Source organism: Lygodium microphyllum, chromosome 6 (genome assembly GCF_053477565.2).
Source record: "Lygodium microphyllum isolate KBCC chromosome 6, Lygodium_microphyllum_v1.1.10, whole genome shotgun sequence".
In the NCBI taxonomy this organism is placed as follows: domain Eukaryota; kingdom Viridiplantae; phylum Streptophyta; class Polypodiopsida; order Schizaeales; family Lygodiaceae; genus Lygodium; species Lygodium microphyllum.
Window position 1 is genome coordinate 173,470,034 of NC_141140.1, and position 72,089 is coordinate 173,542,122.

General features: G+C 42.0%; 1 protein-coding gene across 1 annotated transcript; it reads left to right on the forward strand.

Moving 5' to 3' along the window:
• Window positions 1-8,871: 8,871 nt before the first annotated feature.
• Window positions 8,872-47,799, forward strand: LOC148035419 (osmosensing histidine protein kinase SLN1-like). Its single transcript, XM_087680420.1, has 9 exons — window positions 8,872-10,923; window positions 11,194-12,288; window positions 12,617-12,733; window positions 15,601-15,722; window positions 15,868-16,093; window positions 16,221-16,329; window positions 16,855-17,404; window positions 31,242-31,890; window positions 46,972-47,799. Exons 1-9 carry the CDS (start codon window positions 10,561-10,563, stop codon window positions 47,182-47,184), a joined length of 3,444 nt encoding a protein of 1,147 aa, XP_087536546.1. The 5' UTR covers window positions 8,872-10,560; the 3' UTR covers window positions 47,185-47,799.
• Window positions 47,800-72,089: the final 24,290 nt, after the last annotated feature.

Here is a 72,089-nt window from a genome sequence, read left to right on the forward strand (position 1 = left end):
AACATGGTCATTTGATATACAATATCTATGTATTCATAAGTATTTTTAAAGAAATCCCAAATACCTTTCGCATTGGGTGTTGTTCTTACTAATTGCACTTGTCAATCTCCACAATGGAATTAGAATCTCCATCCTTGCACTGCATCTCTTTGCATTCAATCATCTTGGTCTGTTCCTTCTTGTTCAGGGCATTCTTCTTTGCCATTGATGATGTCACAAAGGTTGGCTTGAGATAGATAGAGTTCCATTCTCAACTTCCAAACTTGATAGTTATTGCCATTGGATTTATCAATCTTGATGTAGCATTTGTCCAAAACCTGATGCTAGAATGCTTCGGATTGGGTATCTCTACGTAAAGTAGAATGTCCAAAACCTGATGCTAGAATTAGGAGACCTTGACCCTAGGAACCCAAATCTCAGGTCGATCCTAGTGGGTTCGGCCGCAAATGTTTCGTTGCGAAGCGGACTCGGGAAACCCTAAGCAACAAACCCCGGAACATTCCATGGGAGTGCCAGGCGGCGATGCTTAGACTCGTCTCTCGATGGACCGCTAAAAACGGGCCTGGACAGCCGATAGGTGGGCATGTTACAGTTGGTATTAGAGTGAAACTTCATAATGATATGGGATTGATTTATGTATAGTTCATAGGCATACCCTAAACAGAATAATATAAATGGTATGTTTTGATTGTCAGGCACCTTCTGCACCCACAAAAGCCGATATGCAAGAAAAGAATTTTCTTCTTAAGCAAGTTAAGGCATCGAGTTTGGTGGAGAAGGGATAAACGTCGCAGCATAGGCAAAGATATGGATTGAATTAATGGATGATTATTTCTCTATTTCTGGAACTACCTCTATCAATCAAGCAATGATAGAGCCAAACTTAAGTTAATTGGCCAGGCTCGGTTATGGTGGAAGCAATGGTGCAAAGATCAATGTATTTTTGAAGCCTCTATCACTTAGGCTCAGCTGAAAGATGTTGTATACGGACGATACCTTCCGTCAACCTACCAAACTTTGAAGATGAATGAATTCTTCAAGCTCAAGCAGTTAGAACTAACCTTGGAAGCTTACTACTTAAAGTTTGTAACCCTACTAAAATATGCGCCACCTATGGATATTGCGCAGCAAGTATCCAAGTTTTGCCATGGCCTGAACACTCCTTTGAACCACCACCTTGAGGCAATACGTCCAATAGACTTGCAAGATGCATTACTTCGAGCAAAGCCAAGCATCCAATAACTTAAACCGGGCAATTGTGACAAATATGATTCCTGAGATTATGATAAGAGATGCCACACATGCGGAGAGATAAGGTACATCCGTAGGAGATGTCCCTACCGTCAATGCTTCCATTGCAATGAGCTAGGACACATCCAAGCAGACTGACCTGAATTAAGCCCAGAAGATATTGAGCCTCCAAGAAAATGAAGCTATACAAGTGCAGTCTTTGGATATATAGGGGAATCAGATGAAGAAGAAGACCTAGAACCCACCACACCTCTTTAGGATGATTAGAAACCTTAGATATCTTTCTAAAATGCAATACATTCGGTATTGAGAATACCCCAATAAATCCTACTATTATACCTACATTTAATTTGCATAATATGAGTTGCATTGATTTTGAAGCCAAGTACTTGTGTGACTAGAGTAGCGTAGCGAAAGTGTGGTGGGCCCATAGCCCACAGGGTCCCGAATGATACCCACGGTTTCTCTCGAGATGAGGGCATCTCGATTTGTCTAAGGGGAGGATGATATAATATTTTCACACAATTAAAAATTAGTTGGTTAGTTTGAAAGTTAGTTAGTCAATTAATAAGTTAGTAAGATTACTGACTAAAGTAAAAAACTAACTAGCGTTAAAAATTAACGATTTTTATTTAATTAAAAATATGTATTAAAAAAAATCTAGAGTCGTAATCCGATATTTTTCTCGGATTGACAAGGACCGTAGCCACCCTTCACGGAAGTTACAACGTGAACGAGAGTTATGAGCCATATTAATCATTAGTATTAATGTGTATAGTATGGATGGTCCAAAAATATTAGATTTTTGAGAAAAAATAGCATATTTTAGATATTTTAGATATTATCCTAAAAATATATGGAGATCTCTAGAATTACATGTCTTTTTTTTAAAAAAAGGCAAGTGATGTTTTAGTTAGTTTTGGAGATTTTATAAAAAGAAAAAAAAAAGAGAGAGATTGGTGAAATCACGTGTGCCGCAATCACACTTTATATGTAATAGACAGTACTTCGAACATGGAGAGAAAGAAAGAGTGATCTGAAAGATTTATAATCAAGTGTCTTAAGGTTTTACCCCCCGTTTGAAGCCAATGGAACCATCAGATTTATGATTTGAACATCAGATCGCTAATTTTTTCAAGATTCCCTCCACCAAGAACTCTTATTCTCAGCCACATCCCCTCTTCTCTAATTCATTATAGATATGAGGCATAGGGAGGCACAAGGAAGCACAAGGAGACCCCGATAGGCTATGAGAGAGAGAGAGAGAGAGAGAGAGAGAGAGAGAGAGAGAGAGAGAGAGAGAGAGAGAGAGAGAGAGAGAGAGAGAGAGAGACCATGAGAGGTTGTAAGGGAGAGAGTTAGCTCGATTTCCCTATCCCGATCTTCGCCATCTTCTCTTACGCCCTTCCATCTCAAAATCCATTCCTTCCTTATCTCTCGGATCTACTTGTGGACGATGGCCCCCAAGCGAAGAATGCCGCGTGCGGATGGCAATTCTACATCCAACAACGAAGCTTTGGGCGAAGGCATTACTGTCAATCCAACTGCGGTACCAAATTGATAGATGCTTGCTTTGATTCTCATATGAGATACGTTAGGCCCCATACTATGATGCATGAGTATAGTTCATCGGAAAGGATAAATTTCATCTCATATATTTGAAAGATGGAGCTTGCAAAGTGCATGTATCAAGGGAAGTTAATTGCACCTAGTTGCATATGGCTTATTCGCTGATAGAGCAATTACAAGGAAGAACCGATCAGGGGTTATGAATGGCATAATTGTAAAAAGAATGACATTAAAAATAGTGCATACAAGTGTTAGTAAATTTTGCATAGAATCGCTCCTTGATCCCAAGGAGGAGAGAGAATATGCGATGGAATTGTTATCGCGTCTATTCTTGTATTGTTTGGGAAAAAATACAATTAGTTTTTGTTGGTTGATCGAACAACACGCTAAATGCTTTTACAATCAACTAATTATTGGATTGTGGTTTGGATGATTATTCCAAGTGCTTGTGTTTGATGGTAAATGCATGGCAGGGGTCGGTAATGACAAGTTGCCATGGGAATAAAGGAATGTTTTTCTGGAAGATGATATTAGGACTGATTGCCTTGATTATGCTTAATGCTTAATTGGATTAATTAAGGAAGGATATTTTGCATGGGTGGATCATCTCCAAGATCACACTGCGGATTACCCCAAGAGGGCATTGCTCGATTCACAGGTCAAAGGTCGAGTGGTGAAAAGACCTACCACAGAAGTTGTATCTCCCTCCTAGGTCGCTTGGGGTTAGTGGAGCTCTGGACACCCCTTGCCAAGACTCGAATAGAATTGTAGACTGTCTTGAGCCCACAATGTCTAAGGCGTTGGAAGATCCTATTCTAAGTAAAGGATGGAAATTATGGTGCAATGTGATTTGGACTAGGTACTTCTGTTGGATATAAGGGATACATAATTTCTCCTATATGGATAGGAGACAAATATTAACTTGAAGATAAGTTAAGGAACTTGTTTGTCAAAAGAACAGCTTGCTTTGTTTTAGTGTATGTGCTGTAAATTACGCGAATGAACAATGTTTCCTAAATGCTTAATTAAGGAAGCTAATTTTAAATATCACACATAAATGTGATAGGACCTAATTAGATAATTAAAGAACACCTATTGAGGAAAGCGGGTGGGCAGAACCCCCAACGGGTTTGTCCTACGGTAGGGTGGTCCCAGAGAATTGGGAGGCTTCTCACAAGTTTTTATCGTTGTTCGACCTTTAGGTATGGTTAAGTTAGAACCCGACTCATGCCATTTTAGGGGACTGGGATGGGACTATGCCCTACGGGTAGAGAGGTTGAGCGATGCATCCCTCTCGTTTCCCATTCTCTTTGAACCAAGTGCGGTATGGATCTGCTTCGGATTGGGCATCTCTACGTAAAGTAGGATATCCAAAACTTGATGCTAGAATGCTATCAGGAGACCTTAACCCTAGCAACCCAGATCTCACGTCGATTCTAGTGGGTTTGACCGCGAACGTTATGTTGCAAGGTGGAGTTGGGAAACCCTAAGTGACAAACCTTGAAACATTCCATGGGAGTGCTAGGCGGCAATGCTTAGACTCGGACCGCTAAAAACGTGCATGGACAGCCGATATAGGCGGGCACATTACAGCTATGTGGGACTATGATGAAGGTTTCTAGAAGGACCAAGTATCACTCAGATAACAATTCTTACTATCAACAGAAGAGATTATGTTAGTTTATCAAAGACAAAGTTGTTGGGGACCTAGCCTTTGTAAAACCATACAATTAAGAGTTCAATCGTAGAGAAATGTGCTGGATGAATGATAAGGCCCTCCTCCCCATAGACCTTTAGACATGAACCCAACCAATGGTTTACCAAACAGAACAAAAGGTGGAACCTCGACTTGAACCCACAACAATGGACCTATCGATTCCAGATAATATGGAGCTCCTACATTCAGCCTAAAACCTCTTGCCACTTAATGTGGTCAATCATTCTCAAAGTAGTCTAGACCAATATTGAAGCACAAAAATTTGGGGTGGAAAATGGCATCTGCCCTAGATGTAAAAAGGAACATGTGTCAATACCCCATCTGTTTCTAAACTGCAAAGCTAATGCTAATGTGCTCAAATATTTGCAGGTTTTGACAGCTCCTTTTTATCTCATAAGACTTACTTAGAAGGAAATCCTCCTAGGAGAGATTTGTTGCATCTCGCTAGTCATTTAGACTTGGCTCAGAATTCTATTTTTGTGGTAGATCTGGCTGAGCCATATTTGAACAAGTTAACATAGAGCCTTTACATGGTTTTTAAGCTGGTTTTTTGTGTGACAGGTCTTCACAATGGGAGAACAAACAGTTAAAAATTGCATCAAATTTCAAAAGGCCAAGAATAAAGGGAAAAAGTGGTTGTTGAGACTGAAGAAACAAGTTGTGAGATAAAACAGTTCATGATCCACCAAGAGAGAAGGCTCAAGAGAGACACGAGAAGAAATGTTTGAAGCAAACTATCACATTTTTTGTTTGTAGAGGAAACATTAAAGTGTATTGGATAAACAAACAAAAGTTTACATATTTGAACTTTTTATTAGAAAATTTAACCTCGGGCTAAAAAAACGTTAATAGCCATTTATGCCAAAAAGGGGAGATGTGTTCATGTAGATTTGCTAGCGTGGCATAATTTCTACAGGTTTGGCTCTAGTAGTAAAGTTCTTATTTGTATTTTTTCCATCACATCGTTAGTGTTGGTGGGGTAAACTTCTTTCCAAAAGGCTTCCTTTTCTTGCAGAGGCTGATGCTTGTGTTCCTTGGAAATTGTTTAGCTTCCAGCTCTTGTTTTCATTCTCCACATTCTTTAAAACCATAGAAACCCTCCTAGACGCCACTATATGCCACTGTTAAATGTAAATGATTACAGATAAGAATATATATTGGAAGTATTAAGAAGAGATGATGAAGGATAGACTTGTTATACAACTTCTCGTTATCGCCCAAAGAAAAATAAAGAGAAAAGGAGGGGGGGGGGGAAAAGAAGGGCTAGGTATGTTGAACACCTAAAGGCTAAGGAAGTTTTAACCTTTTGTGGTTGTGCATGGGTGGATTGGGGGGGGGGGGGGGGGCGCGCAAGAGGAAAAAGGACAGCCCCAAGACAAAAAACAAAACACAAGGTGGACCGTGGTGCGTGCTTTGGATGGAGTCTCAATCCATCTGATGATGAGTCATAATCGCCGGATTCAGACTCCAGAGTCCAGAGCCCAGTTCATGAATCAGACTAGGCGCTTGCCTTTGGTCCCACATTATCAAAAAAGGTATTTTATATATATATATATATATATATATATCATATGGGGTGGTGTATAGCGTGCTCCATATTTTGTCCGCTTTTTGTCTGTTTTTCCCCCCTCTTTTTGCCTCGAATTTTAAAAACAACTTTAATAAGAGACTCTTTATACGTTAGATCCTATTTTGTCTTCCCTATATATAAATAAATAAATAAATAAAATATTCAAATGATCATTATTGATATTTATGATATGAATATTTTGTGAATTGCGAATTCGGCTTCGCCTGATTGGCCACGTCAAAGTGTGACGTGTGCTGCTGTTTCCGAGGTGCCTCGTTCTGCTTTCTCCCTCTCTCCCCTCCCCCCCCCCCCCGCGGAAGACTTGAGTTTTCAAAAATTTTGCACCATAACTGTCTTAAAAAATACGCTTAAATGCTTCAAAATATACACATATGAGGATTAAAAGAAACCAAAAAAGAAAGAAAGAAAGCACGACGCATTGGCATTGGCACTGGCACTCCCACCTCACTTGCCTAGGAATTCGACCCATGTTCTCCATGCATTTCTTTGGTGCGTTCATGTGCCCTGGTTTCGTTGCCATCGCAACCTATTGTCACGCGCACGAGACACACGGCATTGCTTCTTGCATTTCCAAATAGAGAAATGGGCTTGGTGAAGGCCTTCTACTTACTGATTGTCATCAGAGCCTTGGCTCTTTGCCCCTTTCCTAAGCTCGAAAGTTGCATGGCAATCATGTGAGAGAACCATTTTGGGTAAATGACATGCTTTTGCAACCTTTTATGCATAGGATGGATAGTAGGGGAATGGATGTCTCATCATGGAAGATGCTTTGGAAAAGGTTGTAGTTGATTGAATGGGCTTCATCCCAATCTCTTCGCTCAACTCTGGCACGCTTGTACATGTAATACCCCAAGAAGGCTTCAAAGGGTTGGGCGGTGTTAGCATCATGATATAAGGTTAATGAAGGAGTAAGTAAGCCTAGGCTTCCTTCAAGTTGCACCAACATGCAAAGGACTTGTTAATTCAGCAATAACAAGCAACAATAAATGCGACTTATTGAACAATTTCATGCTAGCTTTGTTTCATTTGTCGTGGATAGCTCTGCCACAAGTAGTTTTCATTCATTAATTCTAGAAGACTACTACTCAACTTGTGTTTTGCCCTTGTGCTATGAGGCGCCCTACTACCTCCACTCCCTCTGCAAGCGGGTGGGAGTGGGGTTAGTGGGTTCCCAATACCTCCACTCCCCTTCGATGTAGCCCACTTGTAAGGTAGTGTTAATGGAGGAAGTGAATCCCCCTTGTTAGACTAACCCTCGATTGTGCTGCCCAACCACAGTGGCAATAATGGGGTCACCCAAACCCTCATCTCACCTTGCTGTAACCAAGCCTATAATTGATGTCGAAAGCCGCCCTTTCACAACCTTAGTGCAACTTCAATTCTTGAGAACCCTCTTCTAACCCTTTTGTTCGCCCTGCAAACCCTAGCCCAACATGCATGACTTCAAGTGCACACTTTTGTTGTGCGACCGAGCTCTCTCACAACCATGAAGTCAAACCCATAGTAGTGAATGTTGCGTTTTAAGGTGTGAAAACCTAATATAAAATCTTCAAGGAAGGCAAAAAAGGGAACTAAACCCAAAGAAAAGAGCTTTTTGTAAAATAATGCCAACTTTTGTTTTTCTAAAGAAATTAATGAAGGGAAAAAAGCACTCCAAGTGAAAGATGTACAAACACAAAAGGAGAAAGGACGCATGTTTTAAAACTCCACAAATTCCTATATCTCTTATGCTTCTTTCTTGGATCTCTCTCTCTCTCTCTCTCTCTCTCTCTCACACACACACACACACATTTGTCAAGTCCCTGGACTTGCCTAATACTTTGTCTCAAAAAGTACAAACTTCTTTAGAGTTCCAATAAACAAACAAACAAATATTACTTAGCCTACTATTGTTGAGAAAACGTGTGTTTTTATATCAAATATGTAGCAGCTACATCGGTGTCAAAGTAGCTCAAGAATTGATATTAACCAAAGAATAAAACCTGGCTTCCTTACAAATTGACCACATAAAAGGATGAACGTCCTATTTTTGAATCCATACAAGTGAATCTTTAATCCTAAGCTCTTGACTTATGGAATTGATCATATTACTCCCCTTTTCCCTTTTGGATTTTACCTCTCTATGGAAGAGATTGTCAAATTCCAATGGAGGTTGTCCCATCCTTATCCTTGTCTAAAATCGACACGAAAGAAAATATGTTTTTCATTTGAGGATCGAGCATGCCTTTCTTCACCATCCAATACTGCAAAAATTGTCCTAGAGCATGGCTGAAAACACACCGCGGGCCGGTCCCGCACAGCACTGAAAGGAGGTTGATTTTCTTGCTACATTGTCATCATTGAGTTTAAATTTGACCTTTGGCATAATCAACTGTGAGACACGCAATTATAGCCTTGTCTTAGTTGTTGATTAATCAATCAATCACATGCTAGTAGGATGATGATAGTGAAAAAAAAGAGAGGAGAGCATGTCTATTTGCTCCTATTGAGAGCATCTATCTACCAGTCTTCTAATAATTGCCTATGCCCATTAGGCACTCCCTATTGGGCACCAATGGAACCTCAAAATTTGAGCTGAGGAGGCAATTCCTTTCACAGTGCAGTGATGTTGGGGGGAAAGAGAAGAAAGCTACAGCTTTTACAGGTTTCACTACAAAGATGTAAGGAAGAAAAGAAAACAATTGGCACAAAGAAAGGACATTCCATCCCTTTATTTTACTTTGGAGTGCTGCATGGAAAAAACTTACCTTAAATGCTTCCTCCAACAAGAAGAGGTAGATCACAGCTTCCAGTGACACAGAGAGAGAGAGAGAGAGAGCATTTTCCCGACATTTTTCCACTTCTTTCTGCCGCTACTCCTCTCTCTTTCTCTCTCCGGTCGTGCCTCTCTAGAATGGCTTCGTATCATTTTCTTTGATGGGCTTTCGCCTGCTTACCTGCGCTCTCTCTCTCTCTCTCTCTCTCTCTCTCCCCTGCGCTCTGTAGGTAATTGTGTGTAAGCTCCACACATACACACACATTCTCTCTCTCTATATCTACAGAAACACAAAGAGACACTCACTCGACATTTCTTCACGGCTTTGTATGCAATGCTTCTATCAAAAACACTTCTCCTTAGTTGATGCTCTTGGATACGTCTGTCTTAATTTCACCATTTTTGAACCACTGCTTTCTTTGCTTAAAACACACACACACACACGCACGCACGGACGCACGCACGCACGCACACGCACACACACACACACTCTCTCTCTCGTAAGAAAGAAAGAATCGGCAGCACTCTGCTTTGCTAGCTGCCCAGAGGAACCTCACTTTTAAGCACATGGTGGGCAGGCCAGCATCTTGCAGACTTGCCCTGATCACACGTCTTTTCTTCCGAGCTGTTAATACAAACTCGAGCGGATCATCAATCTCTGAAACAACCCAGACCAAGCGGTGGACTCGAGAAGCGCAGCCTTGCTAGAAGCTCATCGAAGCATTACCAGATTTTGGAACAGAGCTTACAGCTACAGCCAAAGTATCCAGCTAGGAAGCAACAAGAATCAAAGAGGGCATCCTCCAGTCCTCTGTTCGAGCTTCCGGCGGCCAGGGGAGGGATAGATAGATAACGATGGCATCCTGCCTGGATTCCTTTTATTAGGGAAAGACAGGGAGATAAAAAGCAGGCATCTCGTATGAATTCGGCACTAATATAAACGACGGTCGGACGGAGTGAACTATGTGGGTGGCCGTACCTTGCATATTGTCCTTTCTCTCTCTATCTCTGAGGACGCTGGAGATATTGATATTGTGGGGGAAATTAAGCACAACTTCTTCTTCCTAAAACCCTTCCGAGAGATTAGCTGATGTGTGTGTGAGAGAGAGAGAGAGAGAGAGAGAGAGAGAGAGAGAGAGAGAGAGAGAGAGAGAGAGAGAGAGAGAGAGAGAGAGAGAGAGAGAGAGAGAGAGAGAGAAAACTCCCAGACCCAACAGCAGACATGGCTGACCATGACCCCCCCTTTTTTGGCTGTTCATCTCTCACAGAAAGAAGGGGCAAAACTCGAGTCCCAGAATCACTTTGAGTATCAAAAACTGGCGTGAGAGGAGGGCCAAATTTGAACCCTGTTTTACAAATTACAACAGGCTCAATTCATTCATGGCTCCACTTCAAAGACACGGTGTAGCTACTCGAGTGCCAGCTGCCCTGCATGGCTGTGAAGAAGAAGAACCACTAGAAACAACCCCCTGCATCACCTGCTGCTGATGTAGCCCTGGGCAGACGTGCTTCTTCCTCTCGCAGCTCTGATCACCGCTTGACAGTAGTTGTGCCTTGGCTTGATAATTTGTGCGAGGCAGCTCGTGTGCTGACACCTAATTGGTTTGATTTTATGCAAGGCCTGCGGTTGAATCCTGTGCTCCTCTCTCATGGTTCTCCAAAAACACCCCAATCATCATGAAAGATCTTAAATGGGGCTCCCCAAAATGGTTCATCCTCAACTTCATCATCACCTGTGTGTATGTGGGAACCGGGCAGATCTCTGATGCTCTCGCAGTTCTAAGCAGCTCACCGGCTTCTCCTGTCTGGGCTCCCTCGGGTGTCATGGTGGCGGCTGTGCTGATCTTTGGGTACAAAGTGTTCCCAGGGATCATCTCAGGGAATATTGCTATGAACGTGTGGTACTTCGAGAAGGAAAATCCGAAGTCCTATCTGCCAGCATCTATTGCCTTTGGGATCTTCTCTTTGGTTGAGTCGCTGTCCTGTGCTTGGCTCCTCAAGCATCCTCTGTGTTACAAGAATGGTTGCTTTAGCTGGCAGGTACTCATTTAATTCTCTCCCGATGATCATTTCTTGAGTTTGGCAGCAGTGCTTCTATCTTCCTTTGTTATGGTGATTTGTTAATCAGCTACCCCATACACTGATCAGATTCCATGCCTGTATATGTACCATTGTATTGCATTTCTGTGTATAGAAACTGATATCATCCGAGTAATCATCTCGATGAATCTGTAATGGCCCTACTATAAATCTTCATTGAGAAAATTGACCTTTTGCTTGCTTTAATAATTTGTGTTGGCTGCTGTACAGGAAGCTCGGCATGGCACATTAACAGTTGATACTTTGCACGATGCATTATGGCTGTTCATCGTTGCCCCAATAACAACATTGGTTGCTGGGACGGGGAATGCACTTGTGCTCTCGGCTGCTAAGTTGTCTGCGTGGGATCACTTCACGCAGGTCTGGCCAACATGGGTTCTTGGTGACCTCTCAGCTATTCTCTGCTACATGCCCTGCCTTCTTCATGTTTGGAACCTCTTCCATGAAGATTTCCAAACTGTCTGTTGGGGAAGAAGCCAACCAGTGAAGGCTTTTTTTGCTTTGCACAGACATTATTGTGTGCCAAATCAATCCAGGCTTTCAAGGGCCACTAATAAACATATAAGCTCCTTTGAGTCGACTGGTGTCAAAGGAGATGTTAACAACAGATGCATTAAGCAGCATGATTTGCTTAAAGAGCAAGTGCCTGTCATGGATATTGAAATTGCTGTACCTGATGAGATCAGCTCCTACACGGGTCTTAGTGTTCCAGCAGAAGGCTCTCTGCATACCTTCTCAAGAAGTAAGCTGATGGGCGGGTGCTGTAGCAAGTGCAGTAAGGCAGAAGTATGTGGAACCGATGCTCAAGTACGGCATACTAATGTAGGAACAGGACACCAAGGCCACAATTGGGGTAAATGGAGTCGAGAAGGTGAAGTGAATTATAGCTGGGGTACTAAGACGGGATCAGGGGGTGTGCCCAAATGGAAATCAGCATATTGTAATGAACATGTAAACAACAGCACCTCTCTGAATGGGCATGAAGTGAGTGTTATTTGGGATGATCAAGCTCCTCAGTTTTCCATCCAGAAGCTTCTGATGAGACTTGCAGAGTGCATGGTTTTGTTTGTGCTTCTGATTGCTTTATCACTGTTTATCTTCTGCAACCTTGGGCCTCCAGCAAATGAATTCACACGGCATCTGTCCTATCTGGTGTTCCCTTTTGTCATCTGGGCATCCTTCCGCTTCAATCGCGTTGGTCTCCCATTGACAGTAGTTGTGGTCACAATAATAGCAAGTACTGGCACTGCACAGCACCATGGACCGCTATATCACGATCACAACAGTAACAACTCCTTGCTACAGGTAGGAAGGCATGCAGCTAACAACATTCAGGAAAATGCCAGGATTTAGACAGAAATAGCTTTATACTGAATTCTTGGCTAGGATGAAAAATTAGAGATCCATTATGAGTTGTATGGTATATATACATATGTATGTCCTTCAAAAGAATCAGCTGGAATTACCCCCATTGTCTGTGAATATGAGATGTACATCATGGAAGCTACTGAAGGGTTTTGAATTTTTTCAAGATCATAAATGGAGGGGGACCCTTTAAAGTCATTTGGCATTATTAATCTGGTGATCTGCAGAAGATTAAAATCTGTAACATGGTTGCACCTTTTTTTGGCAGGTGCAAATGTTTGTGAGTGTGCTGGCTATGGTGGCGATCACTCTGGCTGCTATAGTACACGACAGGAAACAAATGGAAGGCAAGCTAAATGGGATGAACATTACTCTGGAGTCTCAGGTGTGCCGATCGTGATCAACAGACAATGTTACCTTATACCTGTTCAGGCTTCCATAGCAGTCCTTTTTATTTCTGGAGCTATGGGGTTTTGTGTTTGCCATGTTTGATTAGCTAGGTGCTTTGTTCTGTTCTCATGATGGGTTCTGTAGAAATTACTTGGGGTCTTGTTCTTGCTTCCCTTTGTTAATGTTGTTGAGAAATAGACAAATGATGTATGCTCCAGGAAGAGCTGTCGTGAATCCCATATGCACAGTGAGGAAAGTGGAACAACCCAAACTCTATAAAGCATTGTACTTGACTATCACTTTCATATGAAATGAATACAATGTCATGATGCTTTATACTTTCAGTTAAGTGTCTTGTCATTGTCGATCTTACACAAGATTGTGTTTATGAGTCCAAGCTTCCATCTTGGAACCTAATTCACTTGTGTAACAGTTTGTCTCTACTTGTCCATGTCATTATGAGTTTGGTCTTCATCTTTAATCCACCATAGCTTGTGTCATGCTTTAGATCCGTATCTTGTAACATGGTATCAGAGCCCAGTCGGGCATGGCTTAACTTATCTCCATCTCTTCCCAGCTCAGGTTGAGTGCTGGATTTGATCTCCAACTTCATTTGCAATTCTACCTTCAATAAAGCTTCCATGGCAGTCATAAGCTAACAATATCTTATTAGCTTGAAGCTTTTATATCTCTCTCCACAGGCTAAATTTATCTGGATTTCCTTCTAGAGAAGTGTTTCCTTGCTTCTCCCTTGCACCCCAATCATTGACGTTGGGCAACTATTGCCTCAACATTGCCTGTTTTCAAAGTTGTTGCCATATTTGTGTCTGTGGACAGCAGCACCCACCTGACTTGGAGGAGTTGTATCTCCACATAGAGGCCATATCTCTCCAAGGTCTCTTCTAGGAAAACATTCTTGAACTCTAGGCTCTCCTTCCTGGCACACTACAATGAGACATTGGCCCCCCAGCTGCTCAGCATGGCGTGAATTTGAAGACGTTGGCTGATCTGCAACTGGTTTCGTTCAAACAGTCGATTCTCTCTCCACGTAGTGCGATTTCCGGTGAGACCATAGGGTTTTGTAGAGCTTGAAGAGAGCTACATTTCCATAAAAAAACTTTTGAAAATGATTCAATGTAGCTCATGAAATTAGTAAAAAACCGGACTTGGGTCTAAACCCTAATCCAGGAAGCCATAGCCAAAGCTTCAAAATTTGACATTCTTCACAGTTTCTTCTCACTGAAGTCATCAATAGTGATTTTAATCACTGAGCAATACTCTCTGTTCATTATAGTTCTGGAAGTGCTCGAGGAAACTCAGAAGTCATCCACGAAGTTCGTGAGAGAAAGCAAATCAAGTACTGACTAGTATCTATTAATACTCAACTAATGTCAATTTGACACTTATTCTCTTGTGTCTCTTGACACATTAAAATACAATCTTTTGCTAGTTACCTGAAGTTTAGCAACATGGGAGAGCTTGAGCAAATAGCTAAGTTCAATGGTGAAGGATTTCATCTCTGGAAGGAGAAGACCATGCATCACCTGATGCGAAAGGACTTGTGGGACTTGTTTGAAGATGATGCAGAGAGCAAGAGGGAAGATGATGAAGACGGGTTCGTTGAAGAAGACCAACTCAAAACCAAAGAATGGAAGAAAATGAATAACAAGGCACTAGGCATTATTGCCTGGGGACTAAGTGATGATGTGCTACATCATATATCTGGCATTAGGAATGCTAGAACCACTTGAGAGGAACTTGACAGAATGTTTGGTATCCAAGCAAAAAACTCAAAGGTAAAATTACTCATGCAGTTTTATAAACTAGATATCAAAGACAGTGCTTGTATGACCACACACATTAACAAGTTCAAGAGCCTGAAAACCCAGCTTGCAACTCTTAAGAAGAATATTGATGAAGATGAAGCAATAGCTGTACTGCTTGGAAGTGTAAATAAGGATCCTTATGAGAACCTTGTGTCTACTCTAAGTAATGTTCCCAGTCTCTCACTCAAAGATATTGAGCACTCACTGCTTGACGGAGAAAGAAAATTAAAAAACAAAGATGTAAAAGAGACTAGCTCAAGGGAAAATCTCCTATACACCAAAGGAGCTACTGGACCCAAAGGAAGAGGTTGAGGATTCAACACCGACAACAGAAGTCGGATGCAATGTCATTATTGTGGTAAGACTAGTCATATTGCCAGTGAGTGCTTTCACAAAAAAAGAGCACAACATATGCAGAATGACCACCACCAGGGTCAATTCATGAATGAAGAAGAAGAAAAAGATACTTCCGCTACCATCAACAACTCTGACAGATTGTTCTAAGGAATTTGGATCCCATAGTGGATGTAAAAACCCTACCAAGATGTAAAGTTTCAAGCCTTAACTTGACTAGGCTGCCAAAGAGCTAGTCTCATGGTCCATGTACACATGCAAGGGGCTCAAAAGCCAGGAAGGGTAGAGACTCATCATTTGAGGGGAGGTGTTGAGAAATAGACAAATGATGTATGCTCTAGGAGGAGCTGTCTTGAATCCCATATGCACAGTGAAGAAAGTGGAACAACCCAAACTCTATAAAGCATTGTACTTGACTATCGCTTTCATATGAAATGGATACAATATCATGATGCTTTGTACTTTCAGTTAAGTGTCTTGTCATTGTCGATCCTATACAAGATTGTGTTTATGAGTCCAAGCTTCCATCTTGTAACCTAATTCACTTGTGTAACAGTTTATCTCTACGTGTCCATGTCATTATGAGTTTGATCTTTATCTTTAATCCACCATAGCTTGTGTCATGCTCTAGATCTGTATCTTGTAACAAATGTATATGGGGTTTGTATTATTATTATTATAGGTTCGAGAGCGCACAAAGGAGCTGGAACGAGCAAATCTTGATTTGCAGGAGTCACAAGCAGCAGCTGAGGAAGCCAGCCGAGCCAAATCGGAGTTTCTTGCCAACATGAGCCATGAAATTAGGTGTGAGCAATCATTTCTCGTCATGCAGGTGTTGTTGTTGTCGAACGTGTTAATATTAAGTATAAGACGCCACATGTTTAGGAAAACTCCTCCTCCGTGCTTTGTTTGAACACATACATGTTTCTATGGGTTCTTTTGTTTACAGGACGCCAATTCATGGGATCATTGGAATGGCATCCTTGGCACTGGATACAGATCTTACTGATGAGCAAAGGGAGCATCTTGAAACTGTTTCACAGTCTGCTGATTGCCTTCTGCATATTGTAAATGCAATTCTGGATCTAGCAAAGATTGAAGCAGGGCGCTTGGAGCTGGAACATGTGCCATTCAGCCTCTCTGGGACAATAGGATCAACCATGAAAATGCTTGAAGTATGCTAATTATTTTCTGCATTGTTCCAATGCTGCCTGAGAGAGAGAGAGAGAGAGAGAGAGAGAGAGAGAGAGAGAGAGATTATGATGTCACGAATAAAAAAGAGAGATTATGTTGCAATGGCAGGTGAGAGCAAAAGAAAAGCATCTGGATTTGTCTTGGGAAGTAGCTCCAGACGTGCCAAACTGTCTTGTAGGGGATGCTGGAAGGTTGCAACAGTGCATACTTAACCTTGGTGAGAAAATGTCGAGCCTAATTCTAGACCTTGCGGATTTTACCAAAGAGCTTTCTGTCTGTGATTTATTTTTTGAGTGCAAAGTGCTTCCATGCACTACAACTTCTGCAAACAGTACTACATGTAGATTTTTGGCAATGGAAAGATTCTCTGCATGAAGTTCAGAACAATGACTCTGATGTCCTCTGTGTTAATTTACTTCGTCCTAGAAGAAATCTTCATTCATGTCACATGAATTTAACATCTAAATACTATCATTTAAGTTGAAAGACCACATGAAAAGGACTTGCACACTTTTATCAACACCAAACCTGTGACACACCCATTCTTATTTAAGAACAGAATTCTAATGCCAATGTGACATGCTGATGTTTGTGACTTGAAAAATGCACTTCTGTATTTGCACAGCTTGTCTCAGGCTCTAGGTGAGGGGTTTAAAAGGTGAAATGATATGCTTGTGTTTCTGTTTGCTTCAAGAAGGTGGCGGTTCAGCATTTCTTATTAAGTGTTTTTGATTGTCTGTAGTTGGAAATGCAATCAAGTTCACCCACGGGGGATCTGTCTCTCTCTCTGCAAAATTTTTTATCCAAGAATTAGATGGTCCCTGTTTCAAAGGAAGCAATCACAGGCTTCACCATGGAGATAGGAATGAGGGGAAGTATAGCAGAGGCCTTATGGTTTCTAGTAATGGACCCTCAAAGTATTTTATAAAGAGTCCAGGGCAATGCCAACTCGACCGAACAGTTATTGATGAGAGCCACTACATCATAAGAAAGACTCAAAAACTGACTGCTGATGGAGGCCCTGGTGGCAGGGCATCATCTTTTGATGTGGAGATGGATTCTTCAGCATTCCTATTCCCAGCATCAAACAGTATGAACACAGATACTAGGGCTTTACAGTCCAATACAAAAATTGAAACAGAAACAGTGACTTTGCTATTCTCTGTCTCTGATACTGGGATCGGTATAAGCAAAGAAAATCAGAGGGAAATTTTCAAGGCCTTTTCTCAAGCAGACAGCTCCACAACAAGGCTCTATGGAGGGACTGGTCTTGGGCTTAGCATTGTTGAGAGGTACATTGCTTTTATGTTTCTAGATGATGAAAGGGTTAATGTCTCTGTTTGTCATTATTAGTTTGTGTACATACCGTAAGCTAGAATGTTATATGTTTGAGATCGCATGTTAGCTAGATGGGTGTTTGCATATACAGCCCCTTCTTTGTCATTGCTTTTTCCCATGCATCTGTCTTACGCCTTGCATTTACAGCTATATGATGAATGATGAATTGGCTTGAATGGCAGCAATTTCAGGATTCGAGTTTATGCTTTGTCTTATTTTCCTTTGATGATGTGCAGACTTTTTTTTTTGGGGGCCAGTCACCATGTGTTCGACTCTATTGACAATGAGCAATGTTAATGCATAGGTTGTTTTAAAGATTTCTCCTGTTCTATTTTCTAAGAGGGTGCACATAAAGATGTTTAATTTAGACTATCCTGTTCCATTTTCTAAGCAGGTGCACATATAGATTTTTAATTTAAACTATCTTGACTCCTTTTCAGTATTGGTTGCTTGATAAGATTCCCTTTTTCATGTGCTGAGAAGGTGAAGCACACACATTGAAGGTATTATGCCTGCCAAGTGTGCAAACATGGCATAAGCAACCTTTATAAAGATTTCAGAAATTAAATACTTTAATACCACCAATTGTTTAGTTGATGAAACCTCTACATTCTGCTCCAGCAGTTTGAGTTAAAGCATTCATTTCCCTTTAAATCACTCGCTTCAACCTATGCATGCTTTTTTGGGGTTTGTTGGGAGGGTCTACTCATCAAATCACATGTGGTGGCTGACTATGCCAGCTGCATAAATTTGATGTGAAGAGCCAGGTTGTTCAGCTTCCGCAGATATATCAGACCTAGGATTAGTTTACTGTTTCTTAAATACTCTAGAAGCAGGTATGAAAGGTGAAGAGATGCCTTGTCTGTACTAGTGCTAGGAAGCAAAGCCAGCCTATGAATCACCCTGCCTCAAAACAATCATATACAATGTCTGTTAAAGGATAATGGCCTCAACATTAGCGATAGTAACTAGCTAATGATCAGACAGCCAGCCACAGAGGCTATATCTCAATAGCCAAGATGTTGGCCCTCCAAATGCACATATCCATGTGTGATGGTAATAGTGGAGTGTGCTGTCCATGTGGCCGGTTGAAAAGATAAATATCCACATGCAAGTTGGCAATCACAATAATTCCATGTACACATGTATGATCATTTTGAAGATGAAGAGAAGCTCAAAACCCCCCACACTCCTAGTACCAAATATCCAAAAACATATGCCTTCCATTTCTGGGTTCTTTAACTGGATATAACAATCTTGAACTCACAGACACCTATGACAAATGGCAGCCTCATGCGATCTATGACCCTATCCCCCCTGGAGTGTGTCCCATCGATCTATCATACTTCACATGCAAAACAAGAGGCTATCTCCAAGTATGCAAGGCATAAAAAGCACACTCTTGGATAATCATTGTTGGTAAATGCTTGAATTTTTTTATATTTTGTAATTTTTGTAGCTATCTTTACATGACCTTCTGTGCTTCCATTGGTTGTGGCATCCTTTAAGAGCATAGAAACATTTAGAAACTTTTGTCTTTTAAGAAACAATTCCTAAAGCATCTTTACAAGGTAGCCACGTCGCCTCCTTGGATCGAAACGGAAAAAAGTTCCATCAAAACATGTATAGTCCATAGAATATGCCTATGTCACATTGGCCTTATGTAGATGTTAAACTGTGGGTGAAGGGTTTCTCAACACCCCCTCGCAAGCCCAAAAAGGGGAACAAGAGAGGAGTGAGGTGGAGATGGAATGCTACATGTTGAAGAATGCTCATGCGGCAGGTGCCACTTAGTCAGTGTCTCTCGTGGGGAAATTGTTCACTTTTCCAAGCACCCTAGTACAAAGACGATGAAAACATGCAATGCATAGGAGGAATGCCAGACTTTGTGTGGTGTTGAGAATCATAAGGATATGCCCGTACTCTATCTCGGGACTTGGCTCCATATTGACCAAGTGACCAAGGCAAGAAGAAGAGGAGGAAGAAGATGTAGAGGATTCCTAAGATCCAAGATTTCCAGCTGAAAGGTAACCTGCAACAAAGAACAGTAAACAGAGTGAAGTGGAGAACCTGAAACTCAACCTCGAGAGAAAAGCCACCAGCTCCGTGCATCCATGCAAGAAGGAATACGAAGGTCTCATCACCTAGTCACGGTTGAATCTCCAAGGCCTCGCCGATCTAGGTAGATCCTCGAGATCCTGGGTATCAATAGATGAGATGACCGCCGCTGGAAAGAAGCCATCCTATCCAAGGGTAGAAGAAGGTAAAAGGCCTCCGCCGTCAGGGTGTGCGAAGGATTGAGCGGTGGGTGGGAACCCCCTTTGAAACTGGAGGAATAGGAGTCCCCTCTGAAGTCGCAATAGATATAGATGCCCCCTTAGAAGGCAAAGAAAGAACATCCCCCTCTGAATCCCCCTCTGAGGTAGATAGGGAGTCCAAAAACTCATGGATCACGGACTCTGAAATATCTGAGAATAACGGAAGTGTCGCTAGTTGTGTCGAAGAAGGTATGAAAAACTCTCAGAGATGGCCTCTCGAACTTGAGTAGGCGAGGGTGAAGGGTAGGGCTCAGACTGAGCAACGAGTGGGCAACAGTCATTACTTCTCAATAGAGTGGACCAGGAAGTTGAAGAAGAGGAAGGAGTCCAGTATCCACTGTCTCTCGAAGGAGTGGACTGATGAGGAAACAGTATCAAACAATCACTCTGTCTCAATGGAGCAGATTGCAAAACTGTAGTGTCGGAGCATTTGGGGTCGAAAGTCTACCATAGGGGTAAGAGACAATAGAGTGAAGGGAGATTCAAGGAGAGGAGTAGATGGAAGAGAAGGGGTTTAAAGAAATAGAAGAATACTCACAAAGGTAAAGCTTTTTAATTTATTTCTGCATTATGAGAAGATAAATCTCTCGTAGACATAAACGTGCATAAAACAATACCTTTCTCTATGTTGCTCAGACGGCCAATCTGATGTATTCATTAGCTCAGAAAGGGGGGTAAAATAATAGGACACTTGGCTAAAATTCTGCCAGATCACTCCTTCTCTCAGTTCAGAGTATTGTTCACTGCCTAAAAATTGCGATCGCGTGTCACGCGATTTCGCCAATCCTTCTTTTTATATAAAATCCACCCAAAATGGTTGAAAGCTACATGCTTTCTTTTACATGTCATCCTATTCTAGAAGTTGTCTACAATTTTTGGATTTTTACTAGAGATAATATCTAAAATATAAAAAATTGACTATACTTCTCCAAAAATCTAGTATTTTTGAACCATCCACACTACGAACACTAACATTAATAACTAATATGGCATTCACTCTCTAGATCAATAAGAAAGCTGTACTCTAGAGTTTTTCATATTGTGACCGCGTAGGGGCATGACATTCACCCCCTCCTAACCTGCACATCCTCTGGCACGTGCCAAAGTCTTATAGATCTGCAGTGTCAGAAGAAGTATTCACTGCCATGTCAATGTCTTCATCTTCTACCTTTTCTTCTTTCATATTCTCATGTTCATGCTCAGCAAACTCTTGAATGACTTCATACATCTTTAAAGTGTCAACATAAATAACTTCTTTTTTAACCCAGTTTTCAGCATTAATTGCTGTAGAAATTTCAGCCATTGTATCAACATCAACCAGCCCTGAAAACAGCCTTGCAATACCTTCATTTGCAGCCATCAAACCATATGTCTTTAACTCTTTTTCAGCCCATCCTACATATTTTTTTTCAGCCTTGCACATGGCTGAAATATTCTTAAAACTGCCAAAACTACATGCTATCTATTCCTGCAATCTAGATACAAATGTAGTTTTTCCCTTTCTTGGAGGCATAATTATTTTCTTAGAGGCATTGCTATAGCCTTTACTTATAGCAGTGATGTTTAAAAACCCTTAAAACTCTCATGCATTAGGCGGCATGGGATTATCTCGCAGCCTATCCCAATTGCGGGAATGATTCACACCATAGTACGGGGGAGTTTCAGAAACAGGGAAAACGGAAAGGGGAAAAACTGGAGTTTTGGAGTTTTGGCCAAATTTTGGAAACGAGGGAACGACGTTTCGGATTGTACACTAAAAAAAATATAGTATTATGTGGGCATGTAAATATATCAATGCCTACAACAACATGTACCCAAATTTCATACAAAACTTTGAGTCTTTATATCATATGATTAAAATCATGATTCATTACACATTTCACGACTCACGACTCATGAGTGAAGATTGAGGAGTTAAGAGTGAGGACTCAATGGTTGAAACTTAAGATGGCTTAACACAATTAAGACTCAATTTTCAAAACTTAAGGTAACAAAATGAATTAGAATTTATGACCCATGAATAATCTATGATCTAAAGAGCAGTAAAGACTGACATCAAGAATAATGGAACAAGAATCAATATGCATAATAAGTGGGATCAAGATACAACGATACATGTAACTTTATCATGTGAATAATCTGTCAAAACTCCAAAGTCTAGTGAGGCTATAAGTATCAACATCAATGAACAAGTGGCAACTCTAGTCTGGACTCTGTACTGCTAAACTGACTCTTATATATCACGAGTTACGACTCATGACTCATCCGGGCTTTGAGGATTTCTGCACCATCTCCTCATCCGACTCGGAGGACCCTGATTGAGAAGTTGATGAAGCAGTCTCAGCCTCATCCTCATCCTCAGACTCTGGCTTTGACTCTACCTGTGATGCACGACCACATGTGATTCTCACTCTAACCCTCCTCTGTGTAGGAGTCTCATGCACTGGTGCCGATAGCTCCTTATAGAGCATGGAGTAGATATCTTGCTCCTCCTGTGGTATTTGCGGGATGTCATACACTTTCTTTATATCAATCTTGTCAATATTCACCTGTAAAGGTGAATGAGACAAAGATATATCATATAAGAGGAGATTCAATATGTTGAATGTTCATACATATCACAATTTACAATCCAACTTTCAAGCAAATTAGCAATGTTAAGTGTTAAGGACTCAAGTTTAAAAAGTTAATTATACATAATATTAATCATTACCAATTTACCTGTGAAGGCTCAGGGGACAGAGCGGTCCTCTCAAGAAGCTAGAGATTGCAATGGTAAAACACTAAATGCTCTAGCTGGGCAGTTGTGAGCTTGTTTCTCTTTTTGGTTTGGAAGAGGGTCCATGTGCTTTAGTTCCTCTCAGTAGGCTCTGAGCTACAATCTTATGAGAGGACTCGAATGGCAATGCGTTTCTATTCAAATTTAAGAGATTGAGGTTAAGTAATTGGCAATTGCTAATATGCAAGCCGCAAAATCAACATATGAGTGGGCAATAGATCAAAGAACTTGTTACCCAGGTTGCATAATGCATTAGATGAGTAAGATTCAAAATATAAAAGTCACCAGTACATACCAAAGTAAGAGTACAATTGCTGTATTTTTCCTAGCAAAAGACAGATTGAAGCTGTCTCTCTCGAAGCCTGGCTGTGGGTCGGCCAAAATGAAAAGAATGATTGTGGAATACGAGCAAATTATCCTCTACTCTTCTCATCATATCTTCCGCATCTGCCATGCTCTAGATCCCGTGTATTTCACATGGTATCAGAGCTTAGTTGAGCATGGCCCAACTCTCCTTTCACTCGTCTCAGCTCCTTTCCATCTCTTCTCAGCTCAGTTTGAGTATTGGACTCTATCTCCAACTTCGTTTGCATTCCTATCTTCAATGAGCCTCATGTACTCCATGAAGCCCTCCTCTAACTCCTCGCTAGTGTACTGCTCCTCACTATGCCAAAGGGAATGCAAGATATGTGCGATAGCATGGATTGGTTTATGGAATCAATCCCATCGTGTATTCCACATTGCACGAATCTCATTGACCCTATAGATAAAATACGTTAAAAATTGGAAGTCAGAATAATGATCAATCATCAAGGAGTCATTAATACCAAATAATTACATGTGTAAAAGTTAAACAAGAACTTACTTGTCTTGGGACAAAAAGCTATTGCGAAGCAAGGTTTCGCTAATTTTATCCATATACTCATATAGAAGCCCCAAAGTACTCCCCTTTATATTAGTGATACGCAATATAGTGTAAATAGAAGTGAGACTTTTCACCAATGCCTCTGCCTCAATCCACCAACTCTCATTTAAAATATTGCGCCTAAAAGTAAGAGTCTTCGGAGACTCTCTCATTCCATGTGAGCCATTTCTGGCGTCCATATCAAATTTGGACGGACCCGTATCAACCTCTCCAATACAATAAACATATAAGCAAATCTAGTGGTGGAGGGCTTGAATAGCTCAAGTGTGCTATTGGCTCGAAACATGCTTGTGACGGGATGGTCTCTTCTTCACAAATCTTATTATGCTTGTTGCCATCTTAAAAATGTCATCCACCCAAGATATTTGCCCAACATCTTCAATAAGCAAGTCAAGGCAATGGGATGCACATGGAGTCCATACCATGCTAGGAAACTTCTCCTCAGGCATACGTCCCATAGACACACAATTGCTTTCATTATCAGTCACCACCTGCATCACATTTTGAACTTCCTATGTCTATGATGACTTGTCGCATATGCTCCCAAATGAAAGCTCCTGTGATGGGAAGACCTGAGATAGAGGTATCAATGGCCTTAATGAACATGGTGCCTTTACATGAAGACACCAAAACATTGTAAACATTCTCTTGGCGTATATCTGACCATCCATCACATAATATTGTGCATCCATATTTCACCTATGTCTCCTTCAAGGGCTCCAATTGAGTCTCTATGGATGCTTTCTCCTTTTGAAGCTCTCGTGTGCGTAATGCATCTACAGATGGGCCTTCCCACTCACTCCCTATGCGGCTTATTGCCCTGATTGTCTTCTTTCATTGATGTGTAGTGGCCATATTGAAAGGGATAGCACATCGAATAAATAAGCATGCGAGTTTCCTAGTTGCCTCCACAATTGCCTGCCTTTGAAGTTCTGCATGAACACTTGCACCATGCAAGGAGCCCTTTTGCCCACCACCACTAGAAGACGGCAAAGGGGTCCTTTTTTGCACTTAGATGCGATACAGATATGGATGCACTTCTTTTTGATGGGCCACTGGCACCTCCAATTTAGCTAGCGTTGCTAGGTTCACTAGCCTCTCTTTGTCCCACTTGTGCTTCATTAGCGTGATGAGGTGTTGGATGAGAGGATTCATCCTCTTCTAGCTCAATATCCATATGCTTTCGGTGCCAAAGATGGAGACTTACTGTTACTTTTGCCGGCATACTTGCGCAAGGCCCGATGTCTTTGTTGGGAACGCATGCCAAGTGGTCTTTTATACGTGTTACGCTTTGCGATTTCTCCAATCCACAATAGTTGCACCGCCAATTCTTTGATCCACTGGAGCCCTTGTATCCCTTGATTGGAGTGATGTGCCTCCGATATAGGTCCGTGACACCATGATATGACGATTAGCCTTTAGGACTTAGGTAATGGATTAAAGGAGGAGGCGGCGGCGGCGGCGGGAGCTGGAGGTCCGAGGAGGAGGGGGCGAGAGCTGGAGTGTGCTGCACGAGTCGGGAAGCGAAGAATGATTGAAATCGTGATCCGGCGTGCTGGATAACCATGGCTGAAACGGGCTGCAAGATCGCGAAATGGCGGTCTGCCATCTCCGTTCCTGTCTAAAATGGTCGGTCCGTTTCGAGATACTATGATTCACACAAACAATGAGAAACTGTATTGCCTTTGTATTGTCTTTACTTCAAGCACGAGCATATGAAGAACCATTATCCAAGGCTTTTGTTTCTAGCCTTGATTCCAAAATATAGGGCTGTCCCAAAATCATCGGATAACTACACGAATCTTGCACAAAAAAATGATATTTATCCCTTACATTCCCAATAGTCATGGATACATTTGGACAAGCCACATAAAGATCCCCCGATGAATTGTTTGCTGCTCGTATTCGCAATCCCAGATCTACATCAATTGGCCAACCTCCATTCTCATACAAGCTACGCGCCATAACATTGATTTCAGAACCATGATCCAAGAGAGCTATGCAAGGCGTCTCTCTTTCTCCCACTTTGACAATTGTATCTGTTGTAGTACGAGCTCAATGCGTTTGTGAATAATGACTGCTTGGAATAAAATGAGCATCTTTTTCTTCATGTACTTGTTGATGGACATCCTCGTTATACATAGCCTTCTCTCTATGCTTACTGCTGTCCATAAGACCAATTTCAGCCACAAGCTTGCTGTCTACACTCCCATTTAGCCCATTTTCAGCATCAGCCTGTTCCAGAATAGCATTACATGCATCATCATACTCCCTCTGAAGATGTTTCTCTATGTCTTTGTCAACCTGTATCAATGCTTGCAAAACTTCAAAAGTGCTCACTACATGGCTCTTTAGGTATGTCTTACCAAAGAGCCAAAATTCCATTCACTTTTTTGCTTGGTTATCAAGTTGGATCTCAAAATTGATTGTAAGACACTAATCTTCTACTTGCATAATTAAAAGAGAATAAGAGATTTTTTTGATTCTTGAGTTTGCATAGCTTGTGAATCACCTTCTCTGATTGAAAACGACTAATTTCAGCATGCACAAAGTTCACAAATTGTGGGGAATACGGCTGCATACTTGGAAATAGTGTTCCATTTGTTAGAATATGTTTAAAAATTAGGGTCATGTATGATTAAGGTCTGGGGTTTGAATCATACTCGTATCATACTTTCATATGCATTTGTATTTGATGTTTGATTCACATATGAAAAAACTATGCTAACAACTTGTTGCTAAAATAGTTCGTGAAGAAGAATCCTCAACAAAAACGGCCTACTTAGTAGAGACAACTGGGCTATTGAGTCTAGAAAGGTCATGATCAAAGAGGAGTGGGAAGGCCAAATCTAGAACATGAAGGATGTCTAAAATGGAGCTCAATAGATGGTCAAGGAATAATGGCAAACTGCCAACACCACTAATAGGCATTGAACAAACCAACAATGACTATATCCTCATATGGATGAAGATCTTGTAACAAATCTCCTCGATGGGTAGCATCATTGTTAATAAGCCAAAGCTGCTTTAAAGCCGATGAAAAAGGCTTCTTCATCTCATGGATGAGAAGGAACTTAGACTCATGGGTAATAGCTAGTGTAGAAGTAGATGAGGGCTAAAATGTTTTCTTGGCATCCTTTGCTCTTGGACGAAGGTGAGGGTATTGCTTTCAACACTTCTCCTTAGAATGAAAGTCCTTCCCATAGTGTGGGCATTTAGGCTTCTCTCAATGTGTGTCAGAGCTCGAGGAAGACTCGGAATGGTAAACCTGCTTATTGTTCTTGGCCTTCTTGTCCTTTTTTTCCCTCTCCAGAACTTGCAGTAAAAGCCTTGGTAAAGCTGGATCCACTAGTATCAATCTCTGCGAGTCACACTTTTGTGTTTCAAAATAAGCAGAGTTAGCTCTTCCAATAGAAGAGTCTCCCAAACCTTGGAGGTAGGCAAGCTGGTATAGAAAACATCATACTTGGGAGATTGTAACTGAGTAATGAGAATCATCACTATGTCCTTTGATGAAATTATCATGCCAAGGGATGCAAGCTTATCATGCATGTCCTTCATCTTGTTGATATAATCATGCATAGGAAGGGAATCATCAATAGAAAGCATTCATAGATTCTTCTCTATCGTGATACAATGGGTAAAGGTCTTTTGATAGTAGAGAGAAGAGAGCTTTGTCCACACCTTTGTTGCAGTTTGAAGTTTGTACACATGCACAAGGATAGATTCCTGCAAACTCATAAGGAGAAATGATTGTGCTATAGAATTGAGTCCATTCCAAAGGTATGCTTGGTTCACTGTAAAATCAATGCGGAGATTCTCCATTGGACAGGGGATCAAGGTAGTAAAAAATTCCCAGAAGTTGAAGATATCAAGGATGTGTTGAGATGTTGAGCTCTACATAAACTGGCATCCACTATGCGTCTTGGTGATGTGGTAAAATTTTATTCACTGGTATGTTAGGTGATCGACATGAGGATACGCCAGTGATTCTATAGCTAGACTACACCCATATAGTCCATCCTTGGTTATGGCACATTCATGGTGCCATCTCTTCTTTCCTTAGTAGGTTCTCATAGTGTGCCCGCATATATATACATTGTGGTGCTTTTATATTAGTATTTTATCATGTTGTAGATCCAGTTCTTTGTGTGGAAGAAAAAGAAAAAAGAAGAAGAAGATTTCAGCCCTATCACCTTGTATTCTCAAGTTTCCATTGCTTTTGTGTGCGCGCTCTTGGATTCTTCATCTCTTGTTTATTTTCATGGTATCAAAGCTATCCCACGGGTGCAAGGAGCTCCATTGAAGGCTGAGGTGAAGGCATTGGAGCACGAAAGCAAATAACCAAGCAATGGGTAAGAAGCCCTTCCATCTTGCTTGGTATGCCTTAGATTATAGCTACAGGAGTTTTCTAAGGCTAGCAGGGTTGCCGTCTCCGATTGCAGAGAAACTTGGTGAGCAGGATGAATAGTGTATATATTGCAGATAGATGCTTTTAGGGCATATTGCTGTGATTTTTGGTATCGGAGTTCATTTTGGCCTCCGTTTTGGACCTGCAAGTGGTCCCAACAACAAATTTTGGGTATATTGCAGCATAGGTTATAGATTTAAAATCTAAAATGTTTTAGGTGTTTGTTGGGTTAGAGATATAGAAGGCATCTGCATACAGATTGTAGATTACAGTTATTGTTGTGTAGTTAGTAAAAAAGGTTGCGCGTTTAGTTGTGGTGCACTTGGTATCAACTTGCTTGTAGATTGCAGTTTTTTGCAAGGTTTTTTGTTTTGTCAAAATATCCGACAACTTCAACTAGATTGTTAGCAAGAAGCTTGATAAGAACAATTATCATGCATGGAAGTTTAGGATAACAAATTTCTTGAAGGGCAAAGGTGTTTGGAATTACATTGAAGGAGACATAGCAGTGGCACCTGAAGTTTCTACATGAAATGCTACTGCGGAATAGGTAAAGGCTAAGAAAGATAGAGAGCAGATATAGAGTAAAGTCATGTATTAGTTGTCTATCAGTGGCAAAGATAGCATGATGGGCTACTTGCACGAATTTAAAACTCCTGCTATTACATGGAAGAATTTGACAAGGTTATTCAAAGTAAACACAAAGACTAGAAAGTTGCAGCTCAAGTTAGAGCTGAACCAAGTGAAAAGAGGGAACTTGTTCATTAATGATTATGCCTTGAAGATCAAGAGTATTGTGGAAGCTCTTGGATCTATCAATGTGGTAGTTGATGATGATGATATTGTGCGTGTATGCTTAGAAGGACTTGGAGATAAAGACAAGAGCTTTAGGTCAATATGAGGGATGATATTTTTGATTTTGTAGACTTGATTTCTATGTTAATATCTGAGAAGAAGAACCTTGGCTTGGATTTCTTTTCTTCTCAACGTAATAATAAGTCTGAATAGGTGTTTTACTCTACTAGTAGAGGTAGAGGTCGTAACAGATGCCAAGGTGGTGGTTATGGTCAAGGTTATGATGCACAACAAATTAGAGGACAATCCTGAAGAAAGGGGAGTCAAAGAGGGCAAGTTGCAGATTCTAATAGGCAACAGAATTGTGGTGATAGTAGGGAGTGTTGGCATTGTGGTTAGAAAGGCTACATTTCTAAAAATTGCTTCAAAAAAGAAGGCTGAAATTAAAAATGAAAAAAAGTAGCAAGGCAATTATGCATCCACTAGCAGAAACAATGATGATAGAAGTGAACAATTGTTTGTTATGCAACACTTTATAAATACTATGAGTGTTGATAGTTAATTAAAAAATGATGTATGGTATGTAGACTCAGGTGCCTCTAACCACATGACTTCTTATGGAGAGTGGTTTAGAGAGATACGTAGTCTAGAGTCTCCAAGCTATGTGGAGACGGGGTATGATACAACTCACCTATTACTCATGCTAGAAATGTTCATTTGAGTATGTAGAATGGTAAAACTAAGTACTTGACATATGTGTTGCATGCACCAAATATAACAAAAAACTTGGTTTCTGTTGGTGAGATAGTAGAATAGGGATTGCAAGTTCGGTTCACATCTGATGATTGTTATGTTGAAGATCTCAATAATGATTGTAGATTGATTGTAAAAGGGAAACATGCTGGTAGATTGTTTACTCTTTATACAAGTCTACGTGAAATGGATGTTGCCATGTTTACATAGGGTTTGTGTTATGGTTGATATTGAAATTTGGCATAAGGAAATTGGTCATATGAATGTGCAGTGGTTGAAAAGGCATGGTTGAAAAGGCATGCAATCAAAACAGATTGTGGATGACTTGCCTAAGTTTAGAGTTAATGGGATACATAAAATATATAAAGTATGTCAATTTGAAGAGTAAGTAAGGCATGCATTTGCACATGAAAAGTATGTATGTAAGAAGCCACTTGAATTGAAACATTTTGATGTGTGGGGTCCTACAAAGATTACAACTTTGAGTGGTTGCGAGTACTAAGTTTCCTTCATTGATGATCATACTTGCAAAGTATAGGTTTACTTTATGTGTGAGAAAAGTTCACTTTAAAAGCTATAAGGCTTTGGTTGAGAAGGAGACAGGGTTGCATATTAAATGCCTAAGGTCTGATGGAGGGGGAGAATATCTCTCTAATGAGTTTTTGATTTTTTGCAAAAAAAATAGTATATAGAGCCAGTATACATGCAGATATACTCCGTAGCAAAATGGAGTTGTTGAGCGGAAAAACATGCATATTGTAGAGATAGCTTGTGCATTGATGTTAGAAAGAAGCTTGCCTCATTACTATTGGGCTAAAGTAGTTGCTACTACTGTATACATGATGTACAGGATGCGCACTATTGCTATACATAGTATAACACCCGAAGAAAAGTTTATAGGTAGAAAGCCAAATTTGTGCCATTTGAAAGTATTTGTATTGCTTATGTGCATATACCTAATGAGTTGTGCATTAAATTGGATCCCAAAGCAAAAAAGTATGTAATGAGGGAGACGGACTAAGAGTGATGAAGGAATAGGAGTGTTAGAATGCCCACAAGATGCCCTATTTATAGGGGATTTTGGAGCATTTGTCCTACCATGTGCAATACCTACCAATAATACAAATGAAGCCTTTTTTTGGGGCTGCTAGTGGAAACTGGAAATTAGGAGTTAATGTACTGCAATTAAATGTTAATGCATCTGCTGACTTTGGTTGCTCAACATGGCTTTCATGTGCTTGTTCTTCATAAAGAAAACTGATATGAAGGAGTCTATTTCTGTTTTAGACCACATCAGTAGATTGCACGTTAAGCTGCACATATGTCACCAAGTATCTAGAGCCGAACATGCAAGGGGAAAAAGAGGACGTGTTTGCATTTTTATACAACAAATGTAATGTTACACAACAAAAGAGATAAAACTTGTTTAACTTTAATGTACTTAGATGCAATGCATAACAGCAACATTGACCGTTTACATTACATTGGATTCAGACTCCAAGGATTTCTCATGAGCTATGTTGATACTCAGAAGCTGCCGGAAGGCTGCACCTGCAAACTTCAGTTATGTTTGCTGGCATTTTCTTGCTGAGTTTTCCTCTGATGTCTGTGAAATTGCCTATGGCATACCTTGTCAGCCTTTTGCATGTTTGTGGAACAACTAGAGATCCAACGTGAAAGAAGTGTTATTGCTTTGACAACTAGAGGTTCAATGTGAAAGGAAGTGCCATGTGTTGTTCCTTTCATGGTCTTCCGGTTTTGGTCACTGGGATCTATTTGCATGCAGATCTAATCCTCGTTTTCTTAACAGGCTAGTAGGGATGATGGGTGGCCGCATTTGGCTTGAAAGCGAGCTAGGGAAAGGGAGCACTTTCCATTTTGTTGCTTGTTTTGAGAAAGGAGATCCAGCCAAATGGCAAGATATGATAGGAAACAATGCAGAAAACAGATTTGGGGAGGTCTTTCTCAACCATTCCATCATATCCCAATCTGCATTTTCTGTCAATGCTCAAAGTGAAGAACAGAAAGTAGCTTGCAAGGATACAGACTTGAACAATTCATGCACAGGTGGAAGTTATTCACTCTTGGAGAGTCCAAAAGCTGCAAAGCAAGCCTCTAATCTCAACATAGGCAATGATACTATGAAGGGCTCCTTGACTGAAACTTCTGCCTCAGAAAACAGTGAAGCACAGGAGACTGAGGATGCTTTAAGGCAAGCAGAACTTACAAAAAGAAAAATCACTCCTCAATTAGAACCTCGAGAACCGGAAGCTCAGAGCCTTATTTTCAAAGGCATGAAGATTCTCCTGGCAGAAGATAATTTAGTTAATCAGAAAGTAGCATGTCAGCAGTTGAAAAAGTTTGGTACAGAAGTTGATGTTGTGAGTGATGGAGAACAGTGTCTTATTGCTCTCCAAAAGGCTCGGGACAAGTATGACCTGATCCTTATGGATGTGCAGGTATCTTTTCTACACATTTTCACTTCATCATATTTTTGTCTTCGCTGGTCTGCTCTAATACTCTTGTCCTTTCTTGAATCTAGAGGAAATGAAAAAAGTTTTGAATTGTTAAAAAAAGTCCATCATACTATGCAGTCCAGGCAGCTTATTCATCCAAAAGTTTGGAATGCATTTTCATCTGGGTGTCAGCCATACTAAGATGGGAGTGTATCTGTGAAGGCCCACAAGATGTCTGATGCTTGTATCATACAGAATTGTGCAGAGGACTGAACAAGGAACAACATTGCAAAATGTTCAGGGAAATTGCTGAGTAAGAACATGAAAAGCTGTATGAATGGGACTTGCTGCAAACTTAAAACAAGTGATGTCACCATTAGAATGGAGGGATGGATAAATTGCTTTTATTCCTTAAAAGAACTATCAATAGTTGACACTCGAGTGCTTGTCTATTGAAGAAGGCCCAAAAAACCATACCCAGTTGCCTAAGCCCGTAGCATGTAAGTGGAGATTCTCTATGGGTCCTTAGGTACATGGTTTGTTTCTGCTCATGTGGCTCCCTAGAGCTGGGCCCATTGTTGTGAGTCCTAGGCAGTGACATAATTCTTTGGTCCTTTAGGACTGGTTACATCCTAGGAAAAAAAGAAAACATCTCCAGGAAAGTGGATACCTTTCCCATGCAAAACTCCCTTCAGATTGATTCTTCCACCTGTTTCTTTGACAAATTTGTCAGAGTGAGAAAATATCTCAAAGTCTGATGATCAGTTTGAACAACAAAATTACTACCTACAAGGTTGTGTTTCCACATAGAAAGAGCATGAATTGTGGCCAACAACTCTTTTTCATAAACCTATAAATTCTTTTCAGCACCATGCAAAACTCTAATCTAATAGACCATTTCAGTCATCTCCTGCTTGTAAGCCTCAGTCTGATTCAGATGGGGACATTAGGAGCTCTGTCATTCAGTTTGTCATGGGTTTTGATGGAGTAGGCAGCTCTATTTAGAGCATGCATTTCTTTTTCAGTTGGATCTAGGTGTGGTCACATTGGCTGGGTATTTTCCATGCGCATTTCTTTTTGAGTGTGACTAGAGGCCGTGTTTACACTGGTAGATGGTGTAATCAGCCTTTCAGTTTTGGCAGCCAACATTTCTTGATTATTTTCTCACTGATGATCAGGTTGGCTAGTTTCCAACATTTTTGGCTTTATAAAGCCTGGCTCCAGTGGTTGCTATCATCCTTTGTAGGTCCTAGCACACTCTGATATTTAGAGATTCTCCTTCTTCTTTTAGTGTTGCCTTTCATCATCAGGTTGGAAAGCCTCCATGTCAATCAAAGAAGCAAAAGCTCAACCGGGAGAGAGCATAGACTTGGCCAAGGTTGTCCACGTCTGATGGACAAGTCAACTTGTCCACCCATCCTGTCCCGTCCGATCTGTTCCCTGTGACCCGTCCGACTGCGCCCGCCACCCCGTGGCCGTTATGCCGCACGCGTCCCGATTGCCATACGCCTGGGTCTTGTGGCCAATAAAGCTATAAACGGTCACTTTTTTTGACTGTTTTCAAGCTCGTTTTTCTTTTCTTCTTTTTTTCATACCTTTCTTTTCTTTCTTTCTTTCTTACCTTTCTTTTTCTTCTTTTCGTTCTTGAATCTTCTCTATTTTTTTTTCTTTCTCTCTATTCTTTTCTTTCTTTCTATCATTTTTTTTTCTCACAAAGACTTAAGAGAAAAGATTAAAGATTAAAGTTTTAAACTAACAAGTTTAAAAACTCTCTCTCCTTTCCTCACTCTCTCTCATCATTCAAATTTCATCCATCTCTCTCTCTCTCTCTCTCTCATATACACACAATGGATTATGGCACAATGTAACTATCCTCTCCCATGGATGATGGGCCACCATTCAAATTTCAGAATTTGAAATCTCTTTCCCCCCCCCCCCCCCCCCAAAAGGGCCAACTCTAAACCCCAAAGCACTCTCCCTTTCTATAAAATCTCCCCTCCTTCACCTTCTCATTCATCCTTTCAAGTTCTCCACCCTTCCTATTCATTTCAAGCTCTCCATCTTTACTACTCTCGCAAGCTCTCTCCTCAAGTTCTCCCTTAACTTCTCAACCCTTCAAACCTCCTCCTCCATCAAGCTATAGTCTCTCTGTACTCCCTCAAGTTCTCTACTCTTTCCACTCCTTTCTTTAATCATCTCACCCTTCACCCATGACTCTCTAGGCGCTCTCTATACATCATCAATGACACCCCCTCTCCATGAGGCCTTTCGCTTGCATTGTGTCTACTTGGAATCAATGAAGAAGAAATCCAACACTTGCAACTGGCAATGCAAGTATTGCCCAAAGCTCCAAATCTTATCTATCACTCACCTTCTCATCCACCTTTGTAAATTAGGAGGGGAAGCCACACCATGCCCCGGTATTCCTGACGATGTCTACGAAGATTGTTGTCGGAAATACTTGCCACTGAAGTGACGCAAAGGCCTTTCAAGGGCAAGTGAAGAGGTGATCTCTCCCGATCATGAGGTCTCGGATACGGAAGACGATCCCTCTCCAACTGTCTCAGTTTCCTCCGTTGGAGGGGTCTCTTTTATCCCATCTAGAAAAAGCCATTTGAGTGGTGTACCTATGCCTAAGAGACAATCCACTCTTGCCCAAGCGATGCGGCAAGTTTCCGGTCCTCTCTCGGATCTCCTTTCTCAAGGAGAGGCAAAGGCAAGCGAAAATAGAGATTGCACGCACCATAATTGTGTGTAATCTCTCTTTCTATATTCTCAAAGTGGATCGATGGAAGCGGATGGTGAAAGCCATCGCCGTTGTTGGTCCATGCGAGGGATGGCACGATGTCATGTATAATGACATGCGTATCAAGAAACTCGATGAGGAGAGAGAGGATTGATAAGTCCCTTGAGCCCGTGCGTGTTGGTTGGGCAAAGTATGGATGCTCTATCCTATTCAATGGATGGAGTGACCGCAAAAAAAGGGGGATTATCAACATCCTCGTCTCTTGTCCACTTGTCACATACTTCCTACACGTGGTGGATGCGGACACAGGGGGAAGGAGAACCACGGGCTCGTTCTTGTATCGGCACATATGGCAAGCCATCATTGAGGTAATGCTTCTAAATCTATTATTTTGTAATTTTTTTTAAAAACCTTCTAAATTTATTCTAATTTCATCGTGTATAATCTTATAGGTTGGGCTGAAAAATGTGGTGTAAGTTGTCACGGACAATGCCTCGTCTTATGGAAGATATAGACAAGTTGAAGTGGGTGGCGAGGATTGTCAACGATGCTTGTACAATTGTTGGCTTTGTCAACTCCAAGGTCTGAGTTCTTGCGATTTATTGCTCATACTCAGACTTGGAGTTGAAGAAGCCCTCGAAGACTTCGTTTGCGGGCATGTGGCTTCTCCTCGGGTATCTCTATGACGCTCGCAAAAGCTACAAAAAACGGTTGTATCAAATGAGTTTAAGAAATGTCTTGAAGGGGAGTTCACATCAAGCTAAGTAGAAGCAAAGGCCATTCAAAAGCTTTGTTTAAAGGAGAAATTTTGGATGGATGTGAGGGGTATTATCATTGCCGTCACTTCCATCTACAAGATGCTTCGCATGACGGGAACATGGAGGGGGTCACTATTGGCCTCCTATATTATCTTATGGTGGATGCAGTGGAGGAGATACAATCATCGATCATCTTGGATGGGAAGGTCTCTTCTTTATGATATTGTTAAAAAAAAAAAGATTAATGCTTCTTTTTAGTTTTAGAATCTATATTTTATATTGTCTCACAAATCTCCCTCTAAATCTCTATCAGTTTACACCTACTGCAGTGATATCTTGGATACGACCCCTAAAAGAGACGACATTCTTTTTTTGACAAAGAAAAGATGGGAGTGGATGAAGCGACCCATACATGGGTTTGCGGCACTCTTGCATCCCACCTTAAAAAAACCCTCTCTTCATGGATGCCAATGTCCTTGCCGATCGTGATGCCTTTATTCAAAAGGCTTTGGTGGAAGAGTACCACAGTGCTTTCCTCCAAGAGCTCATTAATTATAGCGATCAAAGGAACACTGCTTTCATATCTACCATTTGTTCGAAGTGGGAATCATTGGTGAAGCCTATTTTTTGGTGGGAGTCATTTGGCTACCAATTGCCTTATCTCCAAAGAGTGACCTTATGCATTCTTGGACATGTTTGAAAATCTCTTATCTTTTTTAATTTAATTCTAGTTACAACTTACAACTTGCAAGTTTAAAGTTTAAACTTACTTTTTCTTCACATGGTTTAGGATTGTTCGTCGGGTGCATGTGAGAGGAATTGGTCCACCTATTCCCTCGTGCACATCAAAATTCGTAATCAGCTTAGCACATGACAATTGGAGCGACTAATTTATTGTCGCTTCAATTTACGCATGCTATGCAATATGCATGAGATGTCTATGGCAAGATAGATATCGTATATCTAATTTTTATACTTTTTAGTTCATAACTTTATTCATAGATTATGAAATATATTTAAAGAAGTTTCATTTGTTTAATCTAAGGTCTTCATTTTTTAAATGTATAGATAAATGTGGATTTACTCAAGTTCTTTGCTAGTACACTTAAAAGTGTGACTTGCGGGAGAGACTTGGAGGAGGAGCAAATCTTTAGGGAGCTTTACTTGGAACTCGAGGAGATAGATCGGCGGGTCTCTCGCACTCATGCACGGCGTGCCCATGTTGTAATTCGCCCTCGCGCTGGTAGCGATGGAACTTCCACTTCGGTATCCACATTGGTTTCCTGTGATGCTTGTAGGGCCCTTAGATGCTACACGAGGTGTGGGAGTGGCTTGAGAAGTATTCCTAGTTCGGCGTAGGAGGACATACCTATCATTGCCTCCCACCTAGAGCTTAGAGAGCCCGACTATGATGACGATGGCTCCTCAAGCGGTGACAAGGATACTTGTAGCTTTGATGTCGAGAGTGATATAAGCACCTAGAGTAATCATGTATCTTGATTTGGATTGAGCCATGTATGATGGCTTTTATCTCAATCCATTTTTGTACACTTTTTGTATGAGATTGCACATCTGGCTCATAATAAAGTTGTTGGTTTCATTATTCATGCTACATAGTACACTCTCGAGTCTTGTTTCAACTCTCTTTTGTATTTTGACTTGAATCTCTAAGTTTATGTTTTAACTTTTAAGTCCAAACATTAAGCATAGACTTAAAATTATATGTATTTTTTCTTTTATTGAATGTAGGTCCAAGATTTGTTAGTCCGATCGGTACCGTACTAGCATCGGACTGTACTAATCGAATGCCATTGGAAGTGACAACCATGGTTTTGGCAAAGGGAGTGACAAAAAACCATGTCTTCAACGTAGTCAAGATGGATAGATTTGTGCAATGTCCATCCTTAATGGAAATACATGCCCACCATGTGAGTACCTGAAATGAGATAAGGACTGACATACCAATGTCTCACGTTGAGATGGTTTGGTGCTAACCTATGGATATAAAACTAAGGGAAAAAAGCTTGCAAAGCTAAGGTAAAAGGGGATTTCTAAGAAGGTACTTAGTCTAGGGATGATAAGCCTATTGGCCCAATTCAAGCAACCTAAAGAGTTGAGTAGAATAAGCTAGACTAGCCTAACTATCACCATTGAGCACATCCTTTAATAGGTTTGGTAAAGGAAGTCGTCTTGAGTGGGTGAACCCCCATGGACCTTGGATGTGTGGTGAATTCTCATGAGATTGACTAGGTGGACTTAGGGCTCGAGTTCGTATGTGGTTTGGAAGACTAGTTAACCATACCTTTAGGAGTCATGAAAGATGTTGACTGAGGGCCTTGTCCATGAACCACATTACTTGTTTGAGAACCAAGGGTAGGAAGGATGGGAGAAGGTGCGAGATCAAGACATCCTCTTGGCTGCCTATGTGTATTAGCGTGGTCACGTATGGGTGTGCTCGAGGTATGGTAAGAGTTGGGACCGTGGATGTGTAGTGAATTCTCATGAGATTGACTAGGTGGACTTCAGAACTCAAGTTCACATGAGGTTTTGGAAGACTAGTTAGCCATACCTTTAGGAGTCATGAAAGATGTTGACTGAGGGCCTTGTCCATAAACCACATAACCTGTTTGGGAACCAAGGGTAGGAAGGATGGAAGAAGGTGTGAGATCAAGACATCCTCTTGGCTGCTTGGGTGTATTAGCGTGGACACCTATGGGTGTGCTCGAGGTATGGTAAGAGTCGTGAGGAGGTTTATAAGGAATACCTTGGGCCTTGGATTGACACTTCTGTTAGAGATCACAGCCAGGCAGGTGCAGTCGGACAGGTACAGCAGTGTGCAGTCGGACTGCACAGTCGGACTGCCACGTGGCAGTCCGACCTGTGCAGGCAGTCGGCTGCATTTAATGCAGTCGACAGGCAGTTTCCTGGCGCCTCATTTTCGCCCAGATTTCTGGCTATAAATAGGCAACATCTCCAACAGTCTCCTACACTTCTCTGCTCGCAGATTACAAACCGGTGACACGCGCAGATTCCGTCTCTGTTCGCAGATTTCAGACAGGAGACAGTGCAGACTGCAGCGGACTTCGAGGTGAACAGCAGGTTGCATCGTCGAGGTGGAGACACGCAGTCCAGCGCACTGCGCCCGTGTATATATCTGCATATCTTTGTATTCAGCACACTTTATACAGCAGATCTTCATCTTCCACTGTCTCTTTCTCTCTCTTCTCTCTCTGCATTCTCTCTTTCTCAGTCCTACGCTTCCGCACCGCTGCACTCTGACATGGTAGAGGGCTGACTGAGCGCAGAATCAACCTGAAGAGGAGTTTCTATCGCGACACAAATTTGCGTTTTCAGCGTTTGAGGGCAGACAGGAGGTCTGCGCCTTGGAACAAGGCTGAAGCAAGTGTGGGTGCGCAGGAAAGGAGTCCAGGTGGTGGATTTGCTGCAGGAAAGGAGTCCAGGTGGTGGATTTGCTGCACTCTGACATGGTAGAGGGCTGACTGAGCGCAGAATCAACCTGAAGGGGAGTTTCTATCGCGACACAAATTTGCGTTTTCAGCGTTTGAGGGCAGACAGGAGGTCTGCGCCTTGGAACAAGGCTGAAGCAAGTGTGGGTGCGCAGGAAAGGAGTCCAGGTGGTGGATTTGCTGCTATTTACTGTTGTTTGACGTGGAGGAAGTTTGAGTTTTCAGCCTACAAGTGCAGGTTTTGCTTTTTCATCGCCTTCGGCGGGTGAAGAAGTTTCAGGACGCGGAAGAGCCTTAGCAGGCTGAGTTTTCACAGTCAGAGGGGGCTGCTTTTGCGTTTGTAAAGGTTACAGGTGAAGATGTCCACAGAGATTGACTCGGAGTTCCAGTCGATTATGGACTGAAAGGTGCCTGTCTTACCGGCTCTTCCTGCAGATCAGAAGCTCGACGGCGACAACTACCGTATATGGCGAAACTCTCTTCCGATGCTCATGCGGAGTTGGCCAAGGCTCAGTCTCATTGGGACAAACTGAATGCCAGGATTCGTTCCTTTCTTTTTCTATCATGTACTACAACCGTGATAGCTCACATCGAGCACTTAACGGTGGCTCGGGAGATATGGCTGGAGCTTGATCAGATGTACAATCGGATGACCCTTATGAAGCGGGTTTCTTTGGAGGTACAGATGCGGACCTTGTTTGTAAACAAGTCTTCTTCGCTCCGGGAGCACATTAACAAGCTAAGGCAGCTTCAGATGCAGGTTCAGAATGCGGGGAAGCCGATTTCCTCCGAAGACATGGCGATCACACTTTTGTCCTAGTTGCCGCCACGATTCGGTACATTTTACTCTGCTCTTATTGCTTCAGGGCGAGAGTCTACTCTTCGGTGGGAAGAGTTGGTTCCTATGGTCTTGGACCAAGAGGAACAGTTAAAGGGACAGAATGCTTCCAAGTCGAGGTGCTGACAGGTCAAGCCTCTCAGAAGAAGGGGAAGGACCAAAAGAAGAAGAAGGGGGATAACAAGTCCAAGAAGGACAAGGACAAGGACAAGGACAAAGAATCCACATGTATTGTGGAAAGACTGGCCATTGGAAGAAGGATTGCCCTGACAAAGACAAGAAGGACACCAACAAGAAGGACACAAAGGATTTTGGAGCGGTGGCTGCACCCTCATCAGCTGCATTTCTTCATAAGTAGTCATTGAGGACGCTTCACGGAATGCTTCTGATGCTGCGATGACGGCTTCCCAGGCTCGAGAGTGGATCGTTGATAGTGGTGCCTCCTGGCACATGACTCCTTCATCAGATGGTGTTGCCCAGTTGCAACCCTCGCGTGGGCAGATTCTCATTGGAGATAGCTCTTCAGTATCTATTGTAGGTTGGGGTAAGATGCAGCTTATTCCAGATGGACGCGGTGGTATCCATACCTCAGAGGTTTTGCATGTACCAGGCTTAGGGTACCATCTCCTGTCAGTTCATAAGATTTGCTCCCTTGGCCTTTTGGTGGAGTTTGACAGTACTACGGTGCGAGTTCTTGATCGTGGATCGAGGAAGGTTCTATCATCCGGATATGAGGAGAACGGCATTTATAAATTGAAGTCTTCCACCGCCCTCTCTACTCTTCTTCTTACCTCACAGTCACAATCAGAATTATGGCATGCTTGGTTTGGTCACCTCAACTATGATTATCTTCGGAGGGCGTCACGTGGATAGCTTGTTCGAGGGTTGCCGGATATAGTGGTGAGCCAGCAGCCATGTGTCTCCTGTATTCAGGGGAAGCAACATAGGGATGCCATTCCCCACACAGCTTCGCGGCGGTCTACTTCACTGATGGAGCTTGTATCTACGGATCTATGTGGCCCTATGAGGAATGAGTCCTTGCGTGGGAGCTCGTACTTTATGTTGATCGTAGATGACTACAGCAGGATGACATGGGCCTATTTTTTGGCATTAAAGTCAGAAGCTTTCTCACACTACAAGGATTGGCTTCTCTTTGAGGAGAACCGATCGGGCCGGAAATTGAAGACCTTGCAATTCGACAAGGGCGGTGAATTTGTTTCTAATGAGTTTGCTCTGTTTTGTGCAGATAAAGGAATTCATCAGGAGTTTGCCAATACCAATACTCCTCAAGAAAATGGCATTTTTTAACGGAAGAACCGCAGTGTGATTGAGATAGCGCGCATCATGATGGAGCATCGACAGACCCCTCAGGTTCTGTGGGCCGGGGCTGTGGCTACTGCAGTCCATATCCTTAATCGATCCCCTACTTCGGCCGTTGAAGGGATGACCCCGTTTGCGGCTTACTTTGGGACCAAGCCAGATGTTTCTTACTTTAGGGTCTTTGGGTGTGATGCCTATGTTCACATTCCCAAGGCTCACCGTGATAAATTTGAAGCAGCTTCCCGAAGACAGGTATTTGTTGGCTACAGCTCCCAGTCCCAAGGCTATCGATTGTATGATCCCGTCAAGCGGGATGTGTACACTAGTCGAGATATGCGGTTTGTGGAGGTTCCGGCTATAACAACGGGTGAGGAGCATCCTGTTCTTGGAGATCCAGGGGAGAGTTGGGCTCCTTCTACAGTTCCACTGGAGCCCGTGCCTTTTGATTATGATTCTGTTTCTACACAGAGTCTACTGTTCCACCGGACATCCCTATGGAGTTACCACCGGCGGATATTCCAGAGTCTTCCGCTGATGGAGAGAGACGAGGGGAGGTTCGGCCTCCTCCTTGCCGGGCCCGTGACACACTCCGTGATTCAGGGATCGAGGGGGTTCCTGAGGAGTGGGGACCGCAGGATGGTCCGCGGCGGTCACGGCGGCACCAGGCACATTCTACGGAGCTTGTTTGCTCTAACTATTGTTTGATGACCTGTGTTCTGCAGGATCGAGAGCCCACCTCTGTGAAGGAGGCTTTGCAGTCCGCACCATGGAAGAAAGCTATGGAAGCCGAGTTGGAGGCTATTGAGAGGAATGGCACTTGGTCACTCGTGCCCCGCCCCCCGAATAAGAAGGTGATTGGCGTCAAGTGGGTCTTCAAGACCAAATACCTTAGCGATGGTTCTTTGGATAAGCACAAGGCTCGCCTTGTTGCTAAAGGTTTTACACAGCGCCCAGGGATTGATTGTCATGATACTTTTGCTCCCATTGCTCGTATGGCGACCATTAGAGCTGTTCTTGCCTTGGCTGGCCATAGGAGATGGCCTGTTTATCAGTTGGATGTGAAGTCTGCCTTCCTCAATGGTGATTTGAAGAAGGAGATCTATGTTGAGCAGCCTCCTGGCTTTGGATTCTCCGATGGGAAAGTATACAGGTTGAAGAAGGCCTTGTATGGCCTCAAGCAGGCTCCGCGTGCATGGAACGAGAAGATTGATTCGTTCCTCCAGTCTCAGTTGGGATATCGGCGTTCCAAGGCCGATCCGCAGCTTTATGTTCACACTTCCGAGGATGGTTGTGTGCTTTTTGTGTTATATGTTGATGATTTGATTGTCACAGGTGATCATGCACAGCAGGTCCAAGAGATGAAGTCAGCTTTACATCGGACGTTCGAGATGATGGACTTGGGTCTACTCCATTTCTTTTTGGGCCATGAGATTTATCAGTCTCAGAGGGGGATCTTCATCTCTTAACAGAGATATGTACAGGAGCTCTTGGTGTCTTTTGAGATGGAGGATTGTCGGACCCTTTCTACTCCTATGGATCCGAACTGGAAGGCCACTTCCCATTCAGCTTCTCCTATGGCGGATGCTTCCCGCTATCGTCAGTTGATTGGGTCCTTGATTTGGCTTCTCAACACTAGGGTTGATCTTTGTTTTGTTGTTGGGCTCTTGGCCGGGTTCATGAGTGAACCTAAGACGGTGCATTGGCAGGCTGCTCAGAGGATACTTCGGTATTTGAGGGGGACGTCTGATTTAGGGATTCATTATCCCGCAGGGACAGATGGTTCAGATCTTGTACTTGCAGGTTGGAGTGACTCGGATTGGGCCGGTGATGTGGACCGCAGGCGGTCTACTACAGGTTACTGTTTTACCTTGGGTGCAGGTGTTATCTCATGGAGTAGCAAGAAGTAGCCCACGGTAGTCCTTTCGTCTACTGAGGCGGAGTATCGGGCCGCATCTTCCACCACATGTGAGGCTGTGTGGCTTCGGAGATTATTGGAGGAGCTTGAGTGCCCCCAGACTCGTCCTACTTTGCTGCAATGTGACAATGAGAGTTGCATTGCCTTGGCACGGAACCCTGTTTTTCATGCCCGGACGAAGCACATAGAGATCCAGTACCACTTTATCCGAGAAAAGCTTCTGGATGAGACCATCACTGTGGAGTACTGCAAGACGGAGGACAATCTTGCGGATTTGTTTACGAAGGCACTTCCCCAGGCTCTACTTCGGAGACATTCCAAATCCCTCAGGCTTCTACCCTGCCCAAGCTATGAGAGGGGGTGTTAGAGATCACAGGCAGGCAGGTGCAGTCGAACAGGTACAGCAGTGTGCAGTTGGACTGCAGAGTCGGACTGCCACGTGGCAGTCCGACCTGTGCAGGTAGTCGGCTGCATTTAATGCAGCCGACAGGCAGTTTCCTGGCGCCTCATTTTTGCCCAGATTTTTGGCTATAAATAGCCAACATCTCCAGCAGTCTCCTACACTTCTCTGCTCGCAGATTACAGACCGGTGACACGTGCAGATTCCGTCTTTGTTCGCAGATTTCAGACAGGAGACAGTGCAGACTGTAGCGGACTTCGAGGTGAACAGCAGGTTGCATCGTCGAGGTGGAGACACGCAGTCCAGCGCACTGCGCCCGTGTATATATCTGCATATCTTTGTATTCAGCACACTTTATACAGCAGATCTTCATCTTCCACTGTCTCTTTCTCTCTCTTCTCTCTCTTCTCTCTCTGCGTTCTCTCTTTCTCAGTCCTACGCTTCCGCACCGCTGCACTCTGACAACTTCTTGTCCACATGACTCCATCATTGGCAATGTGTGCAATATCTTTTGTTTTCGGGACTCGCCTTCCAAACTTTAGAGTTCTTGCCACCCCTTGATTCTCCCCTCTCAAGAAGTGCAAACCAAAACCCCTCTATAGATACCAAAGAAGAAGAGGTCTTATTTTGGACTTTGTCATATAGCGTGTGCAAGAGCACTAGTTGACATTTGAACTCGTAGTAGGGCAACGAGATGACTTGCTGCATAAAATTGAAGTAGATTCTGGAATAGCTTCATTTTCTCACAATGATGGCGGGGTTATATTTGTGGTTTATGGGGTAGAAGATTGACATTGTCACGTGCATTGAGGATATTGAGTCATGAGTGAAATCGAGATAATAGCCCAATGCATTTGCTAGTAACTCCACATTAGTTGTAGCATTGTGAGCCTTCCATTGACAGACAAGATGAGGGTGGGCCTAGCCCTTAGATTGATGAATAGTTCTCTAAGATCTTGGCACACAAGCAATGGTTGCATGAGGTTCAAGTACCAAAAACTAGTTCTTAGAGACCTTGGAATTCAATCACTTGTTGCGTGAGGTTCGGCCAAGTCGTGAAGTTTGATATGTTGGAAGGAGGCTTATCTCTAAATGCATTCTTGGTCGTAACAATTGGAGTTTGAGTGCTAAATATGGGATAGGGAGGATAGGGAGAGGGATTGGAGTGCACTTGGATATTCATACCAAAGTGCCCACCATGCACAAGGATAGTGTACGTAGTGGATTGCAATAGTGGTGAGAGAGTTTGACTAGGCAACTATATGAGAATTGTCTAAGTAGCCTGAGGGTGAGAGAATGACAAACCATAAGGGCGAGATGGATATCCTTTGTTTGAGTGGCCAAGGGGATACCCAATGCAAGAGCACAAGGAATATGCAGGGTATCCACGTGCAAGTAGATGGGAGATGCACTTTCTTGTATGATAGAAAGAGCAACAAAGAAAGGTTTTGGCTCACCCAATTCAAAAGGATTATATGAATCTTTCACCACACTTGGTTGAGATGGCATTGTATTGCAATCATCTTGAAAGTGGTTTGTACCTCCCTAGCTGAGAGGTGGCTATCCTCAGTAGCTGGTTGCCATGATTGATACTCACCTACCTATGGTGTGACATGAGTTGGTGGTGGAAGATCATATAGAGGAGTGGAGTTTGGCCCCACAGAGGGGAACCCTCTTTGCATGATTTCTTGAGACTTTGTGTTTGACATCTACATGGGTTGGTGAAGAAGCAGCAAAATAAGAAGAGGAAGACCTCATACCCTTCAAAAGGGAGAAGCAGTGTGGGTGGGAAGCTCTAAAAATGAAGGTGACCAATACATCAAGGTTAGTACATCTCACGTGCGCAAACCTAGTGCTTTCCGTTGCTTAGGATACTCTTCAGAAGAGCATTGGCTTTGATGCCATGTGAGAATACAGACCTTGCAAAGAAAACACGAAGCATAAGCGAACACAACTAACACAATGTACTCAGGCAAAACACAAATGAAGAAGAAGAGAATGAATGAAGAAAGATTGCTGAATGAAAACTCAGTGAAAAAACCAGTAAAGGATGTGATATATTTGATGCTTCAAAAGCGGACGGTAGTCCAACTGCTACTGTCTCTTGTGGGAGTGGGCTGAGGGATTGTTGTCCTCTATGAATGGATCCCAAATGCAGCAAACCACCAATCTCAATGCAGAATATCAGTGTACAAGAATGCAGGGGCTGACTGCAGCATTCAGGAGGTAGGCTGAATGCAAACACAGCTGGAGGACTGCAGGATGCAAAATGCAGCCACCTGGAGTGCGTCCAGCAGTTGGGCAGCAGCATCTAATCTGAAACGCTGCCTCTTGGAGATGACCAACAGCTGGATGGCAGCATTGGAAGGAGATGTTGGGATAGCAACCCAAAATGCAGCAGATCTGGGATGGGTGCGGATGCCAAATGCCAGTAGCAGCAGCAGCACCTGGAGACTCTTGTGCAGCAGGGTAACAGCCTGGAGAGGGGTGAGACAATTATGATGAAGATGATGACTAGAGGAGAGAGAGAGAGCTGGTGATGAATAGGACAGCAAAGAGGTTTGGATTGCTGGCATTGAAGGGTGATTATAAGGAATGAAAGTGGTGGTGCACGAGTCCTTGTTACAGAACTTTCTGAGCTGCTTGTTATACCGCACGCTAGCATGTCATTTTAATTGATATGATTCTTTTTGGGACTGTATTAAGAGTCAGCAATCAGTAAAACTTTCTAGGTGGCTTAACAATGAGTTGTTACTCAATGTAATACTCCATTTTATTTTGGTCTTATCACATGCTTATTTGGCATGAGTGACCCAAGCCTCGTATTTCCATATGACTAGATTGTTGGGTTTATTTTACGGGTGCACCTGGGTTCAAATTCATTCTAGTTGACTTATATATATCATACCTTTTTCTTGTCAGGGTCACTTATATAATAGACTGTGTCTGCCTCAAATATGTTTTAGTCTAAGTATTGTTACTCTAGTAATGTTCTAGCTCAACTATGTCTGAGCCTCAGCACTTTATGTTTTGCTTCTGGCTAAATCACACGTGATTATTGTCTGATCCCAGATTAGCAGATTACTAGATCAGCATTTATATGTAGGTTTACAGCTAGAGTGTTTTGAATTAATCAGGACTACTGCTTGGCTGGGATTATCTGAGTCTATTCAGGAGTTGTCCTGCAATTTAGCTATTGAGATGCCACATATGTGCTATTGTCAAGACCACGACCGAAAAGTGGCTGACCAACTTTAAGACCTTAACATGGGGCATCTCAGTTGGTTTTTTGCACTGGAAACAAACCAAGAGTAGGCATGAACAGGGTTGATGCTTGTGGCTGAACAACACCTTGTGCATTATCCACAAACTAACGTGGGGCATGTCATTTAGTTTGTTGTAATAGGCCTAACCAACAGTATCACCACGAGGATTGACTTTTGTGGGCACACAAGCTACAGGCTTCTGTTGGTCTCAAGCTTGAATGTTTATGATCAAAAGCTAAAGGTTACAAAGTGGTTTGTAACTTTTAAGTCTCCTTACTCTGATGTTAATAAGTCCTGTAATCATGATTAGCTTTAGTTAATGGTTCAGTTCTCCCAATTTTTACCATGTCTATGATTTTTCTTGGATCAAACAGATGCCTGTCTTGGATGGTTTGCAAGCAACGAAGAGGATCAGAGCTAATGAGGCAGAGTTTGGGTTTACACGCAAGCCAATCATTGGTCTCACTGCACATGCCATTCAAGGTTATAAAGACAAATGCCTAGAGGCTGGAATGGATGCATATGCATGCAAGCCATTTCAAGTAAAGCAACTTGTGGACGTCATTCAAACAGTATTGCAGCATTAAAAGTGAAGAAAATGGTTCCAACACCCCTGTACCAAACATCTAGCTTGACAGATGCAACACAAAATCTTCCTGTCCAATCAGAGCATATGGAATTGTATAGCTGGTTGGACCTCTTGTTAATGGAAAACTTACCCTTCACATGTGCAGTGGCAACACTTACACTCCCTTCTGTTCCCTTGCCAATCGATGATGCACATCAAATTTTTCCATTTGTAGAAAGCTATGCCGAGCATTAAAAGAAAATGTTCCTGGCATATTACCTAGATTGCACTAGTTTGGCTCATGCTGTTACTATAAATATGATTGAATTGAAGAGAATTCTCTTCTTTCTATTTCAATAAAAACTCGGACATTACTATGTGCAAACCTCCACTTGTGAATATTGAGGATTAATCTTATTCAAATGAGCCACACATTAGTCTCTTGCACTTTTTTATGGATGAGACTAGACCTAGCTAATGAAGCTACTTGTATGCCTCATCCTGTCCAAAAAGCTACTTGTAAAGCCTTATCCTAGCTGAGCTTGTCAAAAAGCCAAGCATTAGAGGGCCAGGCTCAAACCGCATAAAATGGTTTTCAAAAGTAGCACATAGAGTATCTCATACATTTCTAATATGGCTCTTCCACCTGCCTGTCTTAAAGTTTTGATTATAGTTAATCCAGATGGGATTTTGTGAGATTAATCGACATCTCAAATAAGGAGTGGTGCTGCCGCAAATGTCAGCAAGGGATGATCATAACAAATGGATGAATGGATTATAGTGAAACAATTCTTATTGTATGGCTCAAGGCTATTGCAATGGCTTGTTTTAATTTAACTCAGTTAAGGTTGGAATTGGTGTATCCAAGTTTCAAATGGCTTGGACTCATTTCTTCAAGAAAGTGAACTATTCAACTCAAAAGCAGACATGCACTCACTAATATATTTTCCAGCTAAAAGTGGCTCAAGACTTGGTAACTAGAAACAGTTTAGTGCGCACGCACGCACACAAACATGTATGTGTGTATGCATGTGTGGCAACTAGTTGATTATCCTATTTTGCCTTTACCATAAATTGCTATTTTTGTTCCACAAAGCAAGTCTATAAATTCATTAACTTGTTGCTAAACTAGGTGAAAAAGAAAGCCAGGTGCCAGTAAAAAAATCGAGGGTACATGCAAACAAAGATGACTCTTATCTCGGGATTTCTTTGTATGAGGCTAGCATCTATATTGTTCCCTCAACTCTTATTGGTTGTTGCTCATGTCGTTGGCATATCTCCCTCATCTCTCTCCGATGCAACATCTGTGTCTAATATCTTTGTATCCGTGGGCTTTGTGTTGCTTTGATCTCCTTGGGTCTTTGGATTGTCACCCCTCTCTATGTGGGTGTTGTGTGTGTGGTCATTGTTTGGAAGAAATTGGTGAGATGACTAATTTCCCTCTCTGTGCATTGCCAGTTTGTAGTAGTGATGTGCAGAGCCTTTGAATCTCAACTAGGAACTTGCCTAGGTAGTCTTGGTGTGGGGACTCCATGACTAGTCTAAGGGAGGGGTTTCCTCCAAATAGCAGGGTTTACCTAGCTCGGATTGTGGTATAGGCTTTGCATTTGTAGAGGTAGTGCTCCTCGCTCTCCATCTCTCGGCATAATATGCAGATTTTCTTAGCTCTAGGGATGTGAACTACTCTCCCGATCTCAATCTCGAGTTGGTGGGAGGATACCCTAAGCTAGCCAATGGCTATCTACATCTCATGTGGCATGTATACATCTAGATATCGAGGTCTCTCAATGAAGGTATTTGTAGTATTCTTTATGAAGTGGTCATGTAGTAAGATATCTTGGGGGGAAGGGGTTGCTTGGGTGATAGCCATGTATGTTGTATGTACAATTGGTACGGACCTTGTTGCAGAACTTTCTCTTTGTGTGGGAGAGGTGTATGAAGGGTGAGTTGAGATTATACTAAAAGGGGGGGAGATGGTCCATGTTGATCCTATATCCTATAAGCCACTACTCGACTTGGGTATACCATGAAGTCTGATGTCTTGCTTGAGCTAGTTGTCTAGAGGCCTTGAAGGCCTTGCTAGGTAGTCTATTAGGGTGCATGTCAAGTACTCTGTGTATGAGATGATAGTTTGAAAAAGGGTCTCTATTAGCTTGGGGGGTGCAGTAAACTCTACTCTAATGATCTCATGTAGTACTGATGGTTTGCTATGGATCATCCGTGAAAGCATGATGTCTGTGGTCCCTTGATTTGTGTCCATACGTATGTAGCCAAGCTAGGGGTCCAAATAGGTGCACCCTACATCGGTTGGTGTGACTAGTGTGTCAAATAGCCACCTCCATGTGTGAGGCTCTTGGAAGGGTGCCTAGTGGCAAGGTCTCTCCATCATGTGGTTCAAAATGAACATGAAACCTAATACCAATAACTATCCATGAATACATAAAAGATAGAGGGATGCTAATCTCCCCTTAGATAAAGGCCATCCTATAAGTTCAAGAGCTCATATTATTCTTGGAAAATGTTTTTCTACCACAATCTAGGCATGGCATTGAGATATATCCATCGCATAGTAATTAGGATTTTGGGAATAGATATCCAAAAATCTATATTTTAGGGAAAGTTGTTGAGTAAACAAACCTTGCTGGACCAAATTTGCCATAACTTCTAGTAGAAGTGTCCAAATGGGACATACCATATATCAAAACGAAGCTCTTGAAGAGTACTTTAAGCCCATGTAGATAACTTAATTTTGAAAATTAGGCACAATAAAAACTGTTCTAAAACAGCGTGCTGTCCTGAACCAGTCTGCATCATTACTAGCTCCATAAGCAATAGGCTTCAGCCACCAATGTATCCCTCAAGTAAGGATACTTATCCAATATAGAATCAGGTCTCCAAGAAGCTTCTTCAGGTGGTAAACCTCTCCATTTGATCAAATATTCCACAATAGAACGTGATCGAAGCTTCTTTTCAAGCTGACCTATAACAGCCTCTAGGATATACTGAATAAGACCGTCTTCATCAATAGGTGGCAGCTCATTAACTATATCCACTGGATCACCATAATAGGGCTTGAGCTGACTAACATGGAAGACATTATGAATCTTTGTAGAAGAGGGAAGCTCTAGTTTGTATGCCAAATCTCCAATTTGCTTAAGGATCCGGTAAGGGCTATAAAACCTGTGGGCAAGCTTATTACTAGATCCATCTTTTAACGTAGAGTACTTGGATTTGGGCACCTTCAACAAAACCAGCTCTCCTTCTTGGAACTCTAAGGGCCTCCTCTTCTCATTAGCATACATCTTCATTTGATCTTGAGCCTTCCTTAGATTCACCTTACATTGCTGAAGAAGGGTCTGCATTCTTTCCAACTCTTCCTTCCCATGAGGATTGACCTTTTCATTAAAGATGACTGTGGGTAAGGGCACCTTGTAACCATACAAAGCCTCAAAGGGTGAAACTCCTATGCTCGCATGAGTGAAATTGTTATAAGCAAACTCAGCCAAGTGTAACCAAGAATCCCATGGGTTTGGACATCATAGCAAAAATGGCAAAGATAAGTCTCCAACCATTTATTAACTTTCTCTGTCTGTCCATCAGTTTGAGGGTGATAAGCCGTAGATGGAGCCAATTTAGTGCCCATAGATGTAAATACCGTCTGCCAAAAGTTACTCATAAATTTTGAGTCTCTATCATGGACAATCATATGTGGTAATCCATGTAGTCTAAAAATCTGCTCCATAAACTGGCTGGCCACTTGAGAAGCAGTAAACTGAATCTTGGTTGGAATGGAATGGGCTGTCTTGGTGAGTCTGTCTACCACCACATAAATACTATTCCAACCCTTCTTGGTAGTAGGTAAGCCAGTAATGAAATCCATAGTAATATGAGTCCATTTACCCGTAGGAATAGGCAATGGCTATAACAAACCTCTTGGCTTATGGGTGCTGTCATTATTTTGCTGACAAGGCATATACTTTATAACAAAGTCCTTGACATCTTTCCATAGCCCTTTCCAATAAAAGCTTTTACTGATCCTGTCATAGGTCTTGAAAACTCCTAAATGTCCAGCTAGAGGTGAAGAATGTAACTCCTCCATAATTTTCCGCTTAAAAGAAGAAGTAGAGGGAATAACAATCTTGCTTTTCAACCAAATAAGACCATTTTAAGCTGGTAATGCAAGTTTTCTTCCATAAGACCTTGCTGTAATTTCTGAAAGACTTGGATGAATTCCTCATCTATAAGATAGGCCTCCTGTAATTCTTCAATCCGGTCATTATGTAATTCTGTCATAGCTGAAACTTTGTAGGCCCACATACGAGAAAGAGAATCAGCCACTATGTTATCTTTGCCCCTTGTATGAGTGATGTCAAAATCATAATTCTATAATGTAGCTACCCAATGCCGTTGCTTTGAAGTAAGATTGGACTGAGTAAGGAAATACTTAAGTACCCTGTGATCACTATGTACTCTGAATCGACTGCCATGTAAGTAATGGTGCCACTTCTTGATTGCATGCAAGATAGCCAACATCTCCTGGTCATAAACATTAATGGCCATTTCTTTATCTATAAGCTTATGGCTCTCAAATGCAATTACTCCATGCTCCTGAAGCAAAACAGCCCCAATGCCACGGCCACTAGCATCACATTGTATAGTAAATTCTTTGGAGAAGTCCGGGCATACTAAGATAGGAGTAGAGGTAAGGAGTTTCTTTAACTGGTTGAAGCTGCTATCTGCAAGAGCATCCCAAAAGAAAGCCTCCTTCTTTAACCTGTCAGTCAAAGGAGCTCCAATTACCGCATAATGCTTAATAAATCGGCGATAGAATGAAGATAAACCAAGGAATCCTCAAAGAGAGGTAGTAGTAGTAGGCATTGGCCAATCTCTTATGCATTGCACCTTCTTGGGATCAGCCTGTATTCCTTTTTCACTGACAATATGTCCCAAGTATTCCACTTCAGTCTGCATGAAAGAATACTTCTTCTCCTTAGCAAAAAGCCTATGATGTCTCAATACATCAAAAACCCTCCTCATATATGCCAAGTGATCCTGTAAAGTCTTGCTATAGATCAAGATGTCGTCAAAGAACACCAAGATAAACTGAAAGAGGAAAGGTTGTAAAATCTTATTCATCAGGCTTTGGAAGGTAGCTGGAGCGTTTGTAAGCCCAAATGGCATCACTAAGAAATGATAGAGCCCACGATCAGTCCCGAAAGCAGTCTTGACTTCATCACCCTCTCACATGCGAATCTGATGATACCCTGACCTCAAATCAATCTTCGTAAAAAATCGAGCCCCCTTAAGCTCATCAAGCAAATCATCAATCCTGGGTATAGGATACCTATTCTTCACTGTGATCTTATTGAGATCCCTGTAGTCAATGCACATTCTGAAAGATCCATCTTTCTTTTTGACTAACAGGGCTGGGGATGCATAAGGTGAGGAACTTGGCTCAATGAATCCCATTTCAAGAAGTTTCCTGATTTGCTTGGCTACTTTCTCTCGTTCACACTTTGATAATCTGTAAGGTGGCTTATTGATTATCTTTGAGTTGGGCTCCAAATCAATGGGGTGATCCAGTGCTCTCTTAGGAGGTAATGAAGCAGGTACTTCAAACAGATCTCTATACTCCTCAAGAAGAGCTGTCAAGGCTGGATGGTTTGCTGAATTATTGGGTTATTGTGTTTCTTTATTCAAATGCAAAACAAATATTTGTAAGCACTTCTTGTACTCTCTTTTGGGTTGTTGAATGGTGACAAGCTGAAAATCTAATCTACTAGGAATTCCTTGTAAATGGATAGGCTGTCCATTGGAGATAAACTCCATATATAACTGTGAGAAATCCATAGTGATCATGCCTAGTGTCATCAACCAATCACAACTGAGTACAATATCTATAGGCCCCATTTCCAGAGTGATCAAGTTTACCTTGGCTTCAAAATTTTCAGCCAACTGTAAAGAAACATGTGGGCAAATTTGTGTACTGATTTCCTCTTCACCATTAGCCACTTGAACTCTAATGGGCTGCTGTAAATCTGTGGGAACACAATTTAGCTTGTCCATGATGGACTTATTCACAAAACTAAGAGTACTACCACTGTCTATATCAAGATGAACACTGGCTTTCCACATATGCTTCCCTTCATACGGAGTGTATTAGGGCTCTTAGATCTTGTCCAAGTATCCATAGAGATAGAACAATTAGTGGCAACAAGCGAATCATCACAAGTTCCACCTGAGTCAAACGGAACACTTCCACCTGGATCAAAAGGAAAAAAGTCGGCTGGATCATAAAAATACTCCTGCCCAACTTCCTCCTCAAGATCTTCATTTTCAGCATTAAGTGCCATTGCATTAGCTTCATCTATGTCATCTTCAAAATCCCCAAAGACCAACATACTCTGAAGCTTGGGCTTGACATTTTTGTATACACACTTGGAGGCATGATCAGGTGTATACTTTTTCCCACACTTGAAACATAAGCCTTTGTCCTTCCTTTCTTTATAAAGATCCATAGGAATAGATTTAGGATTTGTATTGGTTGAGATGGACTTAGGCTTGCTATCCCCTTGTTTGAAATCAACTCTTGGACTGTTTGCTGTCCTGAAATTACTTTGAGGCCTAGAAGCATTGAATGGAGGATAAGTTGGTACCCGTAGGCTCCCATTTGGCACATGATTACTGCCATAAGTGTTACCAACTTGTCCTTGCTTTAAAACAGTCCTTGGCTGTCCAAAACCAGGCTGAAATGAAGATTCTTTTCTATACTTTCTTCCATAGCGCTCCGCAAGCTCAATAGCCTTAAAGAGTGAAGTAGGATTTTGTGCCATAACATCAGCTGATAAAGATGGCTCCAAACCATACATAAACTTGTGAAGCTTAGCCTCATCACTGATGCTTTCCACATACATGGTCAGGTTGAGGAATTGGTTAGTGTACTCTCTTACACTTAGGCCCCTTTGTTCTAAACCATACCATCTCCATGCTAATTTCTCTTTCTCAAGAGGAGAAACAAATACTTCAGCCATAAGTGTCTTGAAAGCTTCCCAACTCTCTACAAGTATGTTTTCCTTTTTAATATACCGCCACCAAGTATGGGCAAATACCTCCAAATGCAAGGAAGAAAAGTGAATCTTCATGTCATCAGTTTTAGGGAATATGTCAAAGTAGGACTCCATCTTAGAGGTCCACTCCTCTAGATCCGATGGTGAAGATGACTGACTATTAAATTTGGCTAGAATAATTTTGTCCTTAAGCTCTCTTTCATGAAAGGGTTGCTGTCCCAAAATTGGCTGATCATGAGTACCAAGTACGAAACCTCCAAATTGAGACGGAAATCTTCCAATAGTAGGTGGCTGAGAATTACTATGCAATCTTCTTGTTGGTAAAGCACCCCTAGCATTTTGAGTATTCAGTCCAAAAGCTTGAGGATTGGCTCCATTCAAACTGCCCAAATAGTCATCATGCCTCTGTGAAGCCTCTCCTACCTCATACTGACTATTTGGAATGCCTCTTCTTCCAATAATCCCATATCCATGACCATTTTGGTTAGATGGCTGAAGTGGGATTGAAGGGCCACTGTTTGAACAAGCCTTCTCATTAGCTTCTCTTGATCCCATTTGCAACTACATGAATTGAGAAAATTGTGCCATAAGTTGAGCATTAGATTCTACCAACTTATCAATAGAAGCCTTGGTTTGAGTAGTTGAATCCACCAACTTATCAATGGAAGACTTCGTTTGATCAGTAGATAAAACCATCTACTCCATTCTTGACAAAATGGCCTCATGTCGTTCCCTATGTCTTTGTTCATGGGCACACAAAGTATCATTGAGTATATTGAATTCTCGTTGTTGTTGAAGCTCTTCAGGGCTCTCTTGAAGTGTATTATCCAGCATGGAATCCCTGATTTGCTGAGCATAATCTTCCTGGACCTTATTTTTGCCTTTATGTCCTACCATAATAGTGCAGTCTTACAGTATCCCCTGTCAGAAAAATGGCTATAACTTTTGCTAGGGAACTCCGATTACAAAACTTTTTAGTTAAAATCGAAGCTAAGAATGTCCACTTTGAGATGAGCTATAGCACACTATAACAGGTTTAGGACAGAAAATTATGTAGCTAGATTTCTGAGTCTGAACTGTTCAGTCCTGCACCCTATCTAGACCTGTAAGTGCTCTGTTTTGACACTGTAGTGCAAGATAGTAACCCCAAATGGTTAGCAAACCCTATAAAAGGGTGTATAGGACCTGTGGATACCCTGTAGTACCTACACTTGTATTTCAATAATGAAGGGTGTACCTGTAACCACCTGTAAGTACCCTGTAAGTGCCTTGTAAATTCCCTGTTTTACCCTGTTTTGAACATGTAGGTACTTGAGCCTTTGGAAAGTCTTCAATCTTCAATTCTCCACTCGTTGTACCTGTGTGAGGGATAAAACGGTATGACAGGATCCTTACACGGGCTCTAAATCACCGGGAGGTGGGCAAAGTTCCCCCCGGGTCGGTTGGTTGCACCCCTTCGGGATCTTTGATAGTGAGGGAGGGTCACCTCTCTTTTGTCTCACTATCTCCCTCGGCATCCACCTTTTTCCTCGGTGGGAATATCAACATGGCAGAGGCTAGTATTCTAATCAATCAGCATGAGATGCATTTCTGAAATATTCGTTCAGCCTTTCATGAGATGCAATTGAATGAAAATTTGAAAATTTGGGATAGGAGAAGGGTCTTACCAATGCAATTCAGTGACTCATTGATTGCTAGTACTTACCCTTTTACAATATTTCAACTTGGGTAAAAGAAATTCAGCCAATCAATTGGATTAGAGTAAACAAGTTCATCAATCAATAGATTCAATCAATGGGAGTCAATTGTTATGCTGAAATTTCAGATTGAAGCCTCTAATTCACTGATTGAAACTAGTATGCATAAAGCAAGCATTGCATTCATGAATGGATTGATTCAAGCAAAGGTTGGCTGAAAATTTGATGGATATTATTCAATTCTTTAATCTCTCAATCAAATGGATTAAGCTCAGCAATTGGATTAATGAGAGAGATTAAGAATCGAAGAAGAGTACCTTTGACATGGCTGATGATGACTTGATCAATCTTCATATGCTTGATAGAGCCTCCGGTTGTCCAATGTTGGTAAAATAATCCCCAAGGCTTGTTTATTCAGTACTTAGGAACAATCTTGAAGCTTCAAATGCTTGAAATTGAAGCATTAGACCCGTTTCCCCCAAATTTCTGCTCCATAGAAGCTCTTGAGCTTCATTCTTTAACCATTTCGTGCTTAATCCTTGCAATTTGTTGAAGAATCCTTGCTGAGATGATCCCACGGGCTAAAAGGATGAAGAATCTTCAAGAAATTGCTGAAAATTGGAAGGTCGAGCTGAAGCTTTCATGGCTGCCATGGACTGTTCACCTAGGGTTTAGGAAGAAACTGAAGAACCTTGAAGAGGGGTGAGAATCTCCATTTTGCTGAAGTTTAATGCTTGCATAAGACCAGGAAGAGTGCCAGGGCTGAAAGGAAGAGCAGGTGAGCAGGGAGTAGGCTGGAATCAGCCCGAAAATTGCACCACAATTTTCGGGGCTGTTCCTACCTGCCTGCCAGAGCCAAGGTTGAGCAACCTTGTGCTCATTTTGAAGCTTATGGCAAGGGGAATCTACTCTAGGTGATTCTTGGCCAAGAAGATCAGGGGTTTGAGAGGAATGAACTGATCTTGGTGCTGAACTTCCATGAAACGTGCAGAAAACTCCAGGAAAGGGGAAAGAGAACTCCCTCTTTTCAAAGTAACCACAGTTTGTTCCCAAACTAAGCTCGGTTAACTCTTCTTTACCCTAATTACCTCCAATTTTGCATGAAATTTGATGATGTCCTTCCATTTAAGCCATTCTCCGCCATATCTGACCTTGGATATCTCCAGATGTAGTCTCTTACTAACTGTAGATGATCTACAACACTCCACTAGTCACTGTATTGTATAATTTTTGTCTGAAATTGATTTTGATAGGGGAAAATAGGATTGAAAATAGAAAAAAAGAATGGATCAAAGACCAAAGCTCTGATACCACTTGTTAGAGAGAGAACTAGGGAGAGAGAAAGAGGAGAGAGAAGACTGTAGAAGAGAGAGAGACTGCAGGAAGAGAGAGAAAAAGAGTGACGAGGAGAGAGAAAGACTAGATTTAGAGAGAGAAAGACATGAAAGAAGGGGAAGCCATAGAAGCTGTGAGCAAGATGGGAGAGAAAGACTGTAATTGTATTAATGTGTCAAAAAGATCCGAAAAATTATATCTCCTCTCCTTTTATACCAATGTCAGTGTGACATGGCATAATATCAATGTTATTTACACTAATTTGTTATTCCGAGCTTCTTACACCTTAGCCTCTTTAAATTATTATGGAGATAAGCAACACGGTTTGCATCAATGTAACAATACTGTCCACTTAACCATCCATTGTCTTTCATAAAACAAGGGTGATGGATTGTATATCTGATTTAATACTCACATTATCTGGTTTCTCCAGCTAAAACTAGAGGAGTGCATTGCTGACATAAATATAACTTGGAAAATCAAGAATTATTCCCAAGGTTCTTCTTTCTGCCAGAAATTAAGAATATATATTAACAGGAGAAGATATTCACTATTTAACATAAATATATTTTATGATGTAAATATAATTAGTTTTATTTACTTGTGTCATGTCCTCTATCAATGTGAGCTTTGATACTAACTGTAATGTGCCCGCTCGAGCTACTCCCTTGGCGGTACGTTCTTAGTAGCCTTGATAAGAGATGCCCTTGAAAACCTTGTTTGAGATTTTGATGAAAACCCTTAGATTTTGCTAACTAGGGTTGCTTGAGTCTACCCCACAATGGAAGTTTCGACTGTTCCCATGAGGATCAATCTGAGTCTTTTTGGTCAAATCAACTACTAATAGTTGATTAATGTCAGTGGTTCGAGTTTCCATCCCTTATAAAAATTGCTGACTGAAATGGGCTTGCGTTATGCTAGGTTCAAAGAGAATGGGAGACTAAGGGGAGTGTGTCACTTTGATCCCTTTTGCCCATGGTTCTAAAGTGATGCAAGTTAGGATTTTCTGATCTCTAATGATCCATCAAAAATGTGAATTTTATTCCTTTTTAGGAAAGCTCTCAGGTTACCTAGACCACCCAACCATGGGTCTAGATCCATTGGGGTCCATCCTCCCGCTCCCCCCAAGAGAGTATTACTAAACACCTAATTACCTACCAGCTTAGGTTGAACATATAAAAATAACTTCTTTAGATTATCTCTTGATACAATGTTTTTACACGCCTTTATTTCACTACACAAAAACAGAGTAAAGCAATTCCTTCTCAATAATTCCTTTAATGAAAATAAATTTTTACAATGTTTTCTGTTCGAAGGTATTATTCTCTCCAAGTTTAGTTCCTAAACTAGTATTGGAACTTCCAAGATACTATCTGCAATTCGAAGGACAGTTGGGAGTTTGTTAGAGCCTAATGAGTTTATGATTGGTATCCTCACCTCCTCTTGTCAGCTAGAGCTCCCTATGAAAAGACCTTTCGCATCATGATTGGTCTATACTCACTAACGCAAAACAAAAAAGAAAACCCATTGGAGTAGGTTTATTCATGTTGGCCTTGGGGAGGTTTAACGCCATCAATAACACTACCTTAGTGGCATTCTGTGCTCATTGGAATGCTACCTTAGTTAGTGATCTTTACCTTATCATCCATCTTTTAGCTTGACGATTTTAGAAAATATTAGTACCTAACTTACAATCACAAACATCTTATTTCAAATGCATTATGCATAAGATTTTAACAAATTTATTTCCAAGACAAATATTTTCTTTCCAAACATAATAATATCAAGGCAAAACTTAGCATAAGTGGCAACACCTTCCAATAGTCTTCTCGGATTTTTCCTTACTCGTGATCTAGTTCGGACTAAACAAAAATTCTATTTTTGAGAATAAATCCCTTGGTGGACTTTCGTCAATGGAGTTTCATGTGTCCTTGCCCATGATAAAAAAAGATATTGGTTAGTTTTATTACAAGAATTATTCTTTCGACAATTCCATCTCAAGGTATTTTATATACCAAGAATTTGTATCTGTGATTACTATCAGAGGTTTCATTAGATCAATACAAATAAAAAATATTAAGTCTATTGGGGACACAGTACCTTCCTTGTACTCTCTTTGGTACATCTTGTACAAGCCCAAGTTACCCCTTGGAATTTGCGGTTGATAATTAAAGGTAAAATCTTATTTTACAAATGTAGCTTTTATTGTCAATTCATGGGAAGTTGACCTGCTAGCTTCCTTTATTATAAAAATATAGTACTTAAGAATCCATGACAAGTGCTTGCTTGATGGCGTTCACAGCTTTGTTTGTAATCCCAATACTTGTCATTACATTTATAGTGATTGTGTCCATAGCGTTATTGGTAGCTCTTGCCTCTCTGACCTTCATAACTTTATTCTTTGGGCCCATGGTATTTAATTGCGATATCGTAGAGGGGATTTTTGGGGCAAGAGAAGCTGGGGTTGTCACAATTGAATTGATGGAAATTTAATTGATGGGGGATGGCGATTGAGAGCGGAATTTTGGTGCTAAGAAGTGCTTAAAAATAGCTAAAAATTATGAATATCAAGGGAAAAATATTCAACGTCGAAGGCAGCGGCTCGATCTAGGATGATTTTAAGCGCCAAAGTGCTTTAAAGAAGCCCAAGCGACACTTGTTGATTTTTCATAAATTTTCAGACTGTCGTGCGGGTTGACAAGAGTTACGGCCAATGCGGGATGCCGAGTCGGACGCCTAGGATTTTTCAGAGCTCAATTCGGAGTCCAGACGGGGAAGGAGCCAAGAAATGGTCAAGATTTGAAAGGGTGGCCACAACATGGACCAAAGGGGGGGTGCCCTTTGGGGACATTTTAACCCCCCCCAACCAAAAGGCATAATAAAAAATTCATGATGGAGGAGAGGAGGACGATGCCTGCTTGCGCGTGAAAAATGCGCCCTTCAAGATGAAGATGGAGATGTGGGGCTGCAAACAACCATGCCAATTGACATTGGGCCTTCAATCCCCCCTGGGTGCTGATCCTTTCGCCGTGCTTCGCTCCTCCAATGGAGGTCTCTATGAAGATCTCTGATTTCAGTCTTTCCCTCTCCTCCCTCTCTCTCTTCTAAGGGCAGATTCATGTGGTGAAGAAGAAGAAGAAGAATGGATGGCGGATGCTTGTCCAATGAAGACCAGATTGTTGAGATATCGAGCTCCACTCGTGATACGCCAGGGTGACCGTTGTGTATTTATGTCACCGACTTGTCAGTTGCAGATGCGGTTGGTACACCGCCCCTGAATAATAGCTACATGATAGCTATCCTTATCTACTCTAGTTCGTGGCTCAGTTAGTATGCCACCTTAGTTAGTTGAGTTTGGTTTGAGACCCATATCTAGGGTTCTTCTATTTTCTTTGTACTAGAGTTTTTTTGGCTTACACAACTAAGAAGAGGAAAACTGTTTTCAGCCTCCACCCTTGTGTGTCTTCCCCCATTGTGCAAGCAAGAAAGCTTCAAGCGAGACTCCTTCCTTCTCTCCCACAATCTTGACATGGTATCAGAGCCTTGTTCGTGGTAAGGAGCTCAAGAAAGCAAGCCAAGCTCGCGGTGTTCTGGTAAGAGGAGCAGTGTTGCTTTCATTTTCTGTTTTGGGAGCAGATCTCTGCAGGTAGCACAGCCGGAAAGTGCAGGAGTGCATTGTCTCAGGTTGAGACGCCCTTCGCGGTGAAGCAAGAGGGCAGTATATGCTACGGGTGAGAGCTTTAGCTCTCGGCGACCCTGTTTTTTTGATTTGAGGCCATTTCGGGGCCTGTTTTGGAGCCGGAAGTTTTCTGCACGCACTCAGGAAAAGGCCCTGTTTTATGCTGTGCGACCACTGTTCTACAAGTCGGTGAATAGCTACTGTGAAAATTGCATTGTATGCTTGTGCGCAGAGACATTGGGAGTTACAGAATCATCCCTGTTGCCTATTGATGCAAAATCGTCACTAGGAAGTGACTGTGTGGTCAAATACCACTTTCGCCAGTTTTGCAGATTTGCCCTTGTGAGGGTGAAGCAGAGTTTTTTGCAGTGACAGAATTTTTTGCACTCTTCTGTAATGGCATCTGATTCTCTTTCACAGATTGTCACTGAAAAGCTTGACAAGAACAACTTCCAAGCATGGAAGTTTAGAATGACGAATTTCCTTATGGGAAAAGGATATTGGAAATTTGTTGCAGGAAATGAAGAAGAACCAGTTCTTCCTGATGTTCCCAATCAACAGCAAATGCAGGCATTCAAAGCATGGCATGAGAGAGCCAGGAAAGTTATGTACTGGCTGTCTATCAGCATTTCAGACTCTATGATTGTGTATATTCAGGATGCAAGTACGCCAAAGGAGGCATGGGATACTCTGTCAAAGATGTATAGCACAAATACGCAAGCCAGGAAAATGCAGCTCAAGCAAGAGTTGCACAATGTGCAAAGAGAAAATATGAGCATCAACGACTACCATATGAAGGTGAAGAAGATTGCAGATGCACTTGCTTCCATTGGGTCACCAGTGGAAGATGATGATTTAGTTTCTGTGACCTTGAATGGTCTAGGAAAGGATTATGCACAGTTTCGAACATCCATTTCAGTTCGTGAAAGATTTCCTGATTTTGAGGAGTTGATTGCTCTTCTAATTTCTGAGGAACAGAGAAATGGTGGTGCATCTTCTTCAGGAGGAACTTCAAAAGAAGCTGTCTTCTACTCAAATGCTGGAAGAGGTAGAGGCAGAGGTAGAGGAGGCCGATTTGGAGGCCGTTGTAGAAATCAGAATATTTTCGAACATCCATTTCAGTTCGTGAAAGATTTCCTGATTTTGAGGAGTTGATTGCTCTTCTAATTTCTGAGGAACAGAGAAATGGTGGTGCATCTTCTTCAGGAGGAACTTCAAAAGAAGCTGTCTTCTACTCAAATGCTGGAAGAGGTAGAGGCAGAGGTAGAGGAGGCCGATTTGGAGGCCGTTGTAGAAATCAGAATATGCAGCAAACTCAAGAAAACCAGTCCTATGGAGGAGGACGTGGTAACTCTAGAGGCAGGGGGAGCCAAAGAGGTCGTGGTGGATGGCAAAGAGGTCAAAATGCGAACAGTAATGTTGAATGCTACTACTGTGGTAAAATGGGTCATATGGCTAAAGACTGCTATAAAAAGCAGAATGACATCATGAATGGAAAACTGCAACAAGGGAATTATGCATCTTCTAGCAGACAGGGTGATGACAGAAATGAGCATTTGTTCATGGTGCAGCACATGAACAATTCTGTGACAAGTGCAGAAGAAAGCAATGATGTATGGTATGTTGACTCAGGTGCATCAAACCACATGACAGGTCATGCAGAATGGATGGAGGATGCAAGGAAAATGGAAAAACCAGGATTTGTGGAGACTGGTGATGATACTGCACATCCTATTGTGCAGATTGGAAAAATTCCCTTGTCTATGCAGGATGAGAAAAAGAAATACCTGTCCGATGTATTTCATGTCCCGAATATCACCAAGAATCTGGTTTCTGTTGGTCAAATGGTTGAACAGGGCTTGCAGGTCAGATTTAATCCTCATGGATGCTTTGTTGAGGATATGAAAAATAAAGGTCGCTTGATAGCAAAAGGAAAGAAGAAGGGCAGAATGTTTATGTTGGATGCAGACATGTCTGAATTGAGTGCAGCAATGTTTGCACATGGGACCGGTGTAGTTGCAGATATTGATATCTGGCATAAACGCATTGGTCATGTTAATGTACAGCGACTTAAATCAATGCAGGCCCAAAATATTGTTGCAGGATTGCCCAAATTCAAGGTTGCAGAAATGCATAAGGTATGTGAAGCCTGTCAGTTTGGAAAACAGGCAAGGAAACCATTTCCTAGACATGTTCAAGAGAGTGAGAAGCCATTGGAATTAATCCACTCTGATGTGTGGACTACTAAAGCTGCATCTCTTGGAGGCTGTCATTATTTTGTCACTTTTATTGATGACTATAGCAGAAAAGTTTGGGTGTATTTTATGAAAAAGAAAAGTGAAGTTTTTGGGCATTTCAAAACTCTTAAAGCTATGGTTGAAAAAGAAACAGGCCTGCAGATAAAATGCCTAAGGTCAGATGGAGGGGGAGAGTACCTCTCAAATGAGTTTGCAAGGTTCCTGCAGGAGCATGGCATAAAGCAGCAATATTCATGTAGTTATACCCCACAACAAAATGGAATTGCAGAAAGAAAAAACAGACATATTGGAGAGGTGTCTCGTGCCATGCTCAATGAAAAAGACCTGCCAGATTTTTATTGGGCTGAAGCAGTTGCTACAGCAGTCTACATAATGAACAGGACTCCCACTGCAGCAATACATGGAATGACTCCAGAGGAGAGGTATACTGGTAGGAAACCAGATATTTCTCATCTGAAAATTTTTGGTTGCATTGCCTATGTACATGTGCCAGATGAGCTGAGATCCAAGTTGGATCCAAAAGCTGAGAAGTGCATCTTTATTGGTTACTCTCTGCAGCAAAAAGGGTATAGATGCTATAACCCTTCTACTCGTAAGTTTACAGTGAGCAGAGATGTTGTTTTTGATGAGATGAGTAGCTGGTATAAACCAGTAAATGTGATTGATGATGTAGATGCACAAAATGGTAATGCTGCACAGAATTCACAGCAGCAGTCACAAAATATTAGTGGACCTGGAGCGTCCTCTAGCAGTGGTTCACATTCTTCGCCATGGACAGGCAGATTGAGATCAGGAGAATCTTCTCAAAGCAATGCAGATAGTGGTATGCAGGTATCACGAAAAGGAAAAGAGAAGGTTGATCAGCCCATGTTTGATGTGAATGCAGGTCACTCTTATGTGGATGGGGAATCCAGTGGCTCAGAGCAGAGCATTGATGATGAGTTGGGTATTCCTTCTATTGTTACACCTGGAGTAAGGAAGACCAGGGATGTTTTGAGAGCACCTGGGAGTGAACCTACTTTGCGCAGGTCTACGAGAGCTAGGTATCCTGTGGATAGGCTGAAATATGATGGATTTACAGCCATTCACTATGCATATATGGTCAAAGTGATACAGGAACCAGAACCCACTTCTTTTGAGGAAGCCATGGGAAAAGAAAAATGGGAGAAAGCCATGGATGAAGAAATGGATGCCTTGGAAGCAAATGCTACATGGGAATTGGTACCTTTGCCTAAAGGTAAGAATGCAATTGGCTGTAAGTGGGTTTATAAGGTGAAGCACAATGCTGATGGTTCTGTGAACAGATACAAGGCAAGATTAGTAGTCAAGGGGTATGCACAAACATATGGCATTGACTATGAAGAAACATTCAGTCCGGTTGCAAGGATGGCAACCGTAAGAGCAGTCATTGCTATGGCTGCATCAAAGGGATGGTCTTTACATCAGATGGATGTAAAGAATGCCTTCTTGCATGGTGATTTGCAAGAAGAGGTCTATATGGAGCAGCCACCAGGTTATGTGCATGCTGTTCATCCTGAGTTTGTTTGCAGGTTGAAGAAAGCCCTGTATGGCTTGAAGCAAGCACCTAGAGCATGGTCTGACAAGATAGGACAGTATCTTGTCACTATTGGCTTTCAGATTTCCAAGGCAGATTTCTCACTTTATGTGAGAAAGACAGAGAAAGGTATTATGCTGCTTGTCATTTATGTTGATGATTTGATTATGACAGGTGACAGTGATGAAGATATCCTTCATGTGAAAATGCTATTGAAGCAAAAGTTTGAGATGAAGGATTTGGGAGAGCTGCGTTATTTCTTGGGCATTGAGGTGATTAGATCACCAAGTGGGATACAGCTCTTGCAGAGGCAGTATGGATTGGACATGCTGTCCAAATATGGGATGACAGGCTGTAAGCCTATTTCAGTTCCTTTGGAGCAGAATGTGAAGCTGAGCGCAGATGCAGGTGAGCTTCTGGAAGACCCTACTATGTACAGACGCATAGTAGGAAGCTTGATTTATATGACTATTACCAGGCCAGATTTGAGCTATGCTGTTGGATTGGTAAGTCAGTTTATGCAGGCTCCAAGGAAATCGCATTTGGATGCGTCTAGACGCATACTCAGGTATGTGAAGTCCACATTGCAGTATGGACTATTTTATGAGACTGGGGTTCAGATACAGCTGCATGGATACACTGATGCTGATTGGGCTGGTAGCATTTCTGATAGACGATCTACCAGTGGATATGTGTTCTCTTTTGGGAGTGCTGCAGTCACTTGGAGCAGCAAGAAACAGCCTACAGTTGCCTTGTCCAGCACAGAGGCTGAGTACAGGGGTGCAGCAATGGCTGCATGTGAGGTAGCTTGGTTGCATAAGCTACTTTATGATATGCATCAGTCTACAGATGGGCCAGTTGTCATTTATTGTGACAACATGAGTAGTATACACTTGGCAAATAACCCAGTCTATCATGCTAGAACAAAGCACATTGAGGTGCATTATCACTATGTGCGGGAGAGGGTTTTACTAGGTCTTATTGATCTAGTTTATGTCAGCACAGAGGATCAGGTAGCTGACATATTCACGAAGGCATTGGGCGCAGAGAAGCTGCGCAAGTTCAGAGACCTGCTTGGTGTGCAGGAATTGGGATTGAGCTCGAGGGGGAGTGTTGAGATATCGAGCTCCACTCGTGATACGCCAGGGTGACCGTTGTGTATTTATGTCACCGACTTGTCAGTTGCAGATGCGGTTGGTACACCGCCCCTGAATAATAGCTACATGATAGCTATCCTTATCTACTCTAGTTCGTGGCTCAGTTAGTATGCCACCTTAGTTAGTTGAGTTTGGTTTGAGACCCATATCTAGGGTTCTTCTATTTTCTTTGTACTAGAGTTTTTTTGGCTTACACAACTAAGAAGAGGAAAACTGTTTTCAGCCTCCACCCTTGTGTGTCTTCCCCCATTGTGCAAGCAAGAAAGCTTCAAGCGAGACTCCTTCCTTCTCTCCCACAATCTTGACACAGATTGCTCCGTGGTTCAAGAGGAAGTAAGATTGCTGATTGTGGACTGTCATGAGCATTAATGGTGGCTGGAAATCAGTCCCGAGATATGGCAAATAAAAACCCGCAACTCGCAAAGAACGGTAATCTCATTTTTACAAAGGAAATTGATGTTTTATGCAATTTGCTTCATGAATATTTGTTCCCATGGGATGATTATGCATTATAATGTTGTTTGTTATGAGTTTGATTATTTGATGCTCAAAAAATCAGAAAATCATAATTGTTGTGACTGAAATTAATAGGGTAAAACCTGTAAAACACACGAAATATGGAGAAATTGGGTGTTTTGGATATATAAATGGAAAATATAATAAGACACATCAACTAAATTTGTGTTTTTGCTGCAAATCAACCTAAGGGCCACATCCCACAACTCATTTTGAATTTTTAGTTATTTAATATTGCAAAAAATACAAGAAAAATAGAAAAAATAAGGAAAAATGGATTTTGAGTGCCGAAAATTAAGGAAAAATAAGAACCATGTTTGTGGATGTATGGGGGGTTTGAAGTATAAGGTTTAGCCTCAGTTAAACCCTACCTTTATGTTTTAGTGAGTTTTTATTGCTTTTTATACAATAAGAACATGAAAATGAACCCTAAACCTATGCACCATGCACAACCTAAACGGGTGAGGGGGTAGAGTGTATAAAAGGTGTTTAAATGCTGAATGAAATGATGAAAAGCTTGCTAGTTTTTTATGCATACCATTTAGGTTGGTCGATAATTAAAGATTAAGAACCTAGTAGCACGAGGTCTTCTCGGTGCTAGGTTCATGCAACACGCATACGAGCGATAGTTAAAGTCATTGAAAGAATGCTTTTGCACTAAACACAAATGCTGATTTTTAATTATTTGAGCACATAGACATTCACAATTTGCATAAATCATAAAGAAATGATAAAATGTATTAGACAATACCTCCTGGATGCATGGCAATTGCTTTCTAGAGGAACACGACCAACGTTGAGTGAGTGAGGTTGTCCAAGCTGTAGGCTAGGCGTTGGGTCTAAGGGAAAAGGAAAGTGAGGTATGGTACATTCCTGGATACGATTAGTTGGTACCTTGAGAGAACTATGTGCGATGTTATGTTATATATGTTTAGCGACGCATCGAGGGGCCAATCCCCAAGGTGTAGAAGAGTCGCAGTGAGGTAGCGGCAGTCAACCGTGGGAGGACCTCCTATGTTTGTACTTCGTGCTATTTAGCAATGTGCTAGGACTCCCTCTGAGGAGTGTTAATTGGGTTAGAGTTGGACTAGAGACGTGATACAAACGCAAGATGTTTAGGAAGATGATGTATGTGTCATCCACGCTCCTGGCCGCGAGGCCGTAGGGTTGTTGAGCGCATGATAGAGGTCCGGCTAGTGCATGAGCTAGTGCTGGCCCGTTTTAGGTCCCATCAGTAGTGCATCTACCGGGAGCCACTTAGAAGTGGTGGTCCTCGAATCCTAGTTGTCTAGGGACCAGTTAGCAGTTTATGCCAAAGGATACTGAGATTGACCCGTTATTCATCGATAAGCATCGTCTAGCCGAAATCCAAAAGCAAGAGAGAGACGAAAGAGCTAGGGGACGTGCTGAAATTCTTAGGAGGTATTCCCCTAAGGGTAGCGGTGCTGAACCCTTACGAGGGAGTGGATCTAGTGGTCTTGGTGCCACAAGCAGTAAGTTAGGAGAAGGTGGAAGCTCTAGTGCTCCCCTTTCTTCCATAAGGTAGTCTACATCAAGTGCAGGAGGTGTAACCTCACCATTCCCTATTCCTAGTGCAAATCCAATTTCCGTCATGGCACAACCCATTGCAATTCCTACAGGAACGACGGATTTGCTTGCTCTAGGTTGCCCGCTATCCATTTTTAATGGGCTAGTTAAGGAAGATGCGGAACTCCATATCAGGGAGTTTCAAAAGCTAATGTTTAACTGTCGCATCTAAGAAGAAGGACATTTAATGATGTTCTTCAACATGACTCTCAAAGGAAGAGCGGCCATATGGTATCATGGTTTAGAAGCCGGAACCATATTGAATATTGATTCATTTTATGGAGCTTTTCGAAGGGATTTTACCCCTGAAAGGGGTGGGCAATATTGGTTCCGTGTACTCAATGTGACCCACCAAGAACCACACGAGGATATTCGTGCTTATGCGAAGAAACTAAAAGAGGCTTTCCGTAAGTTGGACACCTCTATTCCTATCCTCGCAGCTGCCCAATTGCAATATTTTTTGCATGGTTTGGACTTTAATATCCAGTTGCAGTTGAGTAGTGTCCCCTTGGGGGATATAGATACTGCCATTACACAAGCACAAGAAGTGGAATCCTGACTACAAGCAGCCTATGCCTCTCGAGGCAATCTGAATATGGGTCTAGCATTGGGAAATAATATGGCAATAGCCAATGGCAGTAGTAGCCAAGGGATAGCGATGGCTAATCCTAATGGGAGAGGGAACATGATGTAGAATGTGCCTTTATTACCAGCTCCCCCTAGCATGTCAATGCCTACGGGCAGTCAAATGGCTCCAAATGGTGGAGGCCAGGCTTTTAATCCTAATACCATGACTGTGGTTAGGCCGGTGAAACGACAGGGTAATGATCAAGGCTACGAGTTGAGCGCTTCCAATATTCTTGGCAAGGTTAAGGACATGATGAAGCATTATACCAACATGATTACGGAGCAGTATCGACAAATAGCTGTTGATGTCAACTTTCTTAAAAAACAACAAAATTTGATAGGAAGTAGATACCCAGATGAGGGTGTACCTTTGAGGTTTAGCTGCAAATGGTGTGGTGGGCAACATTATCCACGAAATTGCCCAAATGTCAAGTGCGACATCTGTGAAAAATCCGGCCATTTAGCAGCCACTTGCTGGAGTAAGATTAGTTCCCTCCAATGAGGTAGTCGGCAACTAGGGCCTGTTAATCATCGTGCGCAAGGAAATGATTCCTAGCGAGAAGACGAACCTAAACAAATACTCCAACGACCAAAGACTACAGTGGAGGAGCTGCCTAGTGGTAGTGGGGTTAGTTTGATTAAGGCTGTGCGTGTTAATGACGCTGAAACCTCTAATCTGCGAGTTGTTCTTACAAGAGGTCAAAAGGGTAGAGAGGCTGATAAGGATAAGCCTGTCGACGAAAACCCTAAACATGGCAACAAAGGAACGCAAGTTCTGGATCCTACCATGGGAGGGGGACCTCTGAAGCCCGTGGAGAGTAAAGCTGATGTTAAGAAGGATAAGGAACCACCGAAGAAGAAGGTGAAAGTTAAAAAAGAGACAATAAAGCCGGTTCAGCGACCTAAAGAGCGGATGGTTTGGCGTGAAAAGCGAACTCTACCGAACTATCATGAATTCGATTTGGCGAGCTCTCTTTGCGAAGTCAAGCCGGATGTGAACCTTTTACAGCTTATTAAGATTTCCCCAAGAGTACGCAAGGAATTTATAAAGATCCTGCGTACCGGGTATATCGTAGAACCTTTGGGTATTGCGCGAGTTGGTGATGACTGGTTCGAGCATGCTGAGAAGCATTGCCCAAGGGTTGCAGCCTATGTCGATGGGATATTAGTAGATTATGCCATTGTCAACACGGGATCATCTGTTAACATTATGAGCTTTGAACTGATGGAAAGGTTGGGTCTTGTGATCCAGAAAGATACCTCCACAATTCTTAGAATGGCGGATGATAGTTTGAGATAGTCGGAAGGCTGCATTACTAAGGTTCATGTCACTGTTGCAAATGTAGAATGCCTGTTGGATTTTAGGGTGATTCGTTTTGCAGGGCATCCAAGTTACCAAGTATTACTTGAATGACCTTGGATCTTGCAAGCGGACTGCCAAGTGAATATACTTGCCGGTCGGCTGATATTCGGCAGAGGTGCTCAGCGCGTGGTGATTGATGCCTATCCTGAGTCCCCGTAGAGTGAGAGAGCTCCTCTATCTTCCACAGAATTGGAGACATTAGAGGATTTATCCGCCAGTGAGACATCATCGACGAGTGATGAGTCCAAAGAGGGATCCACCACAGAAGACATCTATCAAATCACTTTGAATGAGACGATAGAGGTCCAAGATCGTATAAGAGATGCAGATGTTATCGAGCTAGACCTTGGTATGCCTGATGAGTCGCGACCAGTCAAATTAGGGTCCATGCTCAGTGTCCAAGAATGCAAGGAGTACGTCTCTCTGATCCAAGAGTTCCGCGATATTTTTGCTTGGAGTTATGATGAACTTAGATTCATTCCTCCTAGTTTTGCCGTTCATACAATTCCGTTGAAGGAAGGAAGCCGCCCTGTATGACAGAAAGTAAGGCGTATGCCTTTTGAATTGAGGGACGGGCTGTTTGAAGAGTTACAGAAGCTTCGGAGAGCGGGTTTGATTTTTCCTATGCAATACACGGAATGGTGTTCGCCAATTGTGATCAGAAAGAAGAAAAATAATCAAATCCGACTATGTGTAGATTTTAGGGAGCTGAATAAGCAGACGGTTAAGGATTACTACCCGTTGCCATTTATTGACAAGATTTTGGATCAATTAGCGGGTAGGGAGATATATTCGTTTATGGATTGCTTTGCAGGATATAACCAGATGGCAATTGCAGAAGAGGACAAGTTTTAAAAAAACTTTTATTACTATCTTTGGTACTTTTGCGTACCATGTGATGGTCTTTGGTTTATGCAATGCGCTTGGTTCGTGGCAACGAACAGCAAATAAGACATTCGGTGACATATACCCTGAAGAGTTGAAGGTGTTTATTGATGACTAAGGGGCCGCCACCGTGAGAGAAAGGCATTTGATCATTTTAAGAAAATGCTTTGAGCGCTGCATACAATTTCGTATCGCTCTAAACCCACAGAAGTGTGTTTTTGGTGTACCTTATGGGCTATTGCTGGGCCATGTGGTCAGTTCGGTAGGAATTGCGACAGATGCCGAGAAGGTCAAAGTCATAGTTGCCATGGGTCCACCACACACTCTGAAAGAAGTTCATAGCTTCCTGTCTTCGGTTGGTTATTACTGTAGATTCATAAATGCCTTGGCAGAAAGAACGTTACCGCTTACAAATCTATTGTCCTTTAGCTGTTTGTTTGTATGGAGTGACCCTTGTAAGGTAGCATTCGAGGATGTGAAGCAAGAGCTAGTCAAAGCTCCCGTTTTAAAGGCACCTAAAAGAGGCGAGGTGTTCTATATATTTTTAGCAGCCACCATGCATAGTATCAGCTGCTGTTTAGCCCAAATCTGGGAGGAAAAGTGGTATCATCCGATAGCCTTTGCTAGTCGAAAATTGGGCATTTCAGAGATCAATTATACCTACATGGAGAAGTTGTGTCTTGCGATGGTCTTTGGGACCAAGAAATTCAGGCACTATATCCTCTATGAGAAAGTTGTGGTTTATACAAAGGCGGAGGGGCTTCGATTATTGATGAATAAGCTGCAGCCGCCTGATCGTCTAGCGAAGTGGTTAATCACTTTGCAGGAGTTTGATTATGAAATCAGGAGTAAGCCACCAAGGTTACAGGGTATTGTGGAATGGCTTGTGGATTTTGGGGAGCCGAAAGAATCTGTGGCTGAAGGTAGTGACATGGAGTCGTTATTTAAGATAGATATGATATCTATTCCCTCCTCGTATGCTACAATAACGCATTATTTATCGACAGTAGAGGCTGGATCTGAACTATCTAAAGCTGAGAGAAGGAAAATTAAGCAGCAGGCATTAAAGTTTGCCTTGATCGTAGGTACATTATATCAGCAAGGGGTTGATGACATCTATCGCCGATGTGTGATGCCTGACGACATGCCATTCATTTTGGAAGAGTGCCATGATTCCGCTTATGGAGGTCATTTTGCT

What these genes read in the sequence shown, in the direction of transcription:
- LOC148035419 (XM_087680420.1), top strand. Translation starts at nt 10,561, where the DNA reads ATGAAAGATCTTAAATGGGGCTCCCCAAAATGGTTCATCCTCAACTTC. An exon ending in ATGGTTGCTTTAGCTGGCAG is followed by an intron (nt 10,924 to 11,193) that starts GTACTCATTTAA and finishes GCTGCTGTACAG; the next exon opens with GAAGCTCGGCATGGCACATT. An exon ending in ACATTACTCTGGAGTCTCAG is followed by an intron (nt 12,734 to 15,600) that starts GTGTGCCGATCG and finishes TTATTATTATAG; the next exon opens with GTTCGAGAGCGCACAAAGGA.